At 38.3% G+C, this 64,780-nt stretch overlaps 4 protein-coding genes, 1 long non-coding RNA gene and 1 other non-coding gene across 8 annotated transcripts; 2 read left to right on the top strand and 4 right to left on the bottom strand.

Moving 5' to 3' along the window:
• Positions 1-18,257: 18,257 nt before the first annotated feature.
• Positions 18,258-18,444, bottom strand: LOC112191045. Its single transcript, XR_002932761.1, has one exon. It is a non-coding gene; the product is annotated as a U2 spliceosomal RNA (small nuclear RNA).
• Positions 18,445-28,187: 9,743 nt separating this feature from the next.
• Positions 28,188-29,522, bottom strand: LOC112185859 (DNA polymerase alpha catalytic subunit-like). Its single transcript, XM_040513302.1, has 5 exons — positions 29,508-29,522; positions 29,295-29,369; positions 28,997-29,061; positions 28,719-28,809; positions 28,188-28,610 (listed from the first exon to the last, which is right to left on the bottom strand). The coding sequence occupies exons 1-5, from the start codon at positions 29,520-29,522 to the stop codon at positions 28,188-28,190; spliced, it is 669 nt and encodes a 222-aa protein (XP_040369236.1).
• Positions 29,523-35,585: 6,063 nt separating this feature from the next.
• LOC121051194 (zinc finger BED domain-containing protein RICESLEEPER 1-like) lies at positions 35,586-36,986 on the top strand. Its single transcript, XM_040513301.1, has 3 exons — positions 35,586-35,733; positions 36,137-36,877; positions 36,982-36,986. Exons 1-3 carry the CDS (start codon positions 35,586-35,588, stop codon positions 36,984-36,986), a joined length of 894 nt encoding a protein of 297 aa, XP_040369235.1.
• A 5,134-nt stretch (positions 36,987-42,120) lies between these two features.
• On the top strand, positions 42,121-46,950 carry LOC112187564 (auxin-responsive protein IAA9). Of its 3 annotated transcripts, none has more exons than XM_024326414.2 (6): positions 42,121-42,294; positions 43,619-44,290; positions 44,383-44,606; positions 44,756-44,897; positions 45,737-45,798; positions 46,576-46,950. In XM_024326414.2, the coding sequence occupies exons 2-6, from the start codon at positions 43,638-43,640 to the stop codon at positions 46,611-46,613; spliced, it is 1,119 nt and encodes a 372-aa protein (XP_024182182.1). In that variant the 5' UTR covers positions 42,121-42,294; positions 43,619-43,637; the 3' UTR covers positions 46,614-46,950. The 3 variants fall into 3 exon arrangements, with proteins under 3 accessions (XP_024182182.1, XP_024182183.1, XP_040370578.1); XM_024326415.2 differs by lacking the exon at positions 42,121-42,294 and adding an exon at positions 43,066-43,219; XM_040514644.1 differs by lacking the exon at positions 42,121-42,294 and adding an exon at positions 43,089-43,212.
• Positions 46,951-51,909: 4,959 nt separating this feature from the next.
• LOC112189116 (protein HIGH CHLOROPHYLL FLUORESCENCE PHENOTYPE 173, chloroplastic) lies at positions 51,910-54,947 on the bottom strand. The gene is made up of 9 exons (XM_024328387.2): positions 54,797-54,947; positions 54,468-54,626; positions 54,010-54,105; positions 53,801-53,916; positions 53,574-53,697; positions 53,312-53,425; positions 52,855-52,935; positions 52,528-52,715; positions 51,910-52,276 (listed from the first exon to the last, which is right to left on the bottom strand). Exons 1-8 carry the CDS (start codon positions 54,857-54,859, stop codon positions 52,569-52,571), a joined length of 900 nt encoding a protein of 299 aa, XP_024184155.1. The 5' UTR covers positions 54,860-54,947; the 3' UTR covers positions 51,910-52,276; positions 52,528-52,568.
• A 96-nt stretch (positions 54,948-55,043) lies between these two features.
• LOC112186262 lies at positions 55,044-56,153 on the bottom strand. The gene is made up of 4 exons (XR_002930718.2): positions 56,077-56,153; positions 55,900-55,994; positions 55,185-55,259; positions 55,044-55,068 (listed from the first exon to the last, which is right to left on the bottom strand). It is a non-coding gene; the product is annotated as an uncharacterized LOC112186262 (long non-coding RNA).
• Between the last annotated feature and the right edge of the window lie 8,627 nt (positions 56,154-64,780).

Here is a 64,780-nt window from a genome sequence, read left to right as displayed (position 1 = left end):
GCCGAAATGGGTAATGGGTCGGTTTACATTTTGGTCTTGGGGACCATTACCTTTGTACGTCTTCCATAGGAAACGGTTCATGCCATCCACAGATCAGGCTTTAAACTAAAATCTGACACGACTCGTCGGGCCCGAAATCTAAAACATGGGCCAATATGGGTTGCGAAGGGGATCGATATGGGAACGTAGTCCTTTGATAGGGAATCTTCCTTGATCTCTCTTGGTTATCTTAAATGTGTTGATTATCGTAGTTGATTCGATTCGTTATTGAATGAACAATGTAACTAATGTCAGTAATGTGCTTTTAGGATAAAATGAAGGTGCACTGGTTGAAAATTTTGAGGCAGACTAGTTTCTAATCATCTAATGTGATTCTTCGATATGGTCGGAGATGAACATTCTTGGTTTAGGTGGATAAATAAATAGATCTCTTGTACGTTCATACTGATTTCTAAAGAATCCTTGAAGCCAAGCACCTTAACATAGATGTTGCTAGGTTTTTTGTAAGGCTGCTTCAGGAAATACTTGGTGCCCCTGGTACCTGACCTTTGAGAGATAGAGGCCAAAATTGTGTTGATTCAACTCTAGGACAGGACAAATTCTCAAATGAGATTACACTAGAAGGTTATAGAAGCCATAAATCATAAACCTTTGAACTAGGTTTGTAGGGTGCGCCAACACCATGCTATAGGGCAACGCATGGCCAACGCTTGAGGACCTTAAGAACAAGTCCACCGGGCTTGATTATGCCTGGGCACCACCTCACACACTGACCCTGCTCAGAAAATTTTTCATTTTCTTGCTTCCACTGGGCTTGGGGCAAGCCAACAGTAAATGACCCAGGCCTTTTGCTGGGTCAAGTTGGTGACCCAGGGCATGACCCAGCCTTCCAGCGTGGCCCAAAGTGAAGAGAGGAGGAGAGACGCGCTGGAGAAGAAAGTGAAGTGCAGTCGCTTGTCTTCTAGCGGAGATAAAGCTGCAGGCGCGTGGAATGCATGATTTTGTCCCGTTGTGCAATTGGCTTGGTGACGAGTCAAGTAGTTGTTGGGTTGTTTTGAATTTTGAAACCAACGGTCAATGGATCTGGACTGCTGGTTCTGATAGTTAATGAGATCTAATGGTGAATAATTAATGAGCTAATTATATTAGGTGAAGGTGAAAAAAAAATTATAAATAATAACGGCCCAGTCCCTTCTCTCTCTCTTGGGGCGAGAGAGTTAGGGTTTCAACAGTGAAAGGTGTATGTTTATTCTGGTGAGTATTTACCGGGTCGTACGAAAGAGTGGACTTAGAGGAGTTCAGTTTCTGTGGAAGACGTGGTTATTGGTAGGCGTACAGTTGTGCAATTTGGAGGATATGGTCGGTCGGGCTGTAAGACGTGCGCTGGCAGCAGCGGCAGAAGACATTGTGATCAACGTGATTGAGTCCAATCCTGAGTTAGGTTATGTGCGTTCGTTTTTGGTTGGGATGGTTCTCACGACCAAAAGAATGAATAAGGAGGCTATGTTTAAGAAGCTACGGGACCTCTGGCGTACAAAAGAGAGATTTTCTTTCTGCGAAGTAGAGGGTTCATATTGGTTTCTAATGGGTTTTGTGTCTGAACAGGATAGGCAAAAGGTAGTGCAGGGAACCCCATGGACTTTTGACAACGCTTTGGTGGAGTTGGCTGTGACGGATGGGAGGTCTGATGTCCGGGAAGTAAAGATGGAGGAGCATGAGATCTGGGTGAGGGTGAGAGGCCTTCCTCCCCAGATGGGCATAAAGATCGGGAATACATTGGGAAGCCATGTTTGGACAGATGTCGGAAAAAACGAGGATTTTCTCGGTGGTTGTCTACGAATCAGAGTTAGACTGAAGTTATCTTCTCCTCTCCCTCGATGGGTGATGGTCCGGATTAATGGGGGCTACCCATGAAAGTTCAGTCTGGAGTATGAAAGGCTGCCTTTCTTCTGTTTCTTTTGCGGTCTGTTTTCTCACACTAGATCTTGTTGCGCAGAGAAGAAGAAGAATGGTAATTTGGAAGCTGTTTATGGTAGGTGGAAGACGGTGATTTGAGATGTGTATAATGTCAGAGTGGATAGGGAACTTAAGGGACAATCTTTTGAACTGGACAGTGAAACAAAGTCTGGAGGTTGGTTGTGCTCGGCCCCGGAGTTCCGCCTCACTGGAATGATTAAAAGCAGGGAGGAGGTAGATTGGTGGAGCAATGTTGATCTGTCTCCGGGCCCAAGACCATAAAAAAGGAGCAAAATAATTGCAGGGATGGAGTCTTCGACGGAGGCCGGTGAGTGTGTAGCCGGAAGTCTAAATAGAAGGCTAGTGACGTCATCTATAAGTCGGGTTATGGAAAGTAATGGAAATGGGAAGGAGAAGGTTGATTTTGGGGGAGGGGCAGGGGGAATTAATGGATGAGGCGATGATGGAGGAGGGTATAGAGGATGTGCGGACTGTTAGGGATGCAGGTATAATTAGTACTGGAGAAATTAGCGGGAGGAAGTCTTGTTTGAAAGGGAAAGGGGTTCTAGAAGGAAATGCATTGGTTGAAGTTTCGGTGATAGGTCTTAAGGAGTTTGGTGGGCTAGGGGATGGAGGTGGGCCAAATGGGAAGAAAGCTTCTAGGCCCAAGAAGAAAAAGAATGGGTGTACTGATCAGATCAAGCTGGAATCTTTGAATTGCACACCCAATTGTACTCCAGTTAGAGGGTTGGGGCCGGTTGTGGAGAAAAGGAAAGGGTTCCATGTTGGTGGTAGACGACGTTCGTCGATGGCAAAGGCTTCAAGTTCTACAAGCAAGATGTCACAGTTTCAGAATGGGTTGTTTAAAAAAACCGTGATGGGCTCCGGAAATAGGGCCCATCACAAGAAATGATCATTTTGAGTTGGAACGTGCGGGGATTGGGGGACCCGCGCAAGCTCCATTCTTTAAGCAAATTGCCTAAAGTATGCAACCCTGATATTATGTTTATAATGGAAACTAAAAAGAAGGAGATGGAGATGATTAGGGATTGTAATTCTTTGGGTTTTTCAAGATGTTGTGTGGTGGAAAGACAAAGGAAGCATAGTGGTGGACTTGCCTTGGCATGGAAGGATCATGTGAAGCTTGATGTCGTTGGTAAGTCACAGGGACATATTGATGTAGTAGTGATGCTGAATAATGTGAAGACTAGGCTGGTGGGTTTCTATGGTAACCCAGCAACTCAACTCTGACATTTCTCTTGGGAATTATTGAAGAGAATTTCATGTGGGGTTGATGGTCCTGTAATTGTTGTTGGGGATTTCAATGAAATTCTTGAAGTTGATGAGAAGTTCGGTGGTGGTGATAGGTCAAATACACAAATTAATCGTTTTAGAGATGTTATTGCTCATTGTGACTTGACTGAGGTGAACTTTGAAGGCCCTGTGTATACCTGGAGTAATGGATCTGTGTTAAAGCGGCTGGATCGAGTTTTTGCAAATCGGATGGCTTGTGGTTGTTTTAACAAACTACTTGTGTTTCACGTGGATTTTGGTCCTTCAGACCACCTTCCCATTTTCATTACAAAGAATGGGGAGGACTTGGGGGAAAGGCGTGGAAAACGAAGGAAGTTATTTGAGAGTTTTTAGGCTAAGGAGGAAGGATGCAAAAGGGTGGTGCAGGATGTCTGGGAGAAGGCTGTTGTGAGGGGTCTTGGTGTGGGTCCAAAATTACTCAACTGCATGGACTCTGTTGAAAGGTGTAGTAAGATGCAAGTGAGCAATATTCCTAGGAAGATTAAAGTGCTTAAAGAGAAGATGGAGGAGTTGCCTTTTGATAGTACGGTTAGAGGTACAAAAAAAAAATTAAAAAAATAATAATGAAGGAGCTTGACAAGCTCGAAAGGCATGAAGAGGAATTATGGAGGCAGAGGCCTGCATTAATTGGTTGAAACAAGGGGACAATAACACAAAGTTCTTTCATAATTTTGTGAGGAATCGGGGAAGTAGAAATCGGGTGCATGGTTTGTTTAATGCGGAGGATGTATGGGTGCAGGAGAGTGGTGAAATTAAGAAGCTATTTGTGGAGTTTTATTCCTCACTTTTTATGTCAGAGGGTTGTATTCACCAAGAGTTGATTCTGGACAAGGTTCAAAGGAAAGTTAGTGACTCAATGAATCAAAAATTGCTAGCACCTTTTGAAAAGGCAGATATCGAAAGAGCACTTAAGCAGATGGCGCCGCAGAAGTCACCAGGTTTTGATGGCCTCCCTGCACTCTTTTATAAACAGTACTGGGACATCATTGGAGATGAGGTTTGTGATTTTTTCTTGGGAGTGTTGAATGACGGTAAGGAGTTGGGTGATGCAAATCATACCCTGATCACTCTAATCCCCAAGATTCCTGAACCGCAACGGACATTCGATTTTCAACCAATAAGTTGTGTACGGTGTTGTATAAATTGATTTCAATAGCTATAGTGAACAGGTTGAAGGGTTTTCTTGATCAGGTAATCTTGCCTACTCAGAGTGCCTTCGTTCCTGGTAGGCACATTCATGATAATGTTATTGCAGCTTTTGAGTCTGTTCACACTATCAGGAGGAGAGGTGGAAATAGTATGGAAAATTTAGTGTTGAAATTGGATATTAGTAAGGCATACGATAGAGTGGAGTGACTTTTTCTTGAAAAGATGATGTTGAAGTTGGGATTTGCAGAGAAGTGGGTGCAGTTGATCTTGCGGTGTGTGTGTTCCACTTCCTTCTCAGTTCTTTGGGAAGGACAGTCTACTGGCTTTTTTAGACCAACGCGGGGGTTGAGACAGGGAGACCCTTTGTCTCCATACCTCTTTCTTTTGTGCTCTGAAGGGTTGTCGAGCTTATTCTCCCATGCTGATATGATGGGGTTCATCCATGGAGTACAGGCCAGTAGTAACGCACCTTCAATTTCACACTTACTATTTGCAGATGATAGTCTTGTTTTTGCTAACGCGGAGATGTAGGAAGTGACCAATTTAAAACAAATTCTTCTTCTTTATGAGTCGGCGGCAGGTCAAAAAATTAATTTCGACAAATCAGCTGTTGCCTTTGGACCAGGTGTGAGTACTAGTGTGAAATTGGAATTTTAGCAAGTGTTGGGGGTTCAAACGGTGCCATTTCATGAAAGGAATTTGGGCCTACCAACCCTCGCTGGAAGAAACAAGAAGGAGATGTTTAAGAGTTTAAATGAAAGATTGGATCACCATCTTGTGGGTTGGCAAAGTAAGTTTCTTTCTAAAGCTGGTGAGATGACTTTGATTAAAGCTGTGGCGCAAGCTATTCCTACATACACTATGAGCATTTTCAGGTTACCTAAATGTGTGCACAAAGCTTTTCAATCAAAGATAAAAAAAATTTGGTGGGAGGTGGAAAAAAAAGGTCTGCATTGGTGTAAGTGGGAGAATCTATGTCGTAGCAAATGGGATGGTGGTTTGGGTTTTAGCTAAATCTTATTGGTGCATTGTGCATGCTCCTCATTCCTTGGTTGGCTGATTACTGAAAGCAAAATATTTTCCGGAGACGGAATGGTTGACTGCTAGGTTGGGTAGAGGTGCATCTCTTGTTTGGAAGAGTCTTGTTTGGGGAAAAGAAATCCTAAAGCTTGGTATGCGATGGAGAGTGGGTGATGGGACTCAAATCTTGCTAAAATCAGACAAGTGGATACCTCAACCCTTTACTTTTAAGGTTGTTTCCCCCATTAACTTGCCCAGGAATCCTATAGTTGCTGATCTTCTGTCCTCTAATGGTGAATGGAATGTGGATCTTATTCGGTGTCAGTTTCTTGAGTTTGAAGCTAAGACCATTCTATCTATTCCTCTAGCTAAACATGGTGGCCTGGATAGGATGATTTGGCACTACAACAAGAATGGACGATTTTCAGTAAAGTCGGGGTACTGGGTTGCTAATTAAGAAAGACTCAGAAGAGATGGGGGTTTGGAATCTGGGAGTAACCTCGGAGGGGGTATGGGTCACAAAAGGGTTGGAAGCTCTTATGGGGTTTGAAATTACCTAATAAAATAAAGGTATTCTTGTGGAGAGCTTGTTTGGGCATCCTACCTTGTGCAGGTGTGTTAAGAAGAAGAAGAGTGTGTGCTGATGGGAGATGTGTGGGGTGTGGGTGTGCGGAGTAGTCGGTAATCCATGCTTTATGGGAGTGTCAATTGGCACGTAAAGTGTGGAAACTCACTTACTTAGCAGAGGTGTGTATGGTGTGGAGAGAGAGGGATTTCTTTGATCTCTTTATGCATGTGGATGCTGTGGTTAAAGAAAATGAATTGGAATAGTTTGGAATCATTACTTGGTAGCTTTGGCATAATAGAAATAGTAGAGCGCATGGTACGTGTGCACTAGGAGCAGAGAACTTAATTGAGAAAGCAAGTTGTTGGTGGGAGGGGTACTTGGATATAGGCATCAAAGATGAATTAATGGGTGAGGCCATGCATGGGAGGAATGTGGACGTGCATGGAGTGATGGGTGGGGCTAGTGAAAAGAGGCAACAGTGGGCCAAGCCTTTGAGAGGTATAATCAAGTTGAATTTTGATGGCGCGCTTATGCTTGATCAAGGAATTTATGGTACGGGTGTTGCATGTGTGTCAAGATGAGAATGGTGACTGTATTGGAGTGCTGGCTGTTCCGGGTGTTGGTTTTGTAAGTCTATTAACTTGTGAGTTTCTAGCTCTTGTCAATGGGTTGCATTTTTGTATTCAAGCAGGTTTTACGTGTCTGGAAATTGAAGGTGATGCCCAAAATGTCTTCACAACGTTAAACTCTAACCAAGATGACTTCAGCTCGGATGGAGTGCTCGTTGATGAATCAAAGGTACTTTTGAGTCAGTTTCAGTCCTATAGTTGGGGTTATATCCCTAGAGAGTGTAATAAGGTTGCCCACTGTATGGCAAGAACCGCGCTTTCTCTACATTTCCCTACTTATTGGTGGAGGATGGTGCCGGAGTGGCTTAATTCAATTTTAATTTAAGAGTCAAGTAGTTGAGTATGTGTAAATGGAGTGTGGTACTCTTCCCATCCGACTTGTGGGGGGTTTGATGAGGCCACTATTTACTCCTTGATATAATTTTCTTGATAATGATTGAATCATCCCTTTTGATAAAAAAAAAAAAATAACAGCCCAACGATCATAAAAAAATAATCAATAATAGGTGATTATTATAATAGGTAATTATTTATTATTTATTATTATACTAGGTAATTTTTATTAAATTTGTACTAATTGATTTTTTTTTTTTAAATAACACAGTAATGTCAAGCACAAGATTTGTGGAGAGCTGCGATGACCAAAGCGAAAGGAAGGCCAAAAAAAAGGTGATTTCAATAGTTTAGAATGTTACGAGATTGTGTTGGGCTTTCAACAATTTAGTGACATTCCAAACCATACCTCTTCGACGGGAGGAATCTCAAGGGGAGGAAAGATGCACACACAACAATCCATTCATGATTCTCATGTCAACTTAGACATAGATGTAGATGAGGTAAATGCCGATGTAACCCCAGAACCTTCGGTGAGGCCTCAAGGAAATAAGGCTGCCAAAGAAGCTATCCGGAAAGGAAAGAAGTTATCCGGAAAGGAAAGAAGCCATCTAATGATTCCAATCCTTTGACATCCGATGTGGAGACTATAGCAATTAACTAAACATCAATACTGTCGGCCAAGGAGAAATGTGATGAGGAATATGCTCGACATCTTTATGACCAACAACAAGAAGATTATATACGCTTGCAAATTGATATGCGAAACAAGGCATTTAAAATTGAAGAGAGGGAAGAGCAAATAGAGTTTCTATTGGGACCTCCAAATTTGCTCACTTGATCTCACTCTATTATGAATTATTAAATGACATATATAACCTACTATAAAATGACTATTAAGGACAATAATTATACCCAAAAAATATTATATTTATTTTATGTAGACTTTCTAATTCAATAATATTAGATTGTATTCCTTATTATTTTCCTTATATATTTTCATTTTCCAATTTCACTACATACTCATTAAAACATTCATATATATATATATATATATATTTAATAAGAATTAAAAATATGATTAAGATCATGTGACATAAAAATGTATGATATATATGTTGAACGCATATTGATGAGGGAAAACAAAATAAACCCTCTTATGATTTATGACCTAAATCTAAGTCAATCCATTATATTTGCAACAACAACAACAACAACAAAATACTAAAAATATTTAAAGAATTAATCATGTGGTACAAAAAATACAAAAAAAAAATGTTAAAAAATGAATGATTTTTTTTTTTTTGAGAATAAAAACAAATGATTTCTTCATTTTTTTTTCTGCACAGCTAAAATAGAGAAAAAAATTATTAAAAAAAACATAATAGTTCATGGCATTTTCTTATTGATTAGACATTAATTTTTGAAACTCAAGTTTGATTAAGAAATGTATATTTAGTTAAGATTTATAAAGTGATTAAATCATTGAAATGACTACATTTTTTATTTTAAAGATAATAATTTGTTTGCAAATTACATGAGTGAGGTTATTTGAGGAACTTTAGTGAGGTTTAGTGAGTAAATTTAGTATTTGAAAATTTGATAAGAGGTGTAAAAAGCATAGAGGTCAAGTGAGTAAATTTGGAGGTTCCAATAGAAAAACTCAAGAGCAAATTATGGAGATGGACACAAGTAAGATGACGCCAACTAAAAAGAAATATTGGCAAAGAAAGCAAAAAAAGATAGCGGAGAAAGAAGATGAAAATGCAACCGGTTGATCAAACTTCCAAGCTCCTTTCACTGGTGGATATTATCCACAAGCACCTTTTACTGGTGGATTTCCACAACCTCCTTTCACCGATGGATACTATGCGCAACCTCCTTTCACTGGTGGATTTTCACAACCACCATTCACCGTTGGATTTCCACAATCACCATTCACTGGTGGTTTCCCACAACCACCTTTCACCGGTGGAGTTCCTTTACCTTTCTCTTCGGGTGAATCCACCATCCCCAACCCTAATGATGACCCCTCAAACACAAATTGGATTCCTATTGAATGAGGAAAATTAGAGAGTTATGTGTTTTAAATAATTGTATTGTTCTTATTCCAATGCTTGGTCTGTCAATTATGTAATATAAATGTCATGAAAAAAAAATTTATTTGAATATGTGGGTACATTGCATTGAAATGAAGTCCTCAAGCAATAATACACTTACAAATGAAAAACACACAAACATAATAAAAAGCACACAAACATAATGAAAAACACACAAATCTAGATACGCATGTTGCCTTTAACTTCCTAAAAGTGCTTAATGAGATCTTCCTGAAGGTTTGAGTGAGTGTACTCAGATCTCATTTGTTGGTATCGATCCATGAATTCGTTCATAATATGACCATCTCTATCAACAGGATCAAAGTCATTATCGATGGGTCCCTCCCATACCACAGAAATTCTGGGCTTCATATTGTTCTCCTCTTCTTCATCGGACTCCAACCAATCATCGCTGTCTTCAGGTCATTCATCCTCGACAATCATGTTATGTAATATAACACAAGTCAACATGATGTATCGAAGGTCCTTTTTATCCCACCCATGAGCAGCTCCTCTAACAATACTAAAGCGTGACTGTAAAATACCGAAACATCTTTCCACATTCTTCCTATACCCCTCTTGAGCCTTAGCAAACTCGATTTCCTTGGGGCATGTAGGCCTTGGAACAATTTTCAAGAAAGTCCCCTACCGAGGATAAATACCGTCAGCGATATAGTAGCCTAAATTGTGAATTCTGTTATTCACTTGGAATTAGATCTGAGGTGCTCTACCGGCGGTAAGCTTGTCAAACAACTGGGACTTTGCTAGGACGTTGAGGTCATTGCATGCCCCAGGTATTCCATAGAATGCATGCCAAATCCAGGTGTCGTATGATGCGACTGCTTTTAAGATGATAGTGGGATATGTTTTCGATCACTATATTCTCCAGCCTAACCAGTAGGGCAATTCTTCCATTGTCAATGCATGCAGTTGATGCTCCCAATCATTCCTAGAAAACCTCTTCTTTCAGCTTTGGCAAGAAGTCGTCTAAAATAGATCGCATTAGGAGCGCGGAGGTATTCTACTGAATACATATTAATAATTCCTCTTGTAAACCACTGATGGGCTACGATGAAGGTAGATTTCTCCATCCGACAATACTCATCACATTAATCTGCCCCAGCACCGTAAGAAAGCATTCACAAGGAAGATGTCATCTTCTACTTTGGAAGTAGTCTGACTTTCTTGGCAGCATCCGATTTTTGAACAAGTATCGATCATACTGGCAAAGGTCAGTAGATATACGCTAGAAGACATTGAGGCTCATCCTATAACATGTTCAGAACTCCCAATCTTTGAACACTGGACGTTCGACAAAGTAATCGGCCATCAAATTTTTGCCCCTTTCTTCTCTAAGTCTCTTCTTGTTTGGTGCACGACTAGGATGAAAACTGCGCCTTTGAGTTTGGTTTGTAGATTCAGCAACTGCTGCGATCACAATGGTGTTGGTGGCCATCATCTCTTCATCATCTTCATCCCTAGACTGTTGAATTTGATCCCACAACCTATTCATTGAAATGAGGGAAATTGAGGAAATGTGTAAGGGAGGTTCTATTCACACCTCTAAAATTGACATTTGGACCTCTCTTTTTCCAAGTTATAGTTGACTTTGTCAACTCATGTCAAATTACCAATAAGCACTCAAGGAGTTATCCTTTACAGGTCCGAGCTTTACTTGGAGAGGGAAGCGTTGTGGTCAATGGATTAAGGTCCGGCTTGATCGATTTCTTATTACTAATGGTGGTTTGATTTGTTCCCAGTTTCTAGGGTGATTCACCAATCCCTTAATAAATCTGACCACCTTCCAATTTTGTTGGAAGTTCGGGAATGTTGACCACGAAGGAAAAAGAAGCAGAAGAGGAGGTTCCATTTCGAAGAACTTGGGCTCCGAGATGAGGAATGCACTAGAGTTGTTGAGAATGGCTGTAGTTGGTCTGGTGGGACTGATGCTGTTTCTAGGGTTTGTGGGAAAATCAATGAAACCTGCCGTGTGTTACAAGAGTAGAGCGACGTGAAGTTTGGTTCTTTGGGTAAGAGTGTTAGTGAGGTTAGAGATCAGTTGGCTACTTTCTATGACTCTTCTTTCTCTTCCCCACCGAATGACACAAGGGTTGCTCTTGAAAAAACGCTGGATGAACTTTTAAAGCTTGAACTAGATTTTTGGAATCAAATAGCGAAGGTTTTCTGGTTAATGGAAGGTGATCTGAATACCCTTTTTTCCACCAAAGGGCTAGTAACAGACAAAAAAAAAAAAAAGGTTGAAAGGGCTATTCAATGATTCTGGGACTTGGTGCACGGAGGATGGTGAGGTTGAGGAGATTGTCTTGTCTTATTTTCACTCCTTATTCATAACTTCTTAGCCTCAGGGCTGTGCTGAGGTAGCTTCTTATCTGCCTCCTTATATTACTGATGAGATGAACAAGATGCTTTTAGGTATTATTACAAGTGAAGAGGTCTATCGAGCTCTCAAGCAAATGCACCCGGGAAAGGCACCTGGCCCTGATGGATTTACATTGTGTTTTTATCAGTAGTTTTGGCATGTTGTTGGGAGCGATATAACTGAGGCCATAAGGTGTTTCTTGAATTCGGAGGAGCTGATGAGGCAAATTAACCATACAAATGTCACCCTTGTACTGAAAGTGAAGGAAGTTGAATACATGAACCAACTTCTTCCCATCAGTTTGTGTAATGTTCTTTATAAGTTGGGTTCGAAAGTTCTCTCCAACAGGTTGAAGCCGCTATTGTAAGCTCTTATTTCACCTTATCAAAGTGCGTTTGTGTCCGGACGATTAATTTCGGATAATTCTCTTGTTGCTTTTGAGATCTTACACTCTCTAAAAAAGCATAGAAGAGGACATGTCAGCTATGGGGCTCTCAAGCTCGATATGAGCAAGGCCTATGACCGTGAAGAATGGGTGTTTTTGGAACAGGTTCTAAAACAGCTAGGGTTCAGTCCACTTGGATTGATTGGGTTATGCGATGTGTACAGATAGTATCTTACTCTTTTATTATAAATTGTGATCCAAGAGGCCATATTGTACCTACGAGGGGACTCAGGCAAGGAGATTCAATATCCCCATACGTATTCCTGTTGTGTGCAGAAGCATTATCCAGAATGATTATTCGATCTGAGGAGTCTAGCTCTTTGCATGGGGTTCAAATATGCTCAGGTGCGCCTACAATCTCTCATCTCTTCTTTGCTGATGATTCTTTTATCTTCTTCAAGTCAAAATTAGAGGAATGTTATGTGCTTAAGGAGATCTTTGAGTCCTATGAAAGAGCTTTTGGCCAACTCATCAATTACCAAAAGAGCAGTGTGTCTTTTAGCAAAAATGTGAAACGGGACAAACAAGATGACCTTGCTGCAGCTTTGGAGGTGGTACGGGTTGATAAACATGACAAATACCTAGGATTACCCACTGAGTTGAGCTATTCCAAACTGAGGCTTTTAGCTTCCTTACTGAACGAGTCCAGAAAAGAACACAGGGATGGAGAGAAAAGACCTTGAGCGCCGCTGGTAAGAAAGTTATGTTAAAGGCAGTGGTGCAATCCATTCCGACTTATGTAATGAGCTGTTTTGAACTCCCTAACACACCTTTGTTCTGAGATGCACCGGCTTATGGCTAGGTTTTGGTGGGGGGACAAGATTGATGAGAAAAAAAATCCATTGGTTGGCTTGGGAGAGATTGTGTGTTCCCAAAACAGAAGGCGGTCTTGGATTTTGAAACATGGTTCATTTCAACCAAGTTTTGCTCGCGAAGCAAGGTTGGAGAATTCTTCAGTCACCGGATTCATTGATCGCTAGGTTGTACAAAGCTAGTTATTTCCCGCAGTGTGACTTTCTGGATGCTGCAGTGACAAAGGGGGCCTCGTATGCATGGTGTAGTATCATGCATGGAAAAAATCTGTTACGTAGAGGGGTGAGATATAGGGTTGGCAAATTGGATGGTAACCAACGTTGTGTTTTTTTTCATGACACTCTAGGTCATATAGTCTGAAAGAAATAATGTCTTATGGAACGGGAATTTCTTCTGTGCATCTAATGTTGCTCAATGGGCTGGTAAATTTCTTGAGGAATATCAGCAACTTCATGTGCATGGAAATGCGAAAGGTAGAAGGGAAAAGACCAAATGGTAGAACCCTCCTAGTGGGCGTCTGAAAGTGAATGTGGATGGGAGTTACCGAGCTGATTATGGAGATGGTGGAGTGGGAGTTGTGATACGTGATGAAAATGGTATGTGTTTGTCATCTCTGGCTCGATATTTCCCACATGCTTCATCTGCTTTACATATGGAGGCTGAAGCATGTAGGGCTGGGCTCTTATTGGCGATCCATCAGGACATGATCATTATTGATGTTGAGAGCGATTGTTCCCTTGTTGTCACTGCTCTACAGCTTGAGGTAGAAGATAGATCTGAAATTGGGTGTATTATCGATGATTGTAAGTCATATTTGACATCTTTTCACTCAAGTCAGGTTAGTCACATCTTCTGTGAAGCAAACAGTGTAGCCAACATGTTAGCGCACCTTGTTAGTTTTAATTATATTTCTGATGTATGGTTAAATGAGACTCATGTTATTATTCTGGATGTTCTCTATAAGGATGTTTGTAATATTTCTAATGTAGCACGGGGTTCAGGTATTATGTCCCCCTCCGTTGCAAATTTTTAATTCAATAAATGGAATCGGACGTGGGGCTGAGATTCCCAGCTAAGCTGGGTTCCAAACCCCTTTAAAAAAAAAAAACCAATAAGGACACAAAAGAAGGGAAGAGAGAGAGAGAGAGAGAGAGAGAGAGAGAGAGAGAGAGAGAGAGAGAGAGAGAGAGAGAGAGAGAGAGAGAGAGAGAGAGAGAATATTTTCTTACCTCCACGAACAGTACGTAGTCTTCAACTTGGAGAAAACCTTCTCCCCCAACGTAAATCCCCTTTGCCTTCGAATCTCAATCTTACATTTCTAGATTGTACCACGAATGAGAGACAGATTTTTTATTTTTTATTTTTTGGTTAAGTTTAATAGTAAATGTAGATGGAGATGTCCCTTCTATTCTTGTTGTAAATGCTCAGGTGCCTATTCATTAACCCTTCTTTTCCCAAGCTTCTACCTATTATATTGTTTATCTATTTTAGTTTCTTTCATCTTGTCTGGAAGTTGAAAAATACTGCAAACAATGACGATTATTGTTTGTTCTTGTAGTCTGATTATATTGACTGACCATAGTCTTTGTGCACCATTTGAAATGTATGATCATAATGTTCATAGCCTTATGTACTTCTCTTTTCCCAAGCTTTCTATTTCTTATATTGTTTCCCTATTTAGTTTTTGTTTTTCATTTTGTTCTAGAAAAAATGATGCAGACTATAATGAATACTGTTATTTTTATAATCTAAATATATCGCCTTATCATAGTCTTTGTGCAGCATTTGAAATGTATGATCATAATGTTCATAGTCTCCTGTAGCCTTCTATTCCCAAGCTTTCTACATCTTACATTGTTTCCCTATTTCAATTATTATTATTATTATTATTATTTCACTTTTTATGGAAGTTGAAAGATGCTACGTTATGTTTAAAAATTGGAGGTCCAACTACCGATTTTGAAGGTATGAATAGAACCACACAAAAAAAAGGCTTTTATTGATTTTATTGGACGAGGGGCACTTTAGAAAAAGTAGGGAGGTGTAGTTAGCATATTGGTTATTTGTAAAAGTAAGTTAGAAGTCTATTAAGTGGAGAGGTCTAAATACTAATTTTGGAGGTATGAATAGAAGTTCTCAATGTGTAATGCTAGAGATAAGAAAAGGTGAAAGTTTGTTAAGCTCGGATTGTGTGTGTATGGAGTGCAAAGATCAGGTCTATTTATTGACATTTTTCATACAGATTATGATAACTTGATAAGGACACGCGTCAACATTTCGTTCTTCGTAATCTTATGCAAAAATTTAGATAAGATTACATTCACAATAACTATCAAATTAAATAGTGTGCGAGTGATCTGGTTTGTCCAAACTTGTCGGTGGATTTTTTCACTATTTTCAAAAAAATTGTAGGTGGAGTGTAAGGAAAAAAAAAGAGTGTCAGTGGAGATATAATTTGTCTACCTAAAAAAATATCTTTGGTTGCATTTCCAAAATATTTATCAATACTATTTATTTACATCATATATTTCTCATTTATACTAAAAAAAGGGTGGTGCTATTCTCACACATTTTCTAATTTTCTATTACTTTAATTCAATTTTTTTATAAATTACCTCCCTTATAAATCTGTTTTTTTTTTCTTTCTTTTTTCTATTTGGCAATTCAATCATGAATCAAATGTCATTATACAATAAATCAAAATTTTTTTTACCTATAAATGAAGAAAAAATAATACGTTTATTAAGTGAAATGGTCTGTATTATTAGACAAAGAATATGCTTCCCAGGTAATCACCTTCACCCAGTTGAATCCAAATTGTAAAATTTGTTCTCATACTTTGCAAAGTACCAAACTCAATGCTTGTTTGTTTACGACTCTTAATCCAGGTGTATCATCCTCAAATAAATAAATAAATATATATGTGTGTGTGTGTGTGTGTGGATTAAATTCAGTTTACCCCCTGAGGTTTGGGGTAATTTCATGTTAGTCCATGTCCTCTCAATTTAATCAGTTTACCCCCTGAGCTTGTCAATTTTCCTCAACCATGTCCAATTTCTCAGATTCCATCTAAATCGAACGTTAAGCCTGACGATGGGACCCATTTTCAGGGCTAAAATGGTCATTTCATGACAAAAATGGCAAAAAAAAAATAACCACAACAAAATACTCATCTTCTCTCTCTCTCTCTCTCTCTCTCTCTCTCTCTCTCTCTCTCTCTCTCTCTCTCTCTCTCTCTCTCTCTCTCTCTCTCTCTCTCTCTCTCTCTCTCTCTCTCTCTCTCTCTCTCTCTCTCTCGCCGCTCCCCAAAAACCCTTCTACGACCTCCACCAGGTGGCGAAGCTCCGATAGACTCTAAAAAATCCATGACCTCTACTCCTACTACCCAAATCGACCTATTTCAAGTATTCAAATCGGGTCGTCTTGAAACCATTTTGAACCACAGTGATGGCGGCCTAGAATTGATTCGGGGACGTTCGAGCTGTACTTAGAGGACCGAGCGGGGCTGGGCCTTCGGCCGATGCCATCCAACATGTTGGATTTCTTGATGGTCTCGGGTTTCCATCAGTTGCAATTTACCCAATTAGATAATAGTATCCAATCTCTCCTCTATCTCCACCTTCTTCTTCTCCTCCTCCTCCTCTCCTGTGTCGTTGTCACCGCAAGTGGGTCTTCCAACAAGAAGTGGGTCTTCACTGGCATCGACGTCAGAGTTGGCTGTCTCCTCCTACTTATATCGTGAAGCCTTCCTCTTCTTGTCAAAACAACAACGCCGTCAACACCGGAGCCACTCTCCCAACTCTGAATCGTGTTTCGATTTCGTTGTGTGCAAATTACAAGTTTGAGGTGAGTCTGTTTGTGTTTTGGTGGGTTTTTGTTTTCATGATTTGTGCAAAAACCTCCGGTTTCTTATTGTGGGTTTTTCCAATTGCGATGAGTCTTTTCCGTGAACGCTATGGTTGAAAGTATGGGAAAAGGGGAGGGAATCTATATAGGATAACACAGCAGCCTTTTGATCAAAAATTCACTTCTTTTGCTCCATAATTTGATTCAAGTTTTGGCTAGTTTTTTTTTTTTGTCTAAGAAAAATGTTGCATTCTTTGGAATTATTGACTGGTGCATATGGGTTTTGTGCAATCGTGGGTTTCTATGATATGTAATCTTAATCTCTAAGTTATTGGGTCTAATTCTATTGTAATCATAATGTAAAATTGAACAAGTATCTTAAGCATGTAATTGTGTTCTGTTCTGGCTGGATTCTCTCATTTTTTTGCTTAATTGGTTATCTGATCAAGTATTCTGATTGGTTTCAAATTTCTCTGAAGATTTTGTGATCTGGGTATTACAAATATTGTTTGTTTTTACACGTGAAATTTAAGAAAAAGCAATTCTGGTTTGTTCCGCTTGTGAATTGTGAGGAATCAAATGGGTCTTTGTTGGTGACTTGATGTGGTTCCGTTCATTGGTTTTAGATCTAAAGTTGGAGACTGGCCTTAGTGCTTAAATGTTGATTGAGGGCTAATGGGGTTATTTGAAGAAGAAGTAGAGAGAGAGAGAGAGAGAGAGAGAGAGAGAGAGAGAGAGAGAGAGAGAGAGAGAGAGAGAGAGGGGGTCAAATATGGTATTGGGATTTTTTTTTAAATGACTCTTTTAGCCCAGAAAATGGGCCCCGTTATTAGACTTAACATTCAAATTAGACGGAATCTGAGAAATTGGACACGGTTGAGGAAAATTGACAAGGTCGGGGGGTAAACTAATTAAATTGAGAGGATAGAGACTAACATAAAATTACCCCCAAATCTCAAGGGGGTAAATTGAATTTAATCATATGTATATATATATATATATATATATATATATAATCAGCGTTTTATCCGCTTCAGCGACAAGCTTCCACATTGCAGTTGATGATGTACACAAAATTTGGAGATGCTCTACATAATATTGAATGCAATGAGTTGCAATCTTCGTGTGGGGACAAATTATGTTCTACTAGCATAATATAGTAGAACAATTCATGTTTATAATCATAAGGCCATCATTATTAGGCTATTGTAAAGTTCTATAGTTGCTCAATGGATTGAAATACACCAAATAATTTCAGTTAGAATCTTATCAGGAATAATAGATTCCAAGGGGCTCGAATGCTCATTGAACTCTTTTTTTTTTCATGTCTCCATTGCAAATCAAATGTAATTTTTTTTCAAAAGATGGGTCTAAAGTTTCTTGTTCTACCATGATTAAACTTCAAAGCATCATATTAGAGAGATATAATAACTATGCTAGAGAAGTTTTTGATGAAAAAGAAAAGAGGGAATCGAAAAGAGTTTTGAAGTCTTCTGTGTCTACGGGAAAATAAGGAAGGGTATTTAAGGTCATTTTTTAAAAAAAGTTGAATTAATATAGAGAGTGTGTGAATAGAGAAAAAATGTGTGTGAATGACATCACCCTAAAAAAATAATACAATATTCAATGAATAGTAACTGATCATGTGACCTCTAACCCAACAGGTGGAAACATATGTCTAGTAGCAGTGAATAGTTTACTAACCTAGTGACCTGGTGAACCTGACCTATTAGCCCAACGGGTAAACTTGCTCTAATAGCAAGCTATTGTGGCAAGTCATCCCCATCAAAATATTAATTTAATATCGTGTGGATTATTGATCCACATATAAGATATTACACTAATAAGAACAGTTACTACACTTGATCTTAGCCAAGAGGCCGAGAAAGAACTGCTTTGAAACCTATTAGTCAATTAATTTTAGGGAGTGAATCCTCTCTTGAGCTTCTTTCCCTCCTAACCTACCTGAGCTTTTCACTAGATTTCGATACGTGGCTATAATGAATCTAATGGTCTACAATGTTAATATTTTTATTTTTTCTGTCCCCTATTTCTTCTCTTCCTTCATGTGCGTCTCTCTCTCTCTCTCCAGTTCTTCTTCTTTTTCACTCGGTTCTTCTTCTTCTATATGAATAACCATACACAGTATCAATATGGCTTGGCTTGTGTTTGATTTGGAGGGATTGAGGAGCAAGACCAATGACAAGAAGTCAAGAACAACCTCCAATAAACACCACAAAAGCATGACCCAGAAATTTTTGAAATCCAAAGTCCGTTGTGGATGACTCATGGGTCTTCTTCTGCTGCGGTTTTGCCTACTCTCTCTCTCCATCTCAGTTTTCTTAATTTCCCAGGTTTCTATCGGAAATGCTTCGTTCTTCTTAGCTGACTTCAATTCCTCTCCTCTCACAATGGTTTTGATATTTTAAGGTCCAACAATCTTTTATGTTCAATTTGGGATTGAAATTCATAATTTAGGGATGGGTGTTCCATTAATTCTCTCAGATAGACGGAATCAGCCACATCCATCAATCAATTTGGCCTTCTTTCAAAACTTGAATGATCGCTGAGGTTTGGGGGTGTCATCATTTCACCCCTTCTACTTTCAATTTTTAATTTTTACCCCCTAAACTTTTCAATTTCAATCAGCCATGTCCAATTTCTACTATTCCGTCCAAATTGGAAGTTAAGTTTGACTTTTGAGGGCTAAAATGGTCATTTCAACATAAAAAAAAAAATTTTAATAAAAAATAATTTTTTTTTCTTTTCTGTTTTTTAGTTTTTTTTTTTTTTTTTGTCTTCAACCTATACACCACAAGTAATAATAGGTTTATAAAAATAAAAAAAATACTCTAGGTGGTTGAAAGCTGCTCACTGGTCTACGATATTTGTGATATATCTCTGATAAAGTGAAGAATTTTAGGATACATCCCCAATAAAGTGAAGAAATATTTGTAAAAAATAATTTTACACTTTATCTGTAAATAAATATCTGTATATCCCCAATAAAGTGAAGAAATATCTGTGTAAAATCATTTTTGGTCTACGATATTTGTGATATATCTCTGATAAAGTGAAGAATTTTAGGATATATCCCCAATAAAGTGAAGAAATATCTGTGTAAAATCATTTTTGGTCTACGATATTTGTGATATATCTCCAATAAATTGAAGAATTTTATGATATATCCCTAATAAAGTGAAGAAATATCTGTAAAAAATGATTTTACACTTTATCTGTAAATATCTGTATATCCCCAATAAAGTGAAGAAATATTTGTGTAAAATCGTTTTTTACACATATTTATTTATAGATAAAGTGTAAAATTATTTTTTACAGATATTTCTTCACTTTATTAGGGATATATCCTAAATTCTTCACTATATCGGAGATATGTCACAAATATCGTAGACCAGCGAGCGGCTTTCAACTAACTAGAGTATTTTTTTGTTTTTATAAATCTATTATAACTTGTGGTGTATAGGTTGAAGACAAAATATAAAAAAATAATAATAAAAATGAAGAAACAGAAGAAAAAAAAAACTAAAAAACAGAAAGAAAAAATAATAATAATAATAATTTTTTTTTTTAATTTTTTTATGTTGAAATGACCATTTTAGCCCTCAAAAGTCAAACTTAACGTCCAATTTAGACGTAATAGTAGAAATTGGAAAGTTTAGGGGGTAAAAATTCAAAATTGAAAGTACAGGGGGTGAAATGATGACACCCCCAAACCTCAGGGGGGTAAACTGAAATTAATCCAAAAAAAAATTAGTCAAGTTGCAGATTAATGACACGTTTACTTACTTGGAATGGAAAATAATCATGAATCGGAGACAAGTGGAATGGGAGAAGAAAGGAATCGGTATTGATTCCGGAGGAATGATTCCTAAACCCATCTCCCCCATTTGTAATCGAATTCCTGAGTATTCAGGAATCGATTCTTGATAAGGAGGTGGGACCTACATCCATTCTGATTCCTTCATGTGTTAGTAAACGCAAAAATTCTTTTACCCGGAATCATTCCGATTCCTTTATGTGTTAGTAAACGCATGAATGTTTTTACCCCATAATCATTCCATTTCCTTCCAAGTAAGTAAACGTGCCCTAAGAGTGGCTATTTGTTCATTCTCTCTGATCGTGTGTATTTGCGATGATTTGGGGAGTGATCTTAATCATTATGATGAGATTTCATAAATTATTGGTATTAATTGGCAAACTCTTTTGCATCATCATATTGCCAACCTGATCGGCAGAGAATGAGAAAGAACAGTAGAAAGAAAAGAAAATGAGAAGGGGTCAGAGTTTCAGAGAGGAAAATAATAATATATTGGGAAAAGGACAAAACTCAAAAGAGATAGAAACCATCTTCAAAGAGATTGAAACATATCAAATGAGTTGTGGAACATTAGATTTACTATTGCCACATGTCTCAATCTCTTTAAAAGCTTAGGAAGCTCAGGTCAAAAAGACGCTCTGGAGAGAATCCTCTCCCTTAATTTTATACTAATCTGTCCACTCATTCTTAACACACTTTTCAATGTTGGGACTTGGCAGTTGTTGAGAACTTAATTGCTCGAAAAGTGGTGGTGAATTATGAAATTGAAACAAACAGAAATATTGTTGAATTAATGAAGTTCAAATTTGAATGGGAAAAGGAGTTCATAGATCAATTGGTTAAGAACGAATATATTTGCTTGATCTATCCTGCAGGCTTTACAATGTAAAAGTCGCACAGCACTTCACTCTGCAAGATTTACAAGCAAAATAACCCTTATCTTTTTTTTTTTTTTGAATAGAAGTTGATTGATATTCAATAAATCAACAGCCAATTAGCCATAGCTTACAAAGCTTACATAAGCAGTCCGGAAAGAAAATCCGGTAAAACCTATCCAAGCTAAAGCAAACTAATTAAAATCAATGGGAAGCTCACATTTAAGCAAGCCTGCCCAAGCATGAGAAAGTTTCGCCTCCTACGGAAAGAAATCATTCAATTAGCCCTCACTTTCCAGTCACACAATTGTGGTACAAGCAAGAAACTAGAAACGTCATAGAAGACTCATAGAAACCTAATCACACTCAAACAGGCTTAAGATCCCAATCAAAGCAATTAAACAATAGCCAGCTCCTTCCCTGGAGAGTTGGAGCTGATATTTGCACCATCATTGTTACCTTCATCTTTCTCATTCCTCAAAGTATGCTTATTTCTTCGTCCAACAGGACGGCCTTTTGTCTTTGGAGCTGTCCCTAGCGAAATCGGAACCTCCACCAACTCACCAAGGTGAAATTCCGGAGGTATGAAAGCCAACCTAGGCTTAAAACTCTTCTTTTTCACACCCAAGGTCAGATGTTTTTCTGAATTTAGCCCAACAGCAAGGCCATTTATATTGGCCCCATCAGCAAAGTAGTCTGGCCCAGTCCCATGCAGCCCCGGTCCAAGGCCAAGCTGAGCAGTCCCAGTCAACCCACCAGTCAACACTAATTCAAAATTGGGGTTTGCTGCAGAATTTTCCGGAAGGCTTATAGAGCTCCTCGCCGCCGGCGAACCCGATCCTAGCACCAGTGTTCCAGCCACTTCCGCCACCCCAGAAACCTCTGGCGCACCTAGTCCCATCGTCATCAGCATATCTGACCCAGCAACCAACCCAAAAACTGCAGCTTCCGACGCCGCCAACTGACCTGGGTTTGCTTCCACCGCGCGGTCCGACACCTCTAAAGCCAGCGCAGTGTGCGCCTCCGCCTTCAATCTGCCATCACATATACCCCCACCATGACCGAAAAAGCCACAAGCTGCACACAGCCCATGACATTTTTCATACTGGAGTTCCACCAACACCGAGACCGTCGGAGAGAATTGAAAGGTCAGCAGTGCCCAAATCCTCCGCCGAACGTCCTGTACCACACTGATCCTCTGAATCGGATCCTTTCGCTGCACCGCCCTCTGATCAACCCGAACAAAGGAACCCAACGCTCGTCCAATTAGGGTTAAGGCTTTCTCGTTGCTTGTAGCAATGCGCAACCCCTTCACCGCCACCCAAACCTCCAGGAGATGCAGCTGAGCCGCCCCGAGATCTGAAACGCTGTCATAATCTGCTAGCAGCAGCATAGAGTTGTTGTAGAACCATGGACCGCTTGAGAGAATCCGATTCTTCACCTCACTATCCTTGAATTGGAAGACAAAGATATCCTCCTCCTCATGCCGGATCAGAACTCTCTCCTTCAACCCCTAAACGTTGGAGATCGCCGCCGAGAATGACTGGATCACCACTGTCTTCTTGGATAACAGCCGACCACAAAGGTAGAAGAATGAATCATGGATTGCATCCTCTCCTCCAACAAGGCTCACAATGGCCTCCTCAGAAAGTGCAGAAGGAGCCACCATGTTCTCCTTCGCCATCACGCGGCAACTCGATCAATGGTACGGCTAGGGCAGAGAAACCCTAGTAGAGCAAAGTCGACTTTTTTTTTTTTTTTAGTTTATATAGTTGTCTTGCGTATTCATGCAAAGTAACCCTTATCGATGTAAAGTATATAACCATTGTATAAGTAATTTGTGGTTACAGCTGGCTTAAATTAAATTTGCTTTAGAAGAAAATATGTAGCAAAAAGAGGAAGAGAAAATTATTCTAAGAATAAAAACAACCCATGTATGTATAAAGGGAACATGTTTATACATACAAACACACATACACATGGCCCTTCTAGTTGAGTGGTCTGACTTGAAACTGAAGATGGGATGGCCATCATTGTGATGTTAAGAACTAGCTCTCAGAGTGTTAATAACAATGTAAAATTTGAATATAAGACAATTTTAGTTGTAATGTCTCAAAATTTAGACTGTAAATAAATTTGAGACCGTTCGAGTTTGTATTGAGTTTGGCTCCATTTTAACTCATTTGAAATTGGCTCATAAAAAAAGAAGCCAAGCTTGAGCCTTGACATTAGCTTGTGAACAAATGTTTTTTTCAAGGGAACATTTGATTTGAAATTGAGTACGGCTGCTTGTTTAAGATCTTAACTTCAAATGAAGGATTCCATGAACTCATGACAGGATATAAATTACATTTTAATTTCTTTAACTCATTCTCTTTTCATTAACATACTCTTTTGATTTCGATTTTATGACAAGTTTAATTTCGAAGTTCATCAAAACTTGAGTTTTAAGGATGAAAGATCGCTAATTAAACAAGTCGAGCTAGATCTTGAACAAAAGTGAGCTTGAACATATATGAAGCTCGATCTAGCATCCAACCCCATGTTTGAACATATGATGCTCGTTTTGGCTCAGCCGTTTACACCGCTACTATTCAAAACAATAAACTGTCAAGTTTAAGTAGAAATTAATTGAGTGTAACTAACTTAACCATTGTATAAGTAATTTGGGGCTACAGCTAGCTTAAATTAAATTAAATATGTAGCAAGAAGAAGAAGAATAAGATCGAAGAGAGAATTATTCTAAAAAAAAAAAAAACAACCCATGTATGCATAAAAGGAACACGTGTTTACACAGTGGCGTAGCTAGAAATTATATTGAGGAGGGTCAAAATTTTAATAGCCAAATTACCTTATATGTTAAAGAATTATCGGATAATTAATACTTCATTTAGTTACAATTGTCCACCAAAATAGCTTCAATTTAAAAGATGAATATATTACATTGAATTGATTTATCCCAAAAATTTTTGAGATGCCTAGCAAAAATATAAGAAAAAGAATAGTCTAATGTGTTATTGTACTCGGTCTAGTGTGAAAGTTTTTTTTTTCTTTTTTTGAATAAGGTAAGTTAGTCTTGATCTTCTTTGTTCGGAGAATAAATGTATTAAAATATGTGAAGCTGATCATAAGAAAGTGGGCCCAAAGTTTAGCTAGACCAATGAGCCGATCTTCTCACAAAAGATCAACTAAAATCTAAAATCTCAGCCAATCAAGTTTAGTTTTATATCAAAGATGCTTAAATTTAAGCCAATCAGGAACAATTTTCAAAAGTTGAGAGGGGTCATCTGACCCTTCTCGCCCTATATTGGCTACGCCCTTATTTACACACATACACAACCCTTCTAGTTGAGTTGATCTGACTTGAAATTGAAGATGGGATGGCCATCATCGTGTGGTTAAGAACCGGCTCTCGGCGCGTTAATAACAATATAAAGTTTGTATGAAGTACAATTATAGTTACAGTTAGGGCTGTCAATTCCGACACGACCCGATAACACGACTCGAAACCCGCACGAAATAAAACGGGTCGAACCCGCACGATTAAAAAGCGGGTTAGCGGTGGGTCAACCCGCCATGACCCATTTAATAAATGGGTCGGCCACGGGTCAACCCGCCAACACGAAATGAACCCGTATAACCCGATTGTGCTATGTTTCTTCTTGAAATTTTGGACGTTCGAAGTATTTCTTCATAAGATTAGACAATTTGAAATATTTCGCTTTTTAATTATTGGATTTAATTGTTTATGAATTATTTATAATCTTCGTCTTGTAGAGTTTTTAGTGAATTTAATCAATTTATGCATTTTTTAGTTAAATGGGTTCCATTGTTAACACTTAAATGGGTCATTTTGTCTAACAAGATACTACCTATTTATTAAATGGGTTAAGCGGGTTGAAAACGGGTAACCCGTTTAATAAATAGGTTGGGTTTGGGTTTAAATTTTTGACACGATTATTAAATGGGTTGGGTTTGGGTTTATATTTTGTAACACGACAAATACCTTAACCCGACATGAACCCAACCCGACACGACCCATTGACAGCCCTAGTTACAGTGTCTCAAAATTTAGATCATAAATAAATTTGAGACAGTTTGAATTTAAATTGAGTTTGATTTGATTTTAACTCATCTGAGATCGGCTCATAAAAAAACAAGCCGAGATTGATCCTTGACATGAGCTTGTGAACAGCTCATATTTTTTTCAAAAGAACATTTGATTTGGAGTTGAGTGCGGCTGCTTGTTTAAGAGATTAACTTCAAAAGAAGGAAGCCATGGACTCACGATAGGATATAATTTGCATTTTACTTTCTTAACTCATTCTTTTTTGGTTAACATACTATTTTGATTTTGATTTTGATTTTAATTTTACTACAAGTTTAATCTCGAAGTACATCAAAACTTGAGTCTTAAGAATCAAGCGGGCACTACTAGAATTATGGCCCCAGACATCGGCCAAAAACCGATGAGAAACAAAAACCCAACCGATGTCTTTGTGGGTGATGAGAAAGATCCGGAAAATGCAGACATTGGTTTTTAGCCGATGTCTAGTATTCGGGTAGACATCGGTTCCTTATTATAAACCGATGTAAATAGGTTTAAATGATAACAAACTTGCATGCTTTACTATTGTTAAACCCACATTTTATTGTATTTAAAGCTTAAAGAAATATAGATTATACAACACAAGTTTGCGTTTTAACATCGTTATTGATTTAAGAACCGATGAGTAATACTGTTACAGACATCGGTTCCCATAAACATTTCTTGTTCTTCATGATTTTGAAGCGTAATCTGCCACATATACCGATATATTTACTTATATTAACATCAGTGTGTAACGAAAAAACGATGTTAATAATCTATTGCACATCGTTTCTATTCAAAAATCGATGTCTGGATATTTTAGTAACATCAGTTTTCATTTTGGAACTGATGTCTGAGACTCGGTAGTATATCGTTTTTGACAATGAACCGATGTCTGGACATTTTAGTAACATCGGTTTTCATTTCGGAACTGATGTCTGGCACTCGGTAGTATATCGTTTTTGACAATGAACTGATGTCTAGACATTTTAGTAACATCGGTTTTCATTTCGGAACTGATGTCTGACACTTGGTAGTATATTGTTTTTGACAATGAACCGATGTCTGGATATTTTAGTAACATCGATTTTCATTTTGGAACTGATGTATCTGTATTACTGGACATCAGTTTTTATGGCTAAAACTGATTTCAACTTTATATCTAGACATCACATTCTATAAAGAGGATGATGTCCACAAAATAGAACTGTGATTATAAATTGCAAATTGGGGTATTATATCCAACATTCATCATCCTTAACAGTTTACAAAATGGGCAAAATAAAACCCCAATTCATGCACCTATATACTACAAGGCTAGCCTAGCAATTAGTATTCTTGTTTGTTCATAATTGCTACAAAAAAGTTAATTAAAAGCTAGTCTAACTCAAAATCAAGAAACTAGTCAGAACCTACAGCAGAGTCTGTAAGTAGTCGGCTACTTCAATGCGGACCTCGTCAAGTTGTTGTTGGGTATACCCTTTCCGATCCTTTACCGCCCACTACAAATACATATAACAATGTATGTCATAATGATACACCAATATTTAAAACATAGTTTTTTGTCAAATTACAATGCTTATACCTTGGTTGAAAACGAAAGCGTGTCATCATTAATAATATCCTTCATGTACCGCATAACATAATAGCCACACTCAACTCCACCCGGCTGCTTAGGTGCGCCCTATTTATTCATGTTATTGAATTAGAAACAGAATTATCATAGTAAAACATATATTGTAACTCGATCAACCACAAATACTATGCTTACCGGAAGTAATTTTAACTTAGGCACTTTGTTAACCCTCCCCTTTTCAGCATTGTAAGTTTTAACTGCACTGCATACCATTAGGTAATTCTTTTGTGTAACTTAAAGCTCACACAAACTTACCCTACAAACAATGAATTAGTTGCTTGTAGACAGGGAAGCAGGGGTCATTACCCACAGAAGATTGAATAACTAGACTAATGAACACAAAACAGATTAACTATTCTGACCAGAAACCAAAATGAAAACAAAAACCTAACCTAAACTGCTCAGATACCAACGAAATTTTATAGACATTAAGCTAACATCCTAAACTGGATACTGGTAAATTTTTAGGGATTTTGGAGATCATTTGCTATGGTAATTAATTAAAAGAAAACTGAGGACAGAAACCTGCAAAAACAGAAACTAAAGAAATAAACAACAAGATGATTTTTGGGCTTTTGGTTTTGAGACAACAATCGAAATAAACAAGTTAGAGACAACCTATCCACTCCAAAACAATCAAGCAACAAAGCTTTACAACTTGGTGAATTCTTTTTTGACCTCCTACTTCCCCTACCACTTATCTGAAATAGAAAAGAAAACAATTGGGAAGCTAATTGCCATAACTCTTGTTACTTGGTAAAGTACTTACAGTTTCATCGCTTCTACCAGTCAATTTGAGATATTGTAAGGCATAAGGAATTAGTAACAGTTCAGAAGAGTGTCAAGCATGCAAGTGCCAAAGTACGCATCAAGAAAAAGCCTGACACAAGAAGCAACCCTTTTTAAAATCAAATATGTGCTGGTATATTAGTTAGGACTTGACATACCGGACCAAGCAATTGACAAATTACTTCTAAATCACACCAATTACCAATACCAAAGGGTAATGGCACACCCTTAATTTGGCATAAAAATTGAAGCCTGTCTCTAGTGAACCAACACACAGGAACAGAGGACCTTGTTTTTTGTTTAATTAACTCGAAATGAGCCCAAATTGAGAATAAGATTCTATTCTCCACTTTTGAAATACAAGTTTACAAGAGAAACCCTTTATCACATAAATTAAATTTCAGAAATTAAATTTCATTGAGAACAAGATAAGCGAGTAAAGCCCACCTGGCCTCAATGCTCAAGACATTTGATCCGGCTTTAGAATTCTTATCTGCAGCCACTTTAGTAAACCCCATAGGAAATATGCCACCATCAAGCTTATGGACAACAGTAAAGTGGCTCAGCATACCAGCACTCCAACAAGACAACTCAATAATTTGCAAAACACAAGGCAGTGTAAAATAGATTCTAGGTCTTACCTTGGCCTTGTTACAGCAGACAACAGATGCAGAGACAATTTCGTTAACATTCTGCTTCTCATTGATAATAGTTTTCAAACTTATTGCAGTAACAACCACTTGAGGAATATCTACAGTTTTCTTTGTGGAAGCTGAGACCCTTATATCTTTCGAAGCATTCACGATCACCTCAAATTTGCACCAGCTTACCTGTACAGTAAAATGACATAATCTTAACAAAGAAACCAGAAAGAAGCCAAATATGGATTTCACAATATGACTAAGATGATGATGTATGCTGAGACTTGAAGATCTCACCCGTTGTGGAGCTGGGCAGATGGAAAAATTTGAAACTGATAGCCAAGAAGGTCCTTTTATCTTCCTTTTAACAAGGAAAAGTTCCAACGCGCTGCATAATATGTTTTGTTTTTCATTATTTCTTCTAAAGAAGAGTTTATAGTAAGATAATTGTTTTCTTTAAGATTGTATCTACCTGTAGGTAATCAAGTCAGGAATGAAAATATAATCACAGAAGGAAGATTCTAAAAGTTATATATCAGGTATTAAAAATGAAGAGCAACTCTAACTCTTTATACCTGCTATGAGTTCCTAGAAGAGCACAAAAAGTTTCTCCTTTTAGATCTGTTGATAGTGGTGGATCCTGCACCAGTGCAAATAATGTTCATAAGAAACTGAGTCAAAAAGTTTCTTTAATAAATCATCAAGTCATTCTGCATTATGCATCTCTGCTTCACAGGCAACGTTAAACAGCAACGACCTATGAAACTCCAAACATCTATGAGCAAGAAGCTGTAATACAGTTGATTTGCGATTGAAGGTCACTTTAGTGCTACCTAATAACCCTATTGATTTCATACTGGTTGAGTTATATACCCGGAATGGATAATTGATCATCAGTACATAATTCTCCCCTGCAGGTATGTCAGATCGCTCAAAAGCATAGTTCCTCTACAGTGTTCACATAACAGAAAGTGAGCAACAGAGGAAGAAAGAACATGAAAGTACTATGAACCTCCAAAAAAGTTTATTTTCTCATAACTGAGTCAACGCACAATTGGAAATATCAGAATTATTGAGTATGCAAACCTTGACAGGTGCCATGCTAAAAGATGATACATTGAGATCCAACAACTTCTTTGCTAATTCATTCTTTAATTATGAAGCCGCATCCTGATGATGTAGAAAAGAGCATCAACAATAGCAACCAAAAAAAAAAAACAAAGACAAGGCCAAACTAAATTTTATCTATATTCAAGCTTATACAGAAGAAAAAACCTACATGCAGCTTCTTACGAAAATCTGTGGGTGAAATCCTTGAGTCCTCGGCATCCTTTTCAAGCTTCATCATTTCGTCAGTTTGAAATAAAGGACTGTCCGGAATTGCATAGACACATCTTTGCATGTTCTTTACAACCGCACAACAACTCTGATATGAACTTCCTACTTTAACTACATCACAACAATGAATCAACTATAAAATAGGTTGATATGATTAAGCTTGTAAGATAATAACTCTTCAGAAATGAAACAAATTACAAAACATTCATTAATAAGAACGCAAAATAAGTGTTATAACATAAAACTCGTCATGTTTACCTTCCCAAATAGATAAACAGTGCCCATATTAGGTCCATAGAACTCTTCGTAAGCATCAAGCATGTAAAAGGGCTGTGACCCATCTGATTCCAGATCAAAATCCGAACTCCCTTCACTAATTGAGTCACTTTTGACCTCCACATAGCCGCTGCCACCAGTAAGCCCGGCCCCACCAGTCATCGCGGCCTTCCTTCCTGCCATAACATCCAAAACAACCACTGCTCTGTTAAAAACTGTGTTAAACCATATGTACCCCAATTTCCACCAACAAAGCACCATAGTGTATTGATACCACAGTAACCATTCTCAATATGTAAACCACTAAACTAATCCTGCTTCCCTTCTCTCTCAACCCATTTTGAAAAAGAAAAAAAAAATATATCAATCAAAATGGCCAAGTAGTAAACACACTCCATTCAAACACAATTATTAATGCTTCTTCCAAAGTCCAAACATATATAAGTTACTGCATGTTAACCATCAATGGGTTAAACCATATATAAGTTACTCCATCAATGGGTTGAGAGAATCTGAGAACAAATGAAGTTTTTAAATATCAACCTTAAAAAACAGAGACTCACCCATATTAAAAACACCAATGAAGTTTCCTCCAACTATTTCCTACAACCGCAACAGTCGCAAAAAAGATACAAAACAGATACATAACTAAAGATACAATCTTCAAAATCTACGATATGGGATCCAAAACCAATACATCAAACAATTCAATGCTTTACCAAAACAGATACAAGTCTACAAATGCAACTCAATTTCAAATTTTCAAGTCCAAAGTCAAAACAGAAAGGCAAAAAGTGACTGATGCAATTCGAACCCAGAAATCCAGAAGGACAAAACAGATCACATATCCAATTTTCATCTCATATCAGTCATATGTATAGCGTATAGCAAAAGAAACAGATGCAATTCGAACCCAGAAATCGAAGCAAGAAAGATGGCAGCAACTTACCAAGCTTGAAGTTTCCAAAATCGAGTCGAAAACTGAAATTGAAGCTGCTTCACCTAGTAGAGTTCGAGCCAAACCCAGACTTGAAGATTGAAATTGAATACCCAGAAGCAGAAATTAAGAGGAAGCCATAAATCGATTAAAGAGTGAAGACCCAGAAGCAGAAATTAAGAGAAACAGAAACCCAGACTCACCGCGCACCGTCAATCCATCACGGCGTCACCTTCGAAGAAAGAAATGGCGTCGTGCGGCAGTGCCGGAGAGAGAAACAGAGAGAGAGAGAGAGAGAGAGAGAGAGAGGAGAGCGGGGCTACGGGAGAGAGAGAGAGAGGCGAGCTTTAGAACCATGCTGGCACTTGGTGCTCGAAGTCGCACCAATCGAGGAGGATAAACTCCTTGGAGGCAGGTTGGACCAGTTGGGGTTCGGATCTCGGAGCAACGACGTGGTGGTGTTGGAAGAGAAACACTGGCAGAGGCGATGGCGCCGGTGAGGGGACGGAGGCAGTAGTTCAATGAGGGAGAGACAGTAGCCGTGGAAAGAGAGCAGGAGAGGGAGGAGAGCGCTAGGGTTTCAGAGAAGAGCGAGAGAGAAATAGCTGAACGCAGAGAACGAGCTCAGGTCGGGGACGCGAAGGAGGCAGTCAGAGACTCAGAGTGAGAGTCTATCGATTAGGGTTCGAAAGTTTTTAGATAAAGTGACTAAGTGTTGGGGGGAATTAAAATTTTAGACCCCGCGTTTCTCAAACTTTTAAACTTAATCCCTCCGCATTTTTGTAAATTTTTCGTACAAAACTTTTCTCATCGGTTTCTTTAGTGACTGATGTCCATAATAACAATAGAAATCGGTTTCTTCACAAACTGATGTTAACATGATTTTTAACATCAGGTACAATCCTGACCGATTTAATAGTGGTGATGTCTAATGACATTATTCTAGTAGTGGGGATCGCTAATTAAACAAGTTGAGCTAGAGCTTGAACAAAAGTAGGGCTGGCCTGGCAAACCGTAAAACCGAAGGAACCGCAGAGCATATGTATTTGCATTTTTCTCGGTTCGGTTCCTAATGAAGTGTTATCGGTTCGGTTTCGGTTCTTGTTTTTAAAACCCCTTTAGAACCGAAATACAGATGTCAGTGTATAAGTGGATATTACGGTCGAGCTTATTTCTATAAAATAGACTCATTCTCATTTGATCCGGCGCCAACATCTGATCTGTCTAATTCCTATCCATTCGATCAAAGTCATCAAACCCTAACATTTCTTTAGTTCTCTAGTCTCTAAGCCTCTATCACAGAGAGCCTCAGACGCTCACTGAGTCACTGCCTCACTCTCTGCCCTCACTCCATTCTCTAACCCAGACGATCGAAAGATTCAAAACCCAGACGAGCAAGACGATCGCACTCAAAGATCGGACGATCGCCTAGACGAGCAAGACCATTGCGTCTTCGATTTGCGATTTGGTTGATGCAATCTGGACCCTAGTCTTCGACCACCATCAATGTAAGTCTGGACCCAGTCTCATGCTTTTCTTTCACTCCCTCTCTTCTCCTTCTCCTTCATCTTCTTCTTCTTCTTCTCTCTTCAAGTTTCAGTCTTTCAGTTATTTTCCATAGCTGTTGACTTCAGGCGTTTGACTATTGATGACATCTTCAGCCGTCTTCTTGAAGTCAGAGGCCGACCCGGAAAGCAGGTGCAGGCGTGCAGCTATCGGAGTCCGAGATCCGACAACTATCGGAGTCCGGAAAGCAAGTGCAGGTGCAGGCTCTGCCTCTAAAGATTTGTGGTATAAAAATTCAAACTTTGTTCTTGTTTGTTTCAAACTTTCAATTTTTGATGGTTTTTGCTTACTTGGTGCGATTTGGAATCCTATGTGGTTAATTTGGTAACCCATTTATTCGATTTGATTAGGCAATTACTTGGTCATGGTTGGTACTTTGATAATTCACAAAGATCATATAACAATTGTGGTGTGCTAAGATAATAACATACCCTCTCCTGAACCAAGATTTTTCATTTTGTTTTTTATTTACCACGCACACGGATACATCTCTTTGTTAACCATCCTTCAGAGCATATATCTTCCATCTTAAATATCAAGTATTCACCATTCAGTTATTTTCAACTTTCATTTTTGGTCAGTAGCTTCTTGTGTAGTGCTTGGAAATGTAACTAAATTTTTCACTAATCTAGTTTGTTCTTACTAGCGTTTCAATACTGGATCTATGAAACGTCTAGATGCTTGCTAGTTTATACTCATTCTACTTGAAAGTTCAATACTCTTGGGTAAAATGCTTACTTTTTAAGTGCTAACTTTTTGGTATATGGTTTTCTCTTTGTTTTTATTGATTTATTTATTTATTTTTCCTCAAAAAATCATTTTATACACTATCGCACTCCTGCATTACTGTGCAGGAGTGGCACTCCCTTCAATTTAACATGATGTAGCGTTATGTGTTTTGAATTGATCTCTTTTATATTACAAGATCACTCATTAAGAAGGAGACCAATTTTTGGTAATTGTACATGTGAATTGATTTGCCTGATTATAGTCTTGTATATAGTTATGTCTGAAGAAGGGAATACGATGCATTCTCAGGTTACAGCTATAATAATAGAAAATTCATATTGTTATATTACTGTGAATTAGTTACAGAGGTAAAAAAAAAAAAAAAAAAACTCAGTTTCTAATCTCAGCTATCAGTTCTGGTGTTTTAGTGAATATGTTATTCTATATGATTCACCTGTTTTCTTTATTAGTAACACTAGTTATTCAAAATTAAACTATGGTAACCAACTTGTATTGGTACCAACTATTTACATGGTATATGAATGGTGGGAGGAGTAAATGAAATAAAATTTGTGGGAACTTGTATTGGGACCAACTATTTACATGGTATATGAATAGTGGGAGGAGTAAATCAAATAAAATTTCTGGGACATATTGTGATGGAAAAGTCCATGCACATGCGCAAATGGAAGAGGATTAGTTGTGGGAAGTTTCCAACTTGAATAGCAGAGTACAATAAGTGAATGTCACTCAAGTTAGAAACCTGATAGATCACATAGTGCATTTTATTTTCAAACTTTGATAAAATTGTTTGCATTTTTCTAACATTAGATTTGCATAAGTTAGAAAAACTGACTTAATTGATGGAGAATGAGTAAGGAATTTTGCATAAATTGATTGCTACCTGACATGTGAATATAGAAGAACCAAATCTGTTTTTTTTTTTTTTAGATTCTGTGCAGCCAAAACTCTGAGACACTTGACTTTCATTCTTCCGCCATGGCTTCAACAAGAAGAAGCATGTACCTAGAGCAGTAAACCCAGTTTTTACAGGTAGTTTTCTCTCTATCCATTTATGGTCTTCTCAAATTGTATAGGATTTGATATTCATTTTCTGTGGGATTGATTGGACTGTGTGGGATTGATGGTTTGAGAATTGTAAACTGGGCTTTTTTGTATTTACTATGCATTTGAGGTGAACTGGTAAATGGGTTTTCTTTTGAGTGCTCTGTTGCGGTATAGATTATAGAAGAACCTACTGCTACTATATGACTGCTACTACTGCTAGTGCTCTGTTGCTCTGTTTTGCTCAGTTTTGTTTGTGCTTAGTTAACTGTTAATGAAAAAAAGATATTTGCATCTGTTTTGAGGCTAGGAAATATTGCTAAACAAAATTGCTTGTCGTCTTCATTTCAGGCCAGGGAATATTGAGGTTGTACATATGCTTACAGCTTGCTGCCTTTGAGATCTACTTCCATGTCCGCAACATCTGCTAGCTGCTCTAACCCATATGCTTCCAGTGACGAACCATCCGCTAGCAATGACATTGTGCTTGTAAGCAACAACCCCGCGGCAGAACAAGTAGCAGTTGCTCCAAAACGGACCAAAGCAACCAAAGCAACCAGAGCTTCTACTGCTTGGAGCTCTGTTGACAAGAGAAAAAGAGGAGAGAAGAAGAAAGGCAAGCAGAGTCGGACGTATGGGATCACTTCACGAAGGAGGATCATCCTTTAATTGAGACTATCGATGGAGTGGAGAAAGTGGTTGGCCATACTAAGAGAGCTCAATGTAAGTACTGTCCGACTCATTTGGCATGCAATTCATATGAAAATGGTACATCTTCTCTTAGGAAACACATTGAGATAGTGTGTAAGGGATACCCTGGTAGAGTTAATGTAGAATCCGGCCAACAGGTTTTGACTAGTGATGGTAGAAGAGGTGGGAGTACTTTGGTTAGTGTGAATTGGTCACAAGATAATTGTGTGGAAGTTGCAACTCATATGATAGTTGTCGATGAACTTGCATTTAGTTTCATTGAAAAACCGGGTTTTAGGTATTTTTGCAGTGTTGCTGTGCCCTTGTTTAAAGTTCCATGTAGGAAAGTCATAGTAAAAACCTTCCTAGGCATGTATGATGCCAAGAAGGAGGAGTTGAGGAGGGAATTGAAGTCTCACTGTGTGTGTTTAACAACGGACACTTGGACTTCTTGCTATAATATAAACTACATGGTAATTACTGCCCATTTTATTGATCGGGGATGGCAGATGCACAAAAGAGTCCTTGCTTTTTGTGTGGTTCCAAACCACCTTGGTGTAACCATGGGAAAAATCTTGGAGAAGTGTTTGATTGATTGGTCAATAGATAAGGTTTTAACAATTTCTGTTGACAATGCCTCTGCCAATAAGCAAGCCATTGATTACCTTAGGAAGAAAATGTGCAATTGGGACACAAAACCAATTTGTGGAGGTAAGTGTATGCATGTGAGATGTTTGGCTCACATTGTAAACCTAATTGTGAGGAGTGGACTGAATATGATGGAGAGGTCAGTAGCTAGCATAAGGAATGCTGTGAGATACGTTAGAAGTTCGGGTGCAAGGTTGGATGAATCTAAAAGCTGTGTAGAGCAGGAGAAAGTTGAATGCAATAAAATTTGCATCTTAGATGTTCCAACAAGGTGGAATTCCACCTTTCTTATGTTGGACACAGCTTTAGAGTTAAAAAAAAGCATTTGAAAGATTGAAGGATGAGGAGGATTCAAGGTACAAAAAGTACTTTGATGAAAATGAGGAAGATGAAGATGATGATGAAACTGAAAATTAGAGTAAGAAGAAAGTGCCTGTAAAAAGGGTAGGGCCACCAAGTGATGCAGATTGGGACAATGCAGCAGTTTTTGTGAAGTTCTTGAAAGTCTTCTACGATGTGACCCTTAATGTTAGTGCTTCACTTACCCCCACTGCACACAAGGCATTCCATGATATTGTTACTATTGAAGCAGAGCTTCAAGATCTCAGTTCTATTGGGGTAGGGCCTGATTCAAGTGAAGCAGACAACGTCTTGTACAACATGGCAGTCAAGATGAAGGCCAAATATTCCAAGTATTTTGGGAACTTAGATGACCTGAACCAACTCTTCCTAGTTGCTTTGGTCTTAGATCCTAGGTATAAATTGAGGAACATTAGTTGGTTGTGTGATACAATGTTGAATTTGTGTGATTGGGAGATCAAGAAGAAATGTGATGACGTAAAGCAGCTTGTGGTAGACTTGTGTGACTTGTATGGGCAGTCTAATGGTTCACATAGTAGACAGACCAAGACCAAGGGTAAAGATCCAAGTACTAGTGCAACAGGTACTAGTAAGAGTAGAAGCAAAGCAAGGATTCTTAGTGGGAAGAGGGCTGTTATGCAAGAAGACTGGAATAGGCAGCTTGAACAGAATAACGATGTTGTGGTGGGACATGAAGTTGATAGATATTTGCTGGACCCTATAGAAAAACCGGCTGAAAATGATGATTGGAAGATTTTGGATTGGTGGAAGCTGAATGGAGGTAAATATCCCAACTTGCAATCATTGGCTAGAGATATATTAGCCATACAAGTGTCAACAGTTGCGAGTGAGTCAAGTTTTAGCACTGGGAGAAGGGTAATAGATCCATACAGAAGCTCTTTAAATCCAAAAACAGTTGAAAAATTGATATGCCTACAAAATTGGTTGAAGGCTGATGCTATTATGGGGTTGGAGTACATTCCAACCATGGAGGAAATGGAGTCATACGAACAGATTGAAGCTGGTATGTATTTTTGATGTTTTTAGTTTACTGTTTTTGAAACTGGTACAACAACTTTGGTCAATTTATATGAGATTGACTGTTTTGAGTTTTGACATCGTGCAGACCATGAAAAAGAGGATAGAGAGAAAGCTGAGAAGGCCAAGAACGTTATTGCTGCTGCATCTGCATCTGCCCCAAGTGGCAAAACAACCAAGAGTTCTGAGGCTTCAGCTTCTGCCCCTACAACCAAGAAGAAAAGGCATAAAAAATGATGCAATTCATCAACAATCAAGGATGCATAAAGGTCTGAACGTTTTTGCTTCATTTGAAGTTCTTTTTTTTTTTAAAAAAGTATCCTAATATAGCTACACACAGATTCCCGACTTGGTTTCTAATATAGCTATTTTCCAAAGTCTTAGCTGTACATCATTACCCTGACTTGGTTTCTAAATTAAATGTCTTAAACTGTGATGAGTGCCTAATCATCTCTTATAGTGTATACTGAGTTTTAAAAGGGTCTTCTGAGTTCTGAGCTACATTAGTTTTGTTTGTATGCGCTTTGTTCTGTTTCAAGAATCTGTGTGTAGCTCTCTTTTCATTGAACACTAATGAATGCAGATTTGTTATTTTGTATGCAGATTTGGTGTTGAATATGGAAGGCCGGAAGCCTTGTTGCATTGATGAAGAGGAACTGAGGAAGCCATGCTGGAAATGTTTGATTGTTTGCAGTAATGCACTTTGAAGAAATATTGAATCATTCATGAACTATTTCAATTTTAGTTGGTTTGTTTCAGTTTGAGACTTTGAATTGCTCAGTTTGATGTTGATTGTTGATTGTTGATGTTGATGTTGATTGTTGATGTTGAATGTTGATGTTGAACTATTTCAATTTTAGGTTTGTTTCAGTAGGAGACTTTGAATTTCTAATTTGTTACGTTGATGTTGATTGTTGAATATATAGATTGTAGATTGAGTTTTATGAGTGAATGGTATTTGCAATATTGAATCATTTGAATATATGTATGGAAATCAGGAAAACTAGAAGCTGGAGACTAGAAAAGGCTGAAAAACAGTTTGTCTATATGGAAAAATCGAGGAACCGAAAGTGGAACCGAACCAAACTTGGAGCCAAAAACCGAAAAACCGAGTGTGAAACCGAAAAACAGGAAAACCGACTAGAACCGAAAAACTGAGGAACCGACCCGAGAATGGTCGGTTCGGTTCCATTTCGGTTCTTGATACAAAAATCATCATACCAGAACTGATTATCTCTTCTGGGTTCTGGTTCCGGGTTCTAATTTTAAAACCGTAAAACCGACTCAGGCCAGCCCTAAACAAAAGTGACCAAGCTAAGTGTGAAGACATATGAAGCTCGATCAACTGATCTAGTATCCAAGCCAAGTTTTGACATTTGATGCTCGGTTACAACCCCAGTATTCAAAACAGTAAACTGTCAAGTTCAAGTAGAAATTAATTGAAAGTGACAAACTTAATGACATGGGTCCATTAATGTAACCCAAATCCTGGCTACAAAACCTAGACACTAACCCGAACACAAGACTTTATATCATACCGTACAATCCGAAAGTCGAGATTATGAAACCTGTATATCCGACGCCAAGTACCTACAAAAGTAAATTCCAAGACTACTACAGGCAAGTGACCATAATCTCGAATTTGTGCCAAAGTGACAACTACTACGTACTTTTTAGTTTTTACATTGATCAATCGATCAACTGCCTTGATCCAAAGACTAGTGCTTATTAGTCCACACCATATTGAAGTCCATGTGCCTAGTCCACACACACTGTTCAAATTGAACAATATATACATCATATGCGCACACTACCTAATACATATACTGTAATACTGTATCTAGTTCGAGTTAGCAACTCAATTTACATGGTCTAGATAAACAAGAAAGCTCTATCCAAAGCTACACCCGAACTGAATCGTATTTCTAAATGCAATACTTGCGACCCTTGGTCGTTCTACGGTTCTACCACGTTCATATTGACGCGAGGTCGAGTCATGCTATTTGCATCCCACACCAGCGTGAAAGGTCTTGACAGATAGCTCGATCAATCCGGATCTCTTTTCATTCTTCGCAACCCCCTTTCCTCCTTGATCATGCAAAACAGGGGAAACCCATATGTCCCTTTGCATACCAAAATCATTCCGTCAAGTTCAAAAATAGCAACCCAACCTTCTCCTTCATTATTACCACACACCTTCCTCTCTCATGCTTGATTTGATTTGATGCCTCCACTCCATACGTCTCTTCGAGTCCGGCATGTCACGTCGGAATCACGCGTTGTCTGGGACTTCTCCAGCAGCCATCAACATACGTACCCTTTTCCCTGCCTTAGCTTAATGAACCCAACTAACTACCCAACCATAGCAGAAGCTCGATCAGACCTACCTGCATAGCCCGAGCAGCTGTAGTACACTAATAGTCGTAGCGCAGACACAAAAAACAGACACCCATCTAATCCAATATACACAGTACGTGAAGCAGAGAAGCAGCCATGCATATGATGATGCTTGTTTAACCATAAATACACCCAATGACTGAATGACCCCAAGAAGCAGCACAAGTAGGCCGGCTGGGGCGTGACGTAGGGGTGACGTGAGGGTGATGATGGAGCGGAGCATGCATGCTCGAAGCGTGCGAGACCGGGTCTGGCAAGGTTAATGATGCTGGGGAGGGGGTTTGAATAATAATAACAAAATAAAATAAAATGAAAAATGGGGAGGGGTAATGATGGAAAAAGGGTAACGGAGGTTAGATGTCTTGGTCAGAACCCGGCAAACAGACGTCAAGTGCCGCTTTCTTGTCCCCTAATCACGCGCCTTTCCCCTGTTTTTCTTTGTCCCCCACTCTCTCTCTTCAAAATATTGTTTTGTTTAATCCAGTAATCTTTAATCTCTCTCTCTCTCTCTCTCCCCATTAAATGCCCCTTACGTCGCTCTCACCGGCTCCATTTTCTTTCCTCCGCTTTCCGCTTCTGCCCTTCGTACTTGTTGGTAATCCCGAGCAGTTGAGGCATTTTATGCTGGGGCAGACAGTAAATACCATTTTTGGCCAAAAATTGATCAAAAATTCCATTTACTACCCCCACTAATAGATTTATTTTTTAAATAATTTAATTATTAATGATCGTTGATAACTTGATACGTGGGATTCATTCAATTTTGTCACAAAAAGAAAAGAAAAGTGAAACATAAAATTTCCACATCCATTTTACTGTATTAGGCGAGTAGCTGGATTATGAGTTTCGAGTTTTTACCTAATCAATTATAAGTTTTAGATCATCACTCTTTGTTTTTATAAGTGTGATGTGAAGTTTGCTATATTAGGAGTGACTTCTTTTTATCCTGATCTTGATGGATTATATTTAAAAATTTCACTTCAAAATACATTTGTTAAAACACATTATTTGAGGAAGACGTTGATATTTCCGTATAATTACAATTTTTGTGCTGGAAGGATATAAAATATCCGTACGGATAGATACGTTGATAGTTCAAAAGTATGGATTGATGGAACCATCGACATCCATTAGGGAGAAAACAAGAGAGCTTACACTTCCTAATCACCATTCACTGAAAGAGCTACCAAATAATTCAAAAACAGTGTGAGTACTAGTTTGTTTTTGTCAAGATTTTAGATGAAGCAGTATAAAGAGAGGTCTTGAAAATAAAAAAGATTAAAAAAAAACACGTTCAAGAAATTTATACCAACTCTAAAATAGAACAAACCTAAAAGATCTGTCTCAACTCAAAGCCTAATATTGTTAATTAAAAAAACAAGTTTCATGACTCTTAACTCCCCATAATTGTCCCGAAAATCAGAGCTATTATCTAGTGTGTAAAAGCCGCCGGAGAAAAAACAATTGCAACTATAGTAATTAAATGAGTTAGCTTTCAAGTATTAAATCCCTTTCAAGTATCAAATCGCATTGCGGTTTACTCTTTTGAGCAACATCCATGTGTCTCAGCTTGTTTGCTTAATTTGTTTTTGAATTAAATTCTGCATTCAGTTGTGAAAGTTATGCTTTGAATATTTTCTTTTTATTCTATTCCAAAACTAGAAACAGTATGCTTACTCTGCTTTATTCTATTCCATAATGAGATGACTTCTGGATCATGATTGAATAGCATTTTTTTTTCTTGATCAAGAGAAAAATTATAATTTGTTCAATTATGGAAGAAAGGGGCCAAATTATGGCCAACCAAGAAAAAGATATATTAAAAAACCAGTAACTTTAGATACATGCCCGTATTTATTTTTGAGATAGAGAGGTTCCATATTTTGGGGTCCTATCTCATCTTTGGTCCCTTCGGAATGTTTATGCTCTTATAATTTTGAATGCTCAGCTAAAGAAGTCTCCATATTAAGATTCTATCTGATATCTTTTGCTTTCAATTCTAAACTAAAACTAATTTTAAACATTACATTTACATCTCAAGAAATCTCAATTCCATATATTTGGTTTACTTACCAAAGCCAAATAAGTTTGATAAACAAACATATTAGGAAAAAGGGTCTCAAGTCGCACCTCAAATGCTTCGGTTTTGCAAAGATCGATTATGATTCACGTAAAATTTGTTCTTATCAAAAATACGTTATGCAACTAAACACAATTATCGTCGTTAGATTCAACCGTTATTAATCAAAATCAAATAAAAAAAATTAATAATACCTAACGGGGTGGGGGGCGTTACAGCCGTAGCTGCAATGTAAACTAACCAACCGCTCTCGACCAAACCATATTTTTTATTGCCTCCACTCCCCGATTTTCCTACACTAAAATCCGGAAAATAAATATTTCTCACCTGACCCAAGAATCGACGGCTCATATTCACCAATCCCAGTCAATCTCAGCCGTAAACCTCACTCCTCCTCCTCCTGTCCCAGATCGGCGCCGTGCAAAACCAGCCGGTCCGTAAATCACAGACAAACTTTTTATTAAACCCAATAAAAATATATATATAAACCATGAATTCCCCATTTTACCCCCTGATTGAGTCCGCTTTTTAAAAAAAATTAAATTTATCTCAGGCTTCGAGCTCCTCGGCCTAAAAAAAGCTTTTGTTGCTTTCTGCTTAATGGAAGAGCCTTGAGCCTCTCTCTCTCTCTCTTCTCAGCTTTGCTCTGCTCTCATTCACTTTTGTTTTGCTAAAAATTTTCTTTGACGAATTCCGAAAGGCGTTTCTGGGTCTTGTTCCTCTTTGTCTGATCCAAACGGGTTCTTCAGGTACGTGTTTGGGAATATTCCCTCTTCTTTTTCTTCTCGAAAAGCTTTCGTTTTTTTTTTTTTTTTTACATTCTGGATTAGTTTTAAGTGTGTCAAGTTCTCAGCTTTGTGAGAATTCTGGGATCTTAATGCTGTGTAAGTTTTGGGTTTTTGTTCTGGGAATTAGTCTTCTGTGATTTCTCTGTAGCTATACCCCTTTCTGGGTTTGGTTTTGTTCAACTGTTTTTGCTCTAGTTTTGCGTTTTGGGTTCTTGGTTTGAACTTTGAAGTCAATGTGTCAAGCATTTTCTGCTTTTTGAGATTTTTAGCGGATCTTTTGAGTTACGGTATGCTGAGAAAGGTTGTCGTATTTTGTTTTCTAACTAATTAAACTTGGGGAAATCAGAGAAAGGGTAAATAAAATTGAAGGTTTTGAAGAAAAGGGTGAAGCTTTGTTCACGCCAACAAATATTGCTAAGACCCAAGTTGACCTTATTGAGTTTTTTCATTGGGGTTGTAAGGAAATTAGAAAGACGCTGTTTTTTTTTTTTTTTTTTTTTTTTTTTTGGTTCTTGTTAATTTGTTTTGTGCATTTTGTCCGAGGTTTCTTGGCTTTGGGGTGGGAGTTCATTATAGGTAGTTTTCAGGCCTAATTTTTCATTCAAGGTTCAGAGGGTGACGTTCTTGGGACTATTTAGTTATTTTTGTTGGGTTTGTTACAACTTTTCATTGGTGGTGATTTCACTATTCCATTTTTGGTACAAGTTTTGCTTATATTTCCTATTGGTTCTCTTTAGGTTTAGGACTGTCTTAGACTTGTTGATGACATAGTTTACAGTACGTTTCGTATGATTCTTTAGGGGCTCTAAACGGCAATACTCTATTGGTTTCGGTCTTGATTCTTGAAAACATTGTGAACGTGATAATTGGACTATGGTGGTTTGTGGTCAGATTCCTTACAATTATATGTTGTCTGTATTATTCATTATACCTGCAGTACCAGTTCCCACTGGCCCAACTTTTTTTCTTCATAGATCTAGTGGCTAGAGCTTTTTTATGTGTTAAAAATTGAATTGTTTTTCTGCAAGTTTCTGTTTGTTTTAGCAGAAACTTTGTCTGCTCAAAAAACCTTTATTCATGCCCTCAATTATTTTGGTGGGCCAATCTTGATGAGAAAAATACATGATGTCCAATCTATCAGAATTCCTTAAAGTCTAGTTATATTGCTCTGTGGATTTAATTTTCATGTAGCTTCCCCATTTTGTGCTGTTAACATGTTTTGGTTTGAATATTAATTTTCATCATCTGCTAATTTGCTAATCTTTCTTTTCATTGAGCTCTGCAGTTGATAATTTTGTAGTCTGATGTCTCCACCACTGCTGGGTGGTGAGGGGGAAGGGAAGAGCAATGGATCGATGGTAGCTTGTTCTCCCTCTATGGACATGATCCCTCAGAACAGCTCAGGACTGAAAGAGCGTAACTACCTTGGGTTGTCAGATTGTTCTTCAGTTGACAGCTCCACTGTCTCAAGCTTGTCAGAGGAGAATAAGAGCAAGTTCAATTTTAAGGCTACAGAGTTGAGGCTTGGTCTTCCTGGATCCCAATCACCAGAACGACAATCAGAGCTTTGCTTGCTTGATGAGAAGCCACTGTTTCCTTTGCTTCCTTCAAAAGATGGAATATGTTCCTCATCCCAGAAAAATGTTGTTTCAGGCAACAAAAGAGGCTTTTCTGATACCATGGACGGATTCTCAGAGGTGAAAAGTTCTGTATATAATGAAGGAAATTGGATGTTTCCTGCAGCTGGTTCTGATTCTGAATCACCAGAGTCTGTCGGACAAGGTAAGTTTCCTGTGAGTTCAATCAATGTGATGCTCTCATCCAGGACTTCTGGGACTCAGCCAACCAAGATGAAAGATATTATGACCAAATCTTCAAAAGATCAGTCCAATGCTACAAATGGAGCTGGCCAGAACCATGCGGCTGCTTCTAACAACAACAGTGCCCCCGCTGCTAAGTAAGTTAAAATTTCTCATGGCGGACTGTGAACCTTCATTGCACTTTGCGGTTCATTTATAACTTGTTCTGTCTGCTTTTTATTCTTGACAGGGCACAAGTTGTAGGGTGGCCTCCAATAAGATCTTTTAGGAAGAATTTAACCACCGCTTCAAAGAACAATGATGAAGTTGATGGAAAACCTGGTCGAGGTGCTCTTTTTGTCAAGGTCAGCATGGATGGTGCTCCCTACCTGAGGAAGGTAGATCTGAGAACCTACTCAACATATCAAGAGTTGTCTTCTGCTCTGGAAAAGATGTTCAGCTGTTTTACCATCGGTAAAAATTGCTCGAATTTATATTCTGCCTTTATTTCATCTTTGCTTAAATTGCTGGATGTTTGCATCTGAGATGTCTAAAATTCCAATATAGAAAAACATCATATTTTTGCCATGGAGCCAATTTCTGCCATTTTATTGTGATTTCAGGGCAATATGGATCCCATGGAGCTCCAGGGAGGGAAAGATTGAGTGAGAGTAAGCTGAGAGACCTTCTTCATGGATCAGAATATGTGCTTACATATGAGGACAAGGATGGTGATTGGATGCTTGTCGGAGATGTCCCATGGGAGTAAGTTCTGATTCAAATGTTTTGTCTTTCCATATTTCTTTCCCTCACACATTTTGTTAACCTGATTTTAGTGTAGAAGCATCGTTGCATTATTTGCAAAAAGTTTAGATTTGTATTCAAAGTTGGGTATGTTATATATTATATCATAGCACCTTCATCTGATAAAGAGCTGTAAAAATATGTGCTGGGTGCAGTTTACATATATGGTTCTCAGTTCAAGGAGGGTACTAAAATTCAGAGATATGAGATGGGATATAGTTTTATCATTGGAACTATATTGTACTTGATTGTTGTAGATGCATGTGATAATATCTAGAGAAACAGGATGTTATGATATATTGAAGCATTGTTCAGGTAATTGTAAATTCATTACTTATTCTCAGTTTATATATTGTGCATTTTGAATCATTTCAAGAACTGGATTCATTTGAGCTTGCACAAACCCTGCTTCAAATTTCCAGTCTTAACTAGGCACTGAAGTCTGAAAGTAAACACAATTTTCAGTTGATAGACTTACACATAAACGTTTGAGAATGCAATTGTAGGAAAGAAACACTTTTAAGTAGTTTTCTTTTTTGATGAAATATGAACTAAATAAAGCCTTACCAGGGAATATCTAAGATCAGGAAGATCCCAATTTGCAATAGTAATTATTAACAGGAAATGATGAGTAGTCGATAGAAGGGGGAAAAAGATGAACAAATTGTAAAGCTTTTTTGCTTTTACTATCATGTATCTTCTAATCCCCATAGGCTGTGGTAATCATCTCATATTGATTTTTCTTTCGTGATTTATGAAATGCATCTCCAATCTTAACTCCAGTTTGGCTTTATTTACAGGATGTTTATTGATTCATGCAAGAGGTTGAAGATAATGAAGGGCTCTGATGCCATTGGCTTAGGTTTGTGCTTCTAGTTTAATGATTACTCCAACTATTATTTGTGCTTTGGACTTATAATGATTATATGACTTGTGGTGAAACTATCAAATTTCATTCATGAGAATTTAAGTGTTCATGTTGATGGTATAGACAGGTAATAAGATACATGTATAGTTCTGACCAAATTCCTTTTAATGTTACTGGCTTGTTTAAGGGCCAGTCTATGATCATGTCTTTAGTATGTTATACAGTTTTCTTAATGTGGATTTTACTTAATCAACTGTGATGGCAGTGTGCCACTTCAAGATTGAAATCCAATAGGGAGGGGATCCATCTTAATTGCTTTGAATACTTAATAGCCAAAAATGATAATTTGGTTTAAGGAAAATCTCTGTTAGACACCCCAGATTTCTAGCCAAAACAGTCCACAACAAGTAAAGTTGTATTTCCTAATTTTTTATGTACTAGAATTAATGTGAGGTTGGATTTTACGCCACAAAAGATGTGGTGTATGTTAATATGTGCTAACACTAGAATATATTGACAATTGAAGTTGTCTTTCAGCTTAATGCTTAAACTGCCAACTACATTTAGCCTTGTATTTTCTTAAGAACTTACTTGCCTGTCAATTTATATTTATGTAGAGTATCAATTGTGCTAGCTTATATTTTTACATAATGTGTCAATTATGGTTAGTAATCTGTTGTATGCATAAACATGGTAGTTTTCACCTTCCGATTTCAATGATGAAATTTACTTTCATCTTCCTAATGCCTGTCTTCTTTTTTATCCCATTAGCTCCTAGGTCCATGGAGAAATCCAAGAACCGGACCTAGCCAAGTCCCCAAAAATGACTGTTTCGAGTTGCCTTATTCAAAGTGAAGATCAGAGTTTTGGGGAAAGAGTGAGCCAGCCACAAAAGTTGTAACTTGGAGGAAGAACACTGACAGGATGGATGTCGGGGGCTGGATGGCAGTATCATCTTGTCTTTGATGTTTTCATTGTCATCAGTCTGTTTTGAGTCTTGTTTGTTATGAAACCTATTAAGACTGGTTAAAATTATTAATGTTTGTGAAGTCCATATAGCCTACTAGTTATTGAAGCTGTTGAATCTGATGATTATGTTTTATCACTGTCGTTGATTGCCCTTATATAACATTCTGCATTTATCATTTCTTTTCTTTGCCTGATAGATTGGGTTGGGTTTGGACCGCGGACTGTGGGCCTGGACTAATAATATTATACACGGTTTCGGTCGTATCTGGCCTGGCCATGAAGAAAGCCTCGCACAATGTTCTATATGGGAATGGAATATATTTTAGATTCAGTATGCCCCAACTTTCTAGATACATTTTAGGATTATATTCCGGCCTTGCAAATGGGTCTCCATAGTCGGCGGCAGTCGGCACATGTTGATCAGCGAGATTCTGTTCTATTTGCTTGGCTTTGACTACCGCCCCATGTGGCCAAACTATGGTCTTCGTTGTAACCTACATATAAAATGGTAGGAGAGAATGGGGCTTGGCAACGATATTCAACTGATTCCTATTTCCTAGTTAAACAAGTAGAAGTCTAGAACAAAGAATATCTTCCATGATGCATTTAGAATTTATCTGCCCAAAGTGCAGCCTCTAGTTTCAAGGTCTGGTAGTTAATATCGAAAATATTGTGTTAGCATATTTAACTCGATAGTCAATGTACACAAAACTAGTTTCAAGGTCTGGTAGTTAACCTCGAAACTATTGTGTTAGCATATTTAACTCGATAGTCAATGTACACAAAACTCGTTGAACTCACAAACTCAATATGTTTCCTACATCACATACTAAATTGAGCACGATATGCTCTGGACTTCACCGATTCCCTTGTGCGAGATGTGTGACTACGTTCAAACGTGATGGTGGTAGACATAACTATTCTTCTCAATCCATAGCAAAATGTGTCAAAGTCCTCTTGTTTTTGACATATTCTTTGCTTTAACTTTTGATAGAGATAGATAAACTAAACTAAATTGCAAATCCAAAGATGCAAATGCAATATATTTTGCATCATCCACTCCATCCCAAAAGTATTTTGCTGGGTTAATGCCTACTAAATTGTCAATATTCATTATCCTCTTCTTCAGGTGATGCAATCAAATTCAACAACTCAAATCCGATCCATTACATACATTGACTTTTTTATGAATCAAATACTTCACTTTAATTCTTCTGGCAGGCCGCAGGAATATATTTGTAGATTTGGTACATACTTAACTATGATCTTCCATTAGTGGAAGCAATAATTCAAGAAAATTTAATAGTAGAGTGTTAACATTTTCAAGTCTAGCATTTGGTACATTGTACAAGTTAAGTGAACTTGATTAATGATGAGCCTTTTGACTTTGCTATGCAATACTGTTGACCTTTTTGGGTGGCAAAATTATTTGCCTTGTGATCATCATGTGGGTGTTTGTTGGGTCTTTGGCCCTAATTGTATTTTGATTCATAACTCCCTTTTGATTATTCTTAGGTTAATTAGTGAGTTAGTGCAAACCATAATCATGACTAATTAGCATTTGGTGTTAATTGTTAACGCCATTAACACCAAACCTAATATTTTTTTTTCCCATCATCTAAATCTAGAAGATTCCTTGGATTCATCATGTTGCTTTGATTTTTCAATCATATGAAGTGGGTAGCCCATGATGTTGTTGCTGATTAAAGAAATCATGACCCCAAGAGTTTGGATATTTTCTCCCCCATCTAGTTTAATGCAGATAGTACCAGCTAGCTTGCCAAGGAAAAAGAAGATGGTACTAGCTAGAATCCTAAAGAAAAAGAAAACTACCTACTGACACTTTTTGGATCTTTCCAAGAGGGTTGAATTATAAGTTACAAGATAGGGTGAGGTATCTGATTTATTCTGCAAAGATTGATGCAGCTAGAAATCTCTAGCGTGTAAAATCAGTCTCATGGTGCTTTAAAGCTGACAGATTTATATACTATGTGACTATATGATATGAGAAATTTGATCACTTTTTGTTTCGGTTTGTATCACAGTTTTGGAATTGTTTTCGATTATTACCTAAATTCATATCAACAATTGCAATGATAGAGCTGTGCATGTTTGCTCTTTACGAATAAATTGTCTGTGAAACACAATTTAATATTGCTGTATCCTTAACTAATTTTCTATTAGTATAGTTGCTAAACACGTATAATTTTTCATGGGTTGTATACGATCAAAAAGTTTTTTGTATTTTGTGTTTTTGATATGATCTCTTTAGTTTGAGTTAGCTATATAACTTATACTTAACAACCAAATAATAATGAATAATTCTGTCGTCTAATTGTGTTGAACCTTCTCAAAGTCTCAAATATTTATGTTAGTATCTTCCAATATATCAATCTACAACTAAATATAAAGTACCCATTAAACTGAACTATAATGCAAAAAATAAATATGAGAAGGAAGATATATTGATGAAAGTCATGATACTAATCAAAGTTTCTACCATTATAGCTATTAAAGGTGAGCCATATGTGACTCTTGTGTTGAAATAATACATGAAAGCCCATAGTATATTTGTATATACGTGAATTCCTTACCTAATATACATGAACTTGATCGAACAATATACAAATAAGAATTACGTGAATTTGAACATATGCATCCTCTTGTTCTTCATCAAAATGACTCGATCTCTTGACATGCCTCATTCTTTCAGTTCTTGGAACTCTTCCCGCATCTCATTTGGGAGCCTGGTTACCATTTTGATTCATAGCGTAATTAATCAGGCTGATTATAGTTATGTGTTATGTAATTAGAAGTTAACCATTTCGCTAATTTAGGTTCACTTCCACATTATCTGTATTTGCGTTTTGCATAGTTGCTTCGTCATGAGGTTTTGATTTTTCAATCACATGAAGTGGGTAGCTCATGATGTTGCTGCTGATTGAACAAATCATATGTATATAGTTCTTTCTTTTTTGAATATTTTCTCCCCCATTTGGTTTTAGTTTAACACTACTGCTTTTTCCCTAGGGAAAAATATTACCTAATGACACTATTTTGGACATTATGCAATAGGATTGAAATACAAGATAGGGTGTGGTATCTGATTTGAAGTGCAAAAATTGATGTAGCTAGAATTGTCTAGCCACACTATAGAGTGGTATCTTTCAATAGATCATTTGGCCTATCAAGGTGTCAGATTACCATACTCAAATCTTTGACTAAATGATACAAAAAAAAAATTCATTCACTTCTTTGTTTGGTTTGTCCCACACTCTTGAAGAATAAATTTTGATGCAATGGTATGTTGTTAGTTTGAAATGCAATCTCGGTAATTCTTTGATTAAGGTTTTCAATTCAAATCTTCTTAGGAAAATTTCAATTCATAACTAACACAGTATATGAGAATATCAAATGTAATTGTGACATATCTCTACTTGGTATATCTACTTATTTTCTTTCCAACATGTATAATGTAGTCATTTGGCATACAAGAAGTTAACTACATTAATACTTCTATTGAGATTCAAAAACTCTAAATGTTTTCCATTCATTTAAAACAAAATGCTTACTTACTGTCCTAGTGTTAATTTCGCTACATTGATTTGACTTGTGTTTTAATAATCTGCCTTGCATTTGAGTTAACCAAGCCATAGACTTACTAGATAACAACATTATTCTGCGATTATTGTCATAAAAATCGTGTTGGACATTCTTGAATATCTATTTTAATTTCTTCCAACACCTTAATATATCAAGCATATATAATCTAGTCAGTAAAGTGAATATATGCATAACAAAAGTATGAGAAAGAACATGTTTTTGTTAAACTTGATTCTGCTAAAGTCAATATAACTGTTACAGGCAATTCCATATATGACTATTTGGGGAAAAAAAGAAAACGTGAATTAACACATGAATAGCCTAGAAAATATGGATTAACAATTAAGTGAAACTGAATGATTGCGTCAAAAACCAAGTCTTAGGGAGCTTGATTACCATTTTGATTCACAACCTAATTGGTTGGGTTCATTTCTATCTCTTGATTTGAACTTAGGTAAAGTTAAATGAACAAGCATGGCTCGCGCGTGACCTACTAGTAATAGACGTTGCACCGCTATTGTTCGCAAGGTGATTAGTTTTGTCATTAGGTGGGGTTTTAACTCAAAATATCTTGATACAATTAGTATTAAATCATTATATTATAATTTTTTTTTCTTCTATACGTCTCCTCACATGTAACTTTGTCATATGGGTGCACAGGTAATAAATTCCCTCATTAGGAACATGATAGATCACTATGCCAAAAGTGGTATCAGACGACAGACAGAAACTGTTGTCTGATTTGGAGTGCCACCGTTGTAGAGGTGACCGTTGTCTGATGAAAAATCAGACAACGGTGGAACACAGTTGTCTGAGAAACATACAGACAACAGGTATGTGTTAAACGTGTTGTGTGATACTCGGCAGATGGCTCGGCAGGTGGCTCGGCAGATGCCAGGTGCAGCTGCGCTGCAGTTGCGGCGCTGCCTTCAGACAACAGTGCTAGTTTTGAAGATGTTGTATGTTGAGCTTCTCAGACAACAGACTTTTATTTTGTGTGTTGTCTGATTGATATTCAAACTTCAGTTCTTGGACTATAACTGTTGTCTGATTAACTCTCGGACAACAGAGTTTAATTGCTTCTGTTGTGTGAGTATAGATTAGAAGACAGTGATTTGTTAAAAACCGATGTATGATATGAATGATTGCAGTGTGATTTGTCCCTATTTTTGGTCATTCAAACAACGGGTAATTATCATTTTGTCTATTTTGTTGTCTGATTATTTTGAACATATCCCATTCCTGAATTAAATTGTGCATTTGATCCATTTACATACCAAATATAAACATTGCAAACCATCAAATATAAACATTGCAAACCACTAATCATTGAACCCAACATTTTAAACAAGAGAAGCATTCTAGTGCATGCCCATCTACTTGGGACATCAAAAAGCTGATACATATATATATCTATTGTTCCAAAACATGCAACACATGGTGCATGACAATGTACTAGCAGAGAAGCACAAAAAAGATGTTTTCCTTAGCAAAAATGTACCAGCATCAAGCGCGCCCGTAATTAAGGCTAGTGTAGAATATACCGCTACTGCAATAACTACATGCAGCATAATTTGTTCACAATTCATCCTGATATCACTACATATATCTACTACAAAATGGTCAGCAAAATCTAGCCTTACTCAAAATCATATTGCTTGTCAAGATCTAGCTATAGCAAACTCTGCAAGTAGTCAGCCACTTCAATGCGCACCTCATCAAGTTGCTCTTGGGTATATGAGTTCCGACTCTTTGCCGCCCACTAGACATGTATACCACAACATAAGTCATAATCATTGAAGCTATTTAAATTAAACTACTTGGAACATAATTAAACTTCTTCGGTTATATGTTCCTCTAGAAACCTCTTCCTTTTACTCCTGTAGGGGTATATATACACCTGCAATCAGAGATAAGGGTAGGGAGAGCAGTTAAAATAAACTCAAGAACTAACTTGCTGGTATTACAAGGAAATTATATGTCTGTACTTTGATTGATAAGTATCTAAATCCTAAAACTAATTTAAGGCTTTATTTGACAGTACACATGAGAAAAATATTAAATATCTGTTAGATTTTCTTCTCATTGCTGACAGAACTACTATCTTATAGAATAAACATGTTTAGTCATATTTAGCTCCATAATACTTACAGGTTAATGTTGAACATAGCTCTATGCATATTGCATAAGCATTATACTGGTACAGGATTTTGTTCTAAGACTTCTTTTCCTGTAATTCCATCCTTCAAAGTTTTAAAGTAAACATCGCAGTCCTTCTCAGGGGGTGGATTTTCAGGGTCTACTGTAAATGGCTCGCTAAATGGCATAACACTTTTAACCTGCAAAAGGAGTAGTTATACACACATGACATTGTCCAGACTCTAGAAGTTTGCGACTAAAAAGAAAGAAACTGGTGATTGATCGAACTCCAAAAGCAAATTAACAGACAAAGTACGGGATACAAGTCAAGAGTGTAACCTCAAATGTCTTGCCAGTAGCGTATGGGCTTTCTAATGCAGCAACACAAATTTGAGCAACCTCTTCTCTTGATATCTTACCCTGCATATAATATAACACATATTATCATAACATTAAGGAAAGCAGAGTATTAACAATTATATTCTGGCTAAGAGAGCATTCCAGAGTCTTTTAAAACACTTCCATGGATAAATAAACTGAAAAATGTCGTTCATCAATTCAGTGAACCATTGAATTGTTATTCCCTTGATATCTTACGTGCATTAGTGCATATATATAACACATATATGCCATTTCATTACCAACAGAGCATTAACAATTATTTTCTGTCCACGAACCAGAGAAATTCCAGTCTTTTGAAGCACAGTTCCATTGGATATTTTCAACATGAAAAATCAAGTTGCTATGAATGTTCACCAAGTATACAAGCAATCAGGAACATAAGTCCTCCATTTACCGTTATATTGTCTCCTTGGTCAAAAATGAGATCTGCTCCAGCAGGCTCCTCAGTTAATGCACAAGGCCTCACAATTGTATATGGAATTCCACTTTCCCGAATTAAATCCTCCCCCTGTTACTGACAGATGTAAGAAAATGGAGAGAAACAAAATCTGAAACTTTTCTTTTTATTTAATTGCAAGAGTCAGTTTGTGACATGTAAACAGCAGTAGAGTACTAAGATGCAGTAAACAAATAGTTCGCATTAGTTTAGGATAAACCTTCAATTTGAAAGTCAGGATAAAATCCAATTCCTTGTTCAACCGCACAGCAGGAGGTTGTTTACTTAGATCAAGTCCAGGTCTCTCAGGCCGAGTAACTCCTGCAGAGCCTACGTGTACAAACCTACATGTGAACAAAGGAAATGATGTAAAGAAAGAAGCAGAACCAAGCTGATTATGTTCAGCCATAAGAAAGTAGTTCAACACTAAGAAAAAGAGTGTCAAACCTGGGAGTTATAGGATCTTTCAGATATGCCCTTATGCTTGAAACTGGGAGCTTAAATTCCCCTTCCACAAAAGTAGGATTGAGTTTTCCATCATATTCAAACTTGCTGAACATAAGCTGCAAATTTTTTTTTGAATTTCTCATTGATAAACATGGAATAAAATCTTAAAGTGAAAGAATGAGTGAGAAAAAGTGGCAGTAGAAAATTGCCTGCAGTGACACAATATTGCTCGGGTCAAATGGTGGCGCATCTGATACAGTTTTTGCACGAAAAATAGGCCTCAAAGAAGAAAATGGAAGCCGTACCTGAAAAAAATGATAAAGAGTTTGAGATTTTATTACATTTGCAATATTTGATTTTGATAATCTTGTAATCTGAAACAATTTCTAACTTTAATGCAGGTTGAAGTGTTGGAGAAATTGAGTTTTCAAACATGATTCAATTCATGAAAAAATGTCCTAAAACAGATTTTGACAAACAAATCTGGACTCATATATCAACCCACTTTTCATAATGCAATTTCATTAGAACATACATATCAGGTTTTGAAAGCCAATTTGTTCTGCGGCATCAACTTGGAATTGTTTGCAAAGAGAACATTTTGTTACAATGATTAAAAGAGAAGTCTTAAAAACCCAAAAATTGAGAGGACCATTGTGATACTCACTGTCTGCCACTGGTCTTTTACAGTGTCAAAGCCTGCTGTGTAACCAACAGTATCCCAATCACCACTTGTCCGAACAATTAGTTTATAACGACGACCATCACCTTTAAGGCGCAGCTCTAAACCATCATATGCAGAGAGATCCTCAGGTGTTGATAGATTCTAAAAACAAGCCACAAGTAAATTAAGGAAAGCAAGAAATTTAGAATATCTTGTATCTTGACTGCCAAACTTAATATTACACTTGACAAGGACTTAGTAACTTCAGATGTCAAAAACATTCATGACTGGGTAAAAAGTTCTAACAATCAAGAGAAAGCATCCCTGTTTACCTTTGTTCTGATGCTTGTAAACCCACCGTTATTTGCAGTGGAAACAACTCCTAAAGGAGACATACAAAATATATTAAATGATTGAGTTGATGCAACCCCATATGAAAAAAATAACTACTAACTACAGTTTTCTAGAATCACCAGTAAGAAAACACTAGACAACAAAAGTCTAGAGTTTACAAAGAACGGACCTTACCACAACTCGTAATTCAATCAACTAGTGGCAGCAACCAGCAAACTTTTTCCAGAAATACGAGGCAACCAGCAATACCCTGAAATTCAACAGTCCAGCTAAATAAACTAACCGGGAAATTCATCTTTTAATGATTATAGATAAACCAGATAAATCAAATCCAAAGCTCAATTAAGTTAACTAAGAAACCAATACCATAATCTGGAAGAAAATGCTAAGGACTCGATGAACTTCCCCAACGAACTCTGTGATTGTGAGGCTATATGACACCTGCAGCATTCAAGTGGAATTACTTACTACACGCATGAATGTCTGGGTATCCCAAAGAAATTAAATAGCTACAATGCACATTAGAATAGCAATACAATGAGAGGAATCCAGATTTTCTATCCATTAAGTCAGTAGTAGGAATTTATTTCCTGAAGCCACCATAAACAGGCCATGATTGATAATTTTCCCAATAGCAATTGAAAATACATGTTTTACCGAGCTTCTATTGGAGAGAAGGATTCCACACGTACACAACAATTGAAAATACATGTTTTACCGTTGACAGTAATTCACCATTTGAGCATCTCAGAACCAATAGTAGAGATATAAAGATGATACACACGTACACAACAACAACAAAAAACTGAAATTTGCAGAACTATTGACAGAAACAAAACTCACCAGCTAACAGTAAGTACAATACCATCCAACCAGCTAACAGTAACTACAATACCATCCAAAGAAAACTCACCAGCTAACAAAACTCTGACCTATCTCTTCCCCTACTATAGGTCTAATCAATATCCAATTTCACACCTTACCTCACCCAACAAAGCAAATCACAACTGAAAATATGAATCTACGAGTAAAAAGTAGGAGTCCAAAACAGAAACCAATTAAAAAGAGATTGAGAACATACCCAAGACACAGACTTTGAAGAATCAGAAATCGAATATGTGGAAACTTTTCAGCTTTGCTGCTTGAGGAAGAGAGCAACCCAGAGTTCGAGGCTGTCTGAAAACCCAGAAATTCATGGAGATGTTCATGAGAGAGATCGATTGAAAACCTAGAAAGTCAAACCCAGACAACTTCTTACCGAGTTACAGTCGATGAGAGCGATGGCCGTCGCCGCCTCAACGGTCGAAGAGAGGGGCTGAGAAGGGTCCTCACATGCTTCAGCAGGCTCCTCACATGCTTCAGCATCCACCACAACATTCAAAACAACAATAACACAAAACTCGAAAACAACAAATACAAAAAAAAAACAAATGCACCTTACTCTTTCCAGCCAATGAATGGTTCACAAAGTTCTGATCTTTAGGTAGATCGAAATGACAAGCCACAAACAAAAAAGCATATCAAAAACACAAAAATCACCAGCAACCCAGAAACAATGAACTAAAATCCAAGCAGTACCGTCTTGTTTGAGAAAAGGGTAGTCATCAACAGTGAGACTGACGAACCAGTCCTAATTGGTTGACAACCGGAGCATAATTGACGCGCCGTGGAGCACGGCCACCACCGCCTCCCTCTCCTCCGCACTCCTCCCGCACTCTTTGCCTTTTACCTCTTCACCCTTCTCGTCTTCCTGACCCTCGCCTCCTCCTCCGCCTCCCTTACCTACGCCACACTCTCCCCACCCTCTTCTTCCTCCTCCCCCATCTTCGTCCCCCAACCCCCATATCCCACCCGACCAGTTTCTCTCCCGACCCAACAGATCCATCGCGTCGTCTACCACGACAACAACTCCTCCGACCCGACCCCTCCTTCCTTGGCCCACCTCCTCTCCTGGTCTAAAGGCGACTTGGGTCAGATCCTACGCCTCCTCGATGCCACCTACCACCCCAGAAACCAATACCTCCTCCACCTCGATCTCTTTGCTTCCCAGACAGACCGTGACCAACTGGCCCTCAAGGTCCAATCCGTCCCCATCTTCAGAGCCGCCCAGAATGTCCATCTCATCGATAAAGGGTCGTCCTCTATCTCGTTCACTTAAAAGAGAGCGGGAGAGGAAGGAGGAGAGGGCTAGGGTTTCGGGGAAGAGCCAGAGAGGGGTCGCGTGCTAGTTCTTTCAGGGATAAGGGAGTGAGGTGAAAATGAGCTGCCAGAGCGAGTGGGAAAACTAACGAAGTGTGGGAAACGAAAATTTTGTTCCCCCCGTGTCGAAATTTTTAACTTCGTTTTCTGCGCCTTTTTTTAACTTGTATAATCAATTCAGACAACACATAAATGAAATTTTGTTGTCTGATAGTTTACATTGAAACTTCATCCTAGGGATCCAACAAGCAAATCTCCCGCCTAGTGCAAATCACAAACTCATTTCTCCCGCCTAGGCACATTCACACAACAAAAATAGGTAATTCCGTTGTAGGATCTTACAATCATGTACCCGCATTTCACCCAAAAATTAACCATTTTGGCGCTAAAGACTCTCATTTTGGGAACATCTAATTTTCTTCCAAACTTGCACAACGCAAACCAAAAATGTGTTGTATGATATTTTGCTCATACAACATATACAGCTATACTGTTGTACAACGTGAGTCAAAATTTCGACCCAAATTTGAGGAAGGTGGGAGGGAAATTTCTTTTCATTCAGACAACAGACAAATTCTTATAAGTGTTGTACAATAATCATGCACCAACAGATTTCTGATTTCTGGCGTCCTTATACAACAAAATCTCACTAAATCTGTTGTATGAAGCATTTTCAATCAACACACAACGGAATTTTTTTTTTCGTTGTCTAAAAAGCGTAGTCTGATGCAATTTTTGGCATAGTGGATGAGGTAGACAGACAATAGGTGGATATATATTGATCAGGTAGACAAGCTGCATATGAATAACTCCGGCTATACCTCCAGCAAGACAAGACAGACACGCGTCATGAGTCCATGAGAATACATAAGGAGATCAAATAATCCGCTTTGATGTCATAATAAACATCAGACACGCGTGGCCACGTAACTCTTACCGACAAACGATGCAACGATATTGTCCCCAATTTGATCACTTGTATCACAAAGTGTGGTATTAGTATATCGCCTACATCGGATTTTCCTTTCTCAACATTAATGTGAATAGAAATTAACCATCTCCCAAAATTGGTTCACTCGTATAGTTTTGTTTTTGCATTTTGTTTCATATCTACTATCAAAATAATTGAATGCTTGAACATTGATATTTGGCAGATGAACTGACTTTGATTGTATTTTGAATCTGACATGTATGCTTTAACTGTGGTAATTAATAAGCCTCACAGTCAAAATGTCAAGTACACCGCCGAAAAGTTGAGACAGGTTGGTAAAAATTAGCTAGAAGAGTGAGTCAATTCAAACCTCCTAATTTGCTATTTGAACCTCTCATAATTTTTGTGAAAACTTAATCTCTCTTTTACCCTTCTAAAACAAACAAAAAACAAAATACAAAAAATTGAAGAAGGAGACACCATGATCGTCTCCTCATCCCTCTCCCTCTTTCTATATGGCATCCTAATAGAACTTATAAATCTGAACGACAGACATGGAACCACTATTATAAAGTACTTTCAAGGTTAGTTCTTGATTTGATCTTCAATTGCATAGCCTATCACTCATTTAGTTGAAAATCATTTCTCCATTGAAATTTTGCTAGAGAATTTTGCAAGGGTAGTAGCCCTATGTTTGGAGGAGGGCCAGCTTAGTTGGTCTATCATACAGTTGAGTTTGTTGATTCTTTGATTGTTTGATATAATCTGTTTGATGGGTTAGTCCCCATAAACTTTAAATTTGGCTCGAAAATGTCTTTGAAGGGAATTTGCAATTGTGTAGGAAGCCATTGACGACATGTAATTGGACTATGATTAGGAATTCTAATAAGATGCCAGGTGAGCAATTCCAAGGACTCTGATAGGTTGATTGACTGTGTTCATTCTTAGTTTGTTCTCTTTGTGTATGAAAAAAAGGAGAAGTGGTTCCCCAGTATGTTGAACCAATTCATGTGGCTGACCCAACGACTTGAATGGTGTGAAGGTGAAGATGGTGATGAGCAAGTAGAGGGGAGGGACGTGTAAAGTATAGGGGTAAAATATGATGTTTGATGAAAAAATTAAAATGGAAGGTCTAAATAGCAAATTAAGAGGTCCGACTAGAATCATCCTAGTTAGAATCATAGTCAAATAAGACAGTATGAAGAGAATGAATTTTCTTGTATATAATTACACTCATTCTGTGGTGTATTTAAAAGGGTTACAATTGTACTACAACGTACTACAACTATTGTGTACTCCTGTACTACACAACATATACAAGGTAAGTAATTACAATAATATATTCCCTTGTAGTCTATTCCTAATAGGGAACGATGACTCACACTAACACTCCCCCTCAAGTTGGCGCATATACATCAACCATGCCCAACTTGCTTAGTGAGTCATAAAACGCCTTCCTGGAAACTCCTTTGGTAAGTACATCTGCAAGTTGCTCTTCAGTTGGAACAAACGGAAAGCTAATGATTTTGGCATCTACCTTCTCCTTTATAAAGTGACGATCAACCTCCACATGCTTAGTACGATCATGCTGTACTGGATTCTGTGATATGTCAATAGCTGCCTTGTTGTCACAATACAACTGCATGGAATTTTTGAGTATGAAACCCAGATCACGTAACAGATTTCTCAGCCACAACAATTCACATACTCCGTGAGCCATACCTCTATACTCGGCCTCAACACTAGAACGTGCCACAACTTTCTGTTTCTTACTCTTCCATGTAACCAAATTACCTCCCACAAAGGTAAAGTAACCTGATGTCGACCTCCTGTCTGTGATATTTCCAGCCCAATCTGCATCTGTGAAGCCACAAACCTCAAGAATGTTGTTGTGTTTAGAAAATAGTACTCCCCTACCTGGAGCAGACTTCAAGTACTTCAGAATTCGCATAACAGCATCCATGTGACTCTCACTCGGATTATGCATGAACTGACTCACCACGCTCACTGCATACGCAACGTCTGGTCTGGTATGAGCCAAATAAATCAAGCGCCCAACTAACCTCTGATAGCGAGCTCGATCAGTAGGCACCTGATCTGGATACTCAGCTAAACCATGGTTCTGCTCAATAGGAGTGTCAATAGGTCTGCAATCTAATAAACCTGTCTCTGTCAGCAAGTCAAGAACATACTTCCTCTGGCACAGATAGATTCCTTATCTCCCCCTGGCTACCTCAATTCCTAAGAAGTACTTAAGCTCACCCAAATCCTTCATCTCAAACTCAGAAGCTAGCTGTCTCTGCAGTCTATCCATCTCAACAGTGTCATTACCAGTGATTACCATATCATCCACATAGATAATTAGAGCTGTTACCTTCCCCTGTTGATGCTTGAGAAACAAGGTATGGTCTGAGTTGCTCTACCTGTAACCAACCTTTCGCATGAACTGTAAAAATCTTCCAAACCAAGCACGAGGTGACTGTTTGAGACCATACAGAGATTTTCTCAATTTGCATACAAACTCACCAGGAGAAGCAACTACATACCCTGGTGGGAGGCTCATATATACTTCCTCGGCTAACTCTCCATGAAGAAATGCATTTTTGACATCAAACTGTCGGAGTGGCCAATTTAAACTAGCAGCAAACGAGAGCAGAACCCGAATAGTATTCATCTTGGCAACAGGAGCAAAAGTTTCATCATAGTCTATACCATACGTCTGAGTAAATCCCTTTGCTACAAGACGTGCTTTGTATCGATTCACTGATCCATCTGCATTATGCTTCATGGTAAAAACCCAACGACAGCCTACAGCCTTCTTGCCTTGTGGTGGAGGGACAAGTTGCCAAGTACTGTTCTTCTGCAACGCCTCCATCTCTTCATCCATAGCCTTCCTCCACTTTGGATCCCCCAACGCATCCTGCACTTTGTTAGGTACTGATACAGCAGATATTTGATTCACAAATGATTCATATGACTTAGACAACCTCCTAGTGGACATATAGTTGGCTACTGGATATGTTGATTTGGCAGTAAGAGTAGGTTCATATCTTTTGGCTGATTGACCTCGAGTGGTCCTAGGTGGTAACACATATTGCTCAACATTAGACTCACTACTACTAGTATCAGTGGATGGACATACCTCAAATGGGTGATCTTCAGTACCAGGAAGCTGTGAGTCAGGGGTAGAAGCGATGGCAGGAGGGGCATTTGTGTCTTCAACCTCATTTTGAGTGATGGGAACTGGTGCTACTGCTGCTGGAGGCGGCGAGCTAATAGTTTCAACTGGATCCGCAATACCTCCTGGTTGTGTGGCTTCTCCTTCTCCCTCTGATTCCTCCCCCTCTCCATGATATAGCTCTTCAAAATATGAATTCTCCCCCTGAAGAGCTGTATCTGAAGAGGAGAAATAACTCATGTCTTCAAAGAAAGTAACATCCATAGTGACATAATACTTTCTGGTGGGTGGATGATAGCACTTGTACCCCTTCTGATGACCGCCGTAGCCAACAAACACACACTTAAGGGCCCGGGCATCCAACTTAGACCTCTGATTTTTGGGTACATGAACAAAGGCAACACAACCAAAAACACGAGCTGGAAGATTGTGAAATGATGGTAAGGAGACATGAGAGGCGAGAACCTCAAATGGAATTTTGCCCTGAAGGACACTGGATGGAAGACGATTGATAAGATGAGAGGAAGCATGTATAGCATCGCCCCAAAGATACTTAGGCATATGAGCACTAAAAAGAAGGGCACGAGCCATATCAAGTAAATGACGGTTTTTCCGTTCGGACACTCCATTCTGTTCTGGTGTTTGTGGGCACGTGGTTTGGTGAACAATCCCATGGATTTGAAAAAACTCTTGGAACACATGATTAACATACTCCCCCCCATTGTCAGAACGAAGGACTTTAATGGTGCTATGATATTGTGTCTGAACAAGATTACGAAAGGTCTGAAAAGCGGAAAAGACTTCATCTTTGGTTTTAAGAAGAGCAACCCATGACAATCTAGTACAATCATCAATAAACAACACAAAATATCGCATACCCGATACAGTAGGCTCTCGAGAAGGTCCCCAAACATCAGAATGAATCAACTCAAAAGGAAGAACACTTTTATTAGAAAGACTAGGAGAATAAGTAGCACGATGACTCTTGGCCAACACACATGTTTCACAATGTAAAACTGACTCATCCACACCAATAAACAGAGTAGGCATGGTTTTCTTCATAAGACTAAAAGATGGATGCCCTAAGCGGCGATGCCACAACCAAATCTCACTTAGCTTATCAGAAGTCGAAGTCAAAGCGGCTCGGGACTGTGCTCCTGGTTTCTCTCCTGCGTATGTCTGATCTAGATGGAACAACCTGCCCCTCAGATACCCCCGACCAACTATCTCCCTGGTGAGAAGATCCTGAAAAATCACATACATAGGATAAAAGGTTACAGAGCATTTAGACTCAGTGTTCAATTGTGGGACAGAGATCAAGTGATGAGATAAGTCAGGCACATATAACACATTATGAAGTTCTAAAGTGGGAGTAATACGCACTGACCCTGACCCTAACACAGGAAAAGCCTCGCCATTGGCATTGGTGACATAGGACACTGATGGGGAAGACAATTCAGTAAAATATGATTTGTCATAAGTCATATGATCGGAGGCACCAGAATCAATAATCCATGTATCAGAACCAACAAAGTTAGAAATCTGTAAAGCCATACCAATTTTACCTCGACCAGCTATAGAGGCTGTAGGGGTAGCTCCACTTGCTGTATGATGATCTTGGCCAGCCACTCCATAGAAATCCGGTTCTTGGACCAAGTGAACCGCAGCTGCTTTCCCCTTAAGGCGATAACCTTGTTTTTTAGGTTTAAGGTGTGGGTTCAACTTCCAACAAGTCTCCCGAACATGCCCAAGATCGTTGCAATAAGAGCATTGAGGACGAGGACGGTTGGTGAAGCCTTGCGGGAAACCTTGCTGATGAGGTGGGGCTGAACTCTGTTGCTGAAGGAAAGGTGCAGGTGACTTGGCCTGAATGGCTAGGCTAGACACTTCAACCTGTGCATGTTTGACACTTTCCTGCTGAGAGTCATCCTTGCGGATGTATGTAAAAGCTGTGTTCAAACTAGGAGGGTCTGTCATTCTGAGCAATTCTCCCTTGGCACTGCTATGCTTCTCATCAAGCCCTCTTAGGAAGACATGAACCCTTTCTAGCTCCTTCTCCTTCTGGTACCACACAAGATCTTCCTGATTCTTGATCTTGCAAGGACGCTTCTGATCAATTTCAGCCCATACATTCTTCAGCTCGGTAAAAAATACTGACACTGGTTGCCCATTCTGTTGCATTCCTGCAGCTTTGCACATCAGTTCATGAACCTGTATAAAATCAGACTCATTTGTATAGAGATCTCCCAACGTCTTCCATATTGCCTCAGCAGTTTCACATTCCTCTACCATCTGTAGCACATCATCAGTCATGGCTCTAAATAAAATAGACATTACTAACCCATCATCATCTTCCCACTTAGCATAGGCCTCTATGTCATCTTCACGAGGAACCTTGATTGTTCCTGTCACATGTCCCATCTTGTGTATCCCACGAAGATAAACGGACATAATCTTCTTCCATGTTCGGAAGTTGGTACCAGTGAGTTTGGTACCTCCAAAAGAACCACCTTCTGAGCTCTTAACAGAGACCTCAACTTTCTGAACCTCATTGGCTTTAGAACCCTGACCTTCACTGTCATCACCACCCATTGCAATAATAATAGAAAAATATACAAATCCCAAAGTACGCAGCGGAAATAAGACTAATAGATGTCTCCAAATAGTAACAGTTTTTTTTTTTTTTTTTTTTTGGAACCTAGTTGACTAATCTGAATGAATTGACTGAGTTCGGTTGACTGTGTTGACCGAGTTAAGGCGGGTTGACTCACCGAGTTGACCGAGTTGAGGCGACTCACCAAGTTGACCGAGTTGGGGTGGGTTAACTCACTGAGTTACGAAATTCAGCAACTGAGATCGATCTGGAATCGTCCCGAGTTTGGGCGATCTGGGCTGGAATCGATCGATCTGGAACCTCCCTAAGTGAGCGACGCTGATGTGGACCGAACGACGCTGCTGTGGTTGAGCGAACGACGCGGCTGAGCGACGCTGCTGTGGACCGGCTGATGTGGATCGAACGATGCGGCTGATCGACGCTGCTGTGGTTGAGCGAGGATCGTGGGCGATCTGGAAACCGACCGGTCTGGGTTGAACGACGCAGGTTGACGGCACAAGTTGATTCTGAAGAGGCCGGACTGGATTGAAAGAGCCGGCGGTCTGAATTGAAGGCTGCCGGTCTTGGTTGCTGAATAATTGACGAAGATCGGTCTCGGAAGAGACGAAGATCGGTCTAGAACAAGAAATAAGGAGACAAAGTCCTTTCGGATCTTTGCTCTGATACCAAGTCAAATAAGACAGTATGAAGAGAATGAATTTTCTTGTATATAATTACACCCATTCTGTGGTGTATATAAAAGGGTTACAATTGTACTACAACTATTGTGTACTCCTGTACTACACAACATATACAAGGTAAGTAATTACAATAATATATTCCCTTGTAGTCTATTCCTAATAGGGAACGATGACTCACACTAACAGAAAAAAGCTGTAGCCTGTAAATAAGATTTACTGTAATCTTTCATTTTGAAGTCGTTGGGTTGGGATTTGGTAAATATTCTTGCTCATCAATCACTGGGTAAAAGTTATTCTTCCATAAAATTTATCTCTCAGTAACTGAAATATATGGAAGGGATTATTTACGGTGGGCAATAA

Source organism: Rosa chinensis, chromosome 2 (genome assembly GCF_002994745.2).
Source record: "Rosa chinensis cultivar Old Blush chromosome 2, RchiOBHm-V2, whole genome shotgun sequence".
Classification (NCBI taxonomy): Eukaryota; Viridiplantae; Streptophyta; class Magnoliopsida; order Rosales; family Rosaceae; genus Rosa; species Rosa chinensis.
Note: the sequence above shows the minus strand (reverse complement) of the source record. Positions and strands in the feature narration are given on the sequence as shown.

Coding starts and splice junctions, on each gene's coding strand:
- LOC112185859 (XM_040513302.1), bottom strand. Junction 29,062..29,294: donor TGATCAATTATCCATTCCGG/GTATATAACTCA, acceptor GCACTGGTGCAG/GATCCACCACTATCAACAGA. Junction 28,810..28,996: donor CTTCTAGGAACTCATAGCAG/GTATAAAGAGTT, acceptor CATATTATGCAG/CGCGTTGGAACTTTTCCTTG.
- LOC121051194 (XM_040513301.1), top strand. CDS start 35,586: ATGGGAAAAATCTTGGAGAAGTGTTTGATTGATTGGTCAATAGATAAG. Junction 35,734..36,136: donor CACAAAACCAATTTGTGGAG/GTAAGTGTATGC, acceptor CAAGTGATGCAG/ATTGGGACAATGCAGCAGTT.
- LOC112187564 (XM_024326414.2), top strand. CDS start 43,638: ATGTCTCCACCACTGCTGGGTGGTGAGGGGGAAGGGAAGAGCAATGGA. Junction 44,898..45,736: donor GTCGGAGATGTCCCATGGGA/GTAAGTTCTGAT, acceptor CTTTATTTACAG/GATGTTTATTGATTCATGCA. Junction 45,799..46,575: donor CTCTGATGCCATTGGCTTAG/GTTTGTGCTTCT, acceptor TTATCCCATTAG/CTCCTAGGTCCATGGAGAAA.
- LOC112189116 (XM_024328387.2), bottom strand. CDS start 54,859: ATGTCTCCTTTAGGAGTTGTTTCCACTGCAAATAACGGTGGGTTTACA. Junction 53,426..53,573: donor TCCTGACTTTCAAATTGAAG/GTTTATCCTAAA, acceptor TGTCAGTAACAG/GGGGAGGATTTAATTCGGGA. Junction 52,716..52,854: donor CTACTGGCAAGACATTTGAG/GTTACACTCTTG, acceptor CTCCTTTTGCAG/GTTAAAAGTGTTATGCCATT.